The sequence below is a fragment of the Bidens hawaiensis genome, unplaced genomic scaffold, assembly GCF_021521415.1.
Source record: "Bidens hawaiensis isolate Kalapana, Puna unplaced genomic scaffold, B.hawaiensis_p1.1 tig00014339_1, whole genome shotgun sequence".
Taxonomy (NCBI): Eukaryota; Viridiplantae; Streptophyta; class Magnoliopsida; order Asterales; family Asteraceae; genus Bidens; species Bidens hawaiensis.
In genome coordinates, this window is record NW_027492237.1 from 203933 (window position 1) to 276021 (window position 72089).

The 72089-nt window shown below is 40.0% G+C and overlaps 1 protein-coding gene across 1 annotated transcript; it reads left to right on the forward strand.

Annotated features, from left to right (window-relative positions):
• Positions 1-41732: 41732 nt before the first annotated feature.
• LOC143546432 (putative GPI-anchored protein At1g61900) lies at positions 41733-46327 on the forward strand. Its single transcript, XM_077038101.1, has 8 exons — positions 41733-41914; positions 42564-42740; positions 43772-44344; positions 44783-45028; positions 45138-45152; positions 45252-45392; positions 45931-45975; positions 46071-46327. Exons 1-8 carry the CDS (start codon positions 41851-41853, stop codon positions 46139-46141), a joined length of 1332 nt encoding a protein of 443 aa, XP_076894216.1. The 5' UTR covers positions 41733-41850; the 3' UTR covers positions 46142-46327.
• Positions 46328-72089: the final 25762 nt, after the last annotated feature.

Genomic DNA, 72089 nt, shown 5'->3' on the forward strand with positions numbered 1-72089 from the left:
GCTTTAATTTTTATTTTATAATTATTTTCTCTTGTCTTTGTGAAGTGATGATCTTCTTTCAAGGTTTTAAATTCGGCATCCAACTTAACATACTGATCAGTAATTGTAGCAAGCTGTTCAGACAAATTCTCACATTTAGTACAGATAGGTTTAGTACATACCTCGGAGTTCTGGTCATCAGCCATGAAAGCTTTTTCATTTTCAGAAGCTTTCATACATTCTTCAGTTGCAACCTTCGCCATGTGTGCCTGCTCAAAGAGTTCTCCAGAGAACATGTTCCAGTTGTATTCACCAGCATCAGACATCATGGCATTATTCCCATTGTTATTTCCACTTTGCTGTGTAGTCCTCCCCTGACTACGTTCTACACGTGCATTAGTGCACTCCTTTGCAAAGTGTCCATTTTGTTGACAATTGTAACACCTCACCCTTGACTTATCAAATCCTGGCTTTCCACCTAAGAACTTTCTGCCAGTCTTCTTCATGAAACGCTTCACTCTTCTGACTATCATCGTCATCTGCCACTGCAGATCCATCTCCTCCAGATCATCAAGATCGATCTGGTCATAGTCTTCTTCCAAAGCAGCAGGGTCCACAATCTTCCCTTGTATGTAGTTCTCGTAAGAAGCAATAAAGATGCATAGAGTGCAAGCTGCTCTTCAGCAGATTTGACACTCATTGGCATCTTAGAGTAGTTATTGCTTGAAGCACTGGGAGAGAAACTACTCTTGGATGCTTGAGGTTTCGAAGCACTTGATCCTCCAGCAACAAAGCAAACATCACCGTTCATGTTTACTGACACATTTCCTTCATGAGAAGAGTTAGAACCTGACTCTCCTTTGGAGTAGTAAGCAGCAGATTCAGACTTCGAACTTGAGCCTGAGATAACTTTGGCACCATACATACCAGGGTCTTGAACCTGATCCGTTGGTGTCTCTTTACGAACCATATTAAGCTCAAAGGTTCTGAGCTTGTTTACTGCTGTCTCCAAGTCATAATCAGGAAAGTCTTTGTCTTCCCCCATTAGAACAGTGTACATTTCCCACTTCGGTGGGAGAGCATCGAGAAGCTTCTCAACTATTTCCTCCTCTCTGTAAGCAATAGAATAGTTGTTCAGCTCTGTCATTAGATGATAATATCGGGTGATAATATCATCGAGCGATTCGTTCTTCAAATACTTGAAGACAGAGAACTGGGTCTTTAATAGCTTAATCTTCGAGGCACGAATACCCACGTTCCCTTCGAATCTATTCTCAAGAGCATCCCAAAGCTCTCGTGCAGAAGTGTACTTCCTGAATGTATGGAGAATCTCTTGAGGAAGAGCCATAGTAATTGCAGCATGGGCCTTGCTCTCGGCCTCATACATCTTTTTCTCTTCTTCCTCCATCTTGCTGTACTTCTTTACCACATCCCGACCTTCGTATTCCATTGTCGGTGGAATATATCCATCCTGGATGCACACCCACATCTTTGCATCCTGGTATTTAATATACTGAATGAACCTATCCTTCCACGCCACAAAGTCGGTTCCTTTCATCAACCTTGGGGCCTTAGTAGCCGACCCCGCTTCAACTTCCATTTTGACTAACTCTGAGATGTTAATCGGCGACATCTTCTCGAAAACAAGAAAAACCCGAAAAAAACAAAAATTCTTCCAAACAGTACTATAGGCGAAGTTAAGGATAACTTCGCTTAAGTGTTAACTTCGCTGGAAAATCCTTAAATTCGAGTGACTTGGCGAAGTTGAGAATAACTTCGCTTAAGGTAAGCGAACTTAGGAGGTAAGCGAAGTTGAGGTTAACTTTGCTTAGGCGAACTTATGAGGTAGGCGAAGTTGTGGTTAACTTCGCTCAACCTTATATCTTCGCCGAAACCCTACTTCCAGCGTCGGCAACTTCGCCTGAAGAACAACAACTTCGCCCAAAGAACACTGAAAATATTCAGATCTGTTTTCGACGATTTAGCAGTTTCCGGTCGGTGTGACGGCTTGAATATGACTGTATAAGGTGAGTATAACACAATATCAACGAAAACGCGTCCCGCGAATAGGTCAAACGAGACGTTTTCTACACCCGTGTGAAATCCCGAACCACACAACCGAGCCAATGCTCTGATACCAATTGTAGGTTCCCGGACGATCTTACACGGGATATCGCTATCTACGTAGGTGCGGAATCCCTGCGTAGGTAGTTACGAGCGTAGAATACGTAAAACAATCACACGCGATACAAACGAACACGTTATATATTATAACTTGAAACACGTCTATTACAGACTCTCGGTACGTTCACTGAACTCAACAACTGACTCCTCTCTAGTTTTTTAAACAATCAGTCGGCTACTGTATATATAGACACGACAACTTCGCCCGATATGTTCAGGCGAAGTTGTCCATAACTTCGCTTGTTCAACAAGTTCGCCTAGGCGAACTTGTCGACAACTTCGCTTGTTCAACAAGTTCGCCTAAGCGAACTTGTTGACAACTTCGCTTACATACATAAACATAAACTTAAACATAATTACTTTACAGACTCGATTACAAACGCTAGAATAAGAACTACTGACATTTATGTACCAACAAAAATTAGTCGTTCATACTTAGTTAGAAGGACACATACTCGTATGTGGTCGGTCCAGCTGATCCATTGGATCTTCAGGATAGCCGTTTACCTGAAGACTTTGACTTGATCGGGGCGATAGAATTTAAAATATTTTTAAGGGAGATGAAATAATTTTTCAAGTCTACTACTTCGTAAGAAGTGTCTATACAATGTTTATATGAAAATGATCCAACCTTGGAAAGTGATACACAAACTACTTCTGTGTGCTTAACTAGTGAAGTTATTATGCCTAAAAGACTCTAGAACAGTCATTGTATGTTTTGGTAGCTTTTTATGGTGCTTAAAAGTAGAAGTGATACTAACTAAATCCTCTTGATTTAAAGGGACAACTCATCAAGAGTTGTATATGTCTCCATATATATCTTTCCGAATGATAGGCAGAAAAGTGATTACCCAGTCATACATGAGCCCGTGAGTGTTCTGATTCGCGAGAAGATAGTGTGTCAAGAAACTGCAGTGATCCAGATTCGGGACTTGCAGTAGTCTACTGTTTAAGGCCATGGAAATCTTTATATATATATATATATATATATATATATTAATAAGCCTTCTTAAGTCTATTATGTTATACTTATCAATCAAGAGGCAAGACCGAGAACGAGACGAAGATCGGGATGTATTTACAGCTTAATCAGACACTACGGGTCGAGGTCAACTCGGGGTGACTTGGGGAAAGCCAAATAAGCTTTGAGAATGGATAGGAGGCATCACAATCTCTTATGTGGTGTCCATTTGTATTTTTAGCTTAATTGAACCTAACCCGTATCACTGAAGCGATGAAACCATACTAAGTTGTTTACCTGCTTACAACCTGTTTCTTTATGTCATAATACAGCTGAACATGGATCTATGTGACAGTCACTTAATTAGTATGATTCCTGTTCGGATCTTTTCTAAAAAACATGCTGGTCCCCGACGAGACAGAAATTTGATCCCGTGTACTCTATTTCTAGATTTTATCTTACTTATGTCATTTAATGGTTTTATACCTGGTTACTTGGTCTTTGATCGTAACTTTTAACTCTTTAAAGGAAGTTATAAAAGTTAATTGCATAATATTCAATTTATAAGGGCTTGTTATGTAAGTTTCATAACAAGCGAAGTTGTGTTAACAGGCGAACTTGTTAAACAGGCAAAGTTAAGGGGTAAGCGAAGTTAACCCTAACTTCGCCTGTATAACTTTGACCCTATATAAAGAAGATTTTTGGTCAATCTCTTTACAATTTTCATAGTTCAGCGAACTTATCACATAATCCCTCGGCGAAGTTATATCTCGAATCACAACTCGTTGTTTATCTCAGTTTTTAATCCGATTTAAAGGTGTGTGGTGTCGTCCTAACTTATAATCTATATCAATGGTGTTAATCAAAGGTTGTTTTGAACCGATTTGTGACCCCGTTCATACAAACTCTCAACACCCGCTTTTCAAACTTATTTTAACGTGGTCGTAATCAACTTGATCGTCTAGATCTCCTTAAAAACATGTTTTGTTGAGTCCTCAATCACCAAATTATCCAAATCTCACCTCGATTAGCCTCTAAACTGTTGCCGCTTCAGTTCAGGCGAAGTTACAGTTTAGGCGAAGTTATCCTTAACTTCGCCTAAGGTTTAACTTCGCCTGTGCTTTATTAATTAAGTAATCTTAAGCGAAGTTGTTCAATGGCGAAGTTATGTTTAGGCGAAGTTATCCATAACTTTGCCTCATACCTAACTTCGCCTGTTTAATTATTTCATTTAAAATTATATTAACTGTTATCAGGCGAAGTTGTGGTAAAGGCGAAATTATTAACAACTTCGCCCTTTCCCTAACTTCGCCTATACAGAAACAATCATAACTACGCTCATGGTAACAAGCGAAGTTGTGATTTGCTTTGACGTTTATCTGACTTAGACCGTTTGTGGTGCAGATATGGCAGCTGTAGTGGGAGCAGGAGGTGCTGGTGGTGACGAAGGAGGAGATAACAATCGTCAGTTTTTCCAGGGGCATAACATGTACATCACTTTGGACCCGGATGCGAGCGGTGTTGATGATTATCGCGAGATCATCTCTTTTCTTATCCGCTCGCGTATCTTCCACGCTATTACTACAACTCTGCCCATCTCTTTACCAAATATAGAAGATTTCTAGCAGACTGTTGAGTATGATTGCAGAGTTGAGCCCCCAGTTATGCGTGCAACGGTTAACAATCAGGTAGTGTAGTTCTCGTCAGAACAGATACGGGTTGCTCTGCAGTTTGGAGATGAAACGAGAGATGATCCTACAGACTTCGTGGCTCCATTCAGAGATGGTGCGTTTTTAAGAATGGGCTATTCTGGTCCATTGGGGGATACTCAGAGACGCAAGGGGTTTCTGTTAGATCAATGGCGCTTTCTCATGCACGTGATGATCGTGTGCATGTCGGGCAGAAAGGCTGGTACGGATGGAATGGGTGCGACGATGCAGTCGGCGATGACAGCACTGACTTACAACAAGCGTTATAGCTTTAGTCAGATGGTGTTCTATGAGATAGACCGTCAAAGACGAGCGGTGGCGCGTGAGAGATTCTTGATGTATCCAAGATTCCTTCAAATGATCTTGAATCACATGGCTCCCACGTTACCTCAGCGCCATCCGATTCGATATGTGGAGAGTGTCAGCAAGAGGATTTTCGCCCAATGTAGATCGTCAAGTGCCAGAAGTAAACCAGAGCTCCGTCCTCGACATTCTCCGTTATTTGGGTACTTGATCAACCCGGAGTATGTTGCAGCTCGTGGGGACGAGTTTCGGGATCCGGCACCGCAACAGGCTGGAGCACCTCAACCACCACCTGAGGTACAGCAATCTCCGCCTGCTGCTCCTGTTGTAGCACCGGAGGAACACGTCGACCTTGAGCTGCTTTCGGCGGTCAAGGATTTTTCGATATGGAACGTATTGATCCAGAGGAAGAGGTACAGGTCTCGACTGCACAGGTCTCTAGTGTGGATGTGTTAATGGCAGCTACGACTGTGGCTGATACGGAGAGAACTGATTCTGATTCCTCAGATGATGATGTGACTGAAGCAAGACAGATTCTGATTACTCAAGAAAGAATTCATGGGAAGAGAAAGAGAGACACAGATGATAGTGAATCAGATTTTGAGGAGGATTTACAACGGTTGGTTCGTCGAGCAATAAGGGCAAGAACGGGTGAAGGATCGGGAGCTGGTGAGAGCTCGAGGGTGGTTCGTTTTTCTCCACCCGTACTGTCTGGTATGACTATGGTCCCTACATCATTGACAGTTACAGGGCCGATCACCTCGGGTGTTCCCGTGTTGACTACCTCATCCTCCTTTGGCATACCACCCACTACATTTCAACTCCCGGCTCCAGAGATTGTGTCCTTGCCCCCTCCAACTCTTACTCCATCTGAGGTCGTTGCAAGGTTTGTTAAGTCGACGGTTGTTGCCACTGCAGGGTTGTCTGTTACGATACCACCTGCGGTTACGTTTCCATCTGTTTCTGATGTGCCGGTTACCTTGGGAATCCCTCCTCCGTATGCTCAAGACATTTCACATATGAGGTTTGATTTCGATGCAACCCTATCCGACTCAGAAAGAATAGCAGCTCTTGAAAGGGTCGTGGCAGAACAGTCAAGAGTAAATCTGATCCAGACTCACGCTATTCAGCGCCTCGTTGCAGAGAATCAAATTCAGTCGTCCCTCCTGATTGAGCATGGTAAAATTTTTGATGCCTTGAAACAGTTCTTGGCATCTCAGGGGGAGACGAGCTGTAAGGGTGATGAGCTGAGGACGAAGAAGAGAAACGATCGAGACGATGATCCCAATGCATCGAAAGATGCAGGTGGAGAGTTTCCAAGAACTGAACAAGCACTTGGGACTTCCACAACTCAGGGGGAGTCAACTGGCAGATCGAGGGGTGATGACGTGGTGGTAGTGGATGCTGAGGAGGTGTTGAATGATGATGTTACAGGTGATGACGACGTGTTACCTTTTGAGGAGATTGAGAAGATTGGGGCTGGTATTGTGATTGACAGTGAGGTTAAAGAAGGAGAGATTGTGGAGGATAACATTGAGCATGAAATTCCCGAAGTTGAAAAGTCAGATTTGGGTCAAGATACGGAATGTGATGAGACTGAATGGGAAGAGTAGCCAAGATGGAAAGAAGGCTACGCTCAGTGGTTCGTAAAGACTAAGAAACCGGCGGTCCCTACTATGTTCAAGAAAAGTTACAACATCAAAGGGTATGATGAATCCAAAAAGGGGGATTATTTGCTGGTTATATGATGAGCAGTTGAGGCTCTTTGTGATTAAACGTTATGATGGGGTTCAGTATTTCAAGAGACTGTTGAGGTCGTTGAATACTTTGCCTGAGTGTGAAGTGAAGGACTTAGCCAAGTTGGGGTTGATAAACAGGAGTGATGATAACATGGCTAGGATTATTGGAAAGATAGTCTGGAAAGAAAGCATAAAGGAGAAAAAGTTCGTGCTGTTGAAACCGCAGAAAGGAAAGCTCGTTGAGGATAAAGACAGAGGAATGAGAGCTGATGGCAAGCCTTGGATGATAATGAAGTATAAGCCGATCCGGTGCTTAAAAGAAGTGCCGATGAAACAAATGCCCAAGGATGTGCTAAAGGATCTGAAATGGTGGTACGTTGATAGTGAAACGGCTGAGGCAGTGATGGAGGATGAAGATGAACAAGAGTTGCTGAGAGTGTATGATCCTATGCACTTAGTGAATTTGTCTCAAGCAGACTTGCAGGTGCTGAATGAGAAAAAGATATTTTACATTCCTGCTTGGAAAGAAGAAGCCAAGAAATACCAAAGAGTAGTTTCAGTTTGTGTACGAGAAGGCGTTCATGCTTGAAGACGGGAGATACGAGAGTTTTAGGATTACTAGACACGTGATTGAAGATGAGATATGAAGCTACTGCCAAGGGGGAGTCTGTTGGTACATGATGTCAGTAGTTCAGTATCTAGTGTCTGTAATTGTGTTAGTTGGTTTTGTTATGTGTTAGTTAATGTGTTTCACAAGTTCGCCCATCATAAGCGAACTTGTGGTTTAAGCTGTAACACCCCGACCAAAGGCGGATTATACATCGGGGCGCCACATATTGTTTCATTACTCGTGACACTATTTGGGTGTCAATATTTAATAAATATATTCATTCGCGCACGCGCAACGTAAACGCAAGATAACATAAAGCAACATAATTCAATATATTATAAGGCAAAATATTCGAACAACAATAACTTGTCTTGATACATTTTAATCTAGGTCCAAAAGTAAAAACGTCCTACTTGTCCACAAGCTCCAAATGTAGCTACAGCAAACCTGAACATGTGTTAAAATAAAACGTCAAACACTTGCGTGTTGGTGAGAAATCAAGTTTAATAGATAATAGATAACAATAAATCTGCGCGCAACATGTGTATGTCTGGTTTTCAACAAGGGTGTAATCCGATCGGGACCAACTCTAAGATTCATACTCATAGACTGCCAGTGCTCACGATTGAGCTCACAAACAAGCAAGACTGTGCAAGTGTAAACAAAAGAGAAAATCATAAACGATAGTTCTCCCGTGTTCATCTAATGGTACCATGAGAACTGCGGAATAGACCGACAAGACGGTTAATGATCCACACATACAAATAAACAGCCAAGTCTACGTCCTCAACACATGGGATACTGCGCGACTAAAGTTCATAAACAAGTTTAAGACTCTAAGTTTGTATGAACACATGAACATCCCAAAACATTAAAAATAAAAAGGGATTAGGTACGAGATTACTCACTTGATAAACGGTGCGGTGTAAGATAAAGCAAGAACCAACTCTTAACAAGCAAAGTTATCCTATCATTAAGATTATCGTTTTAACGATTGGTTTTAAGTCTTGATTATAAGTTAGCATAATTAATAAGTAAATTATTATATATAATATATATTACCGGAAAAGCAGGGCAGAACAGGGAGGAAGACGGAGGCAGAGAGGGAGGCGGTTGAGGAAGAACAATGGCAAGGAGCAAGAGAGAACAGGAGAGTTTAAGTGCTTTGTGTGTGTAGTGTTAGGAAAATAGCATTATTATTTATAGGGAAACCCTAGGGAACACAATCCCTAGAAAAGGGGAAAAGATCTTCAACAGGATCAAGCAAAAGATAACAAAAGCAAAAAGGTTCCAAAAGCAAAAGATATCAAAAGATATGGCAGCTGCAGGGGACAAGGAAAAGCTGACAGGTAACAGTAAACAGGCATGGGAGGTGTCAGAAAAGGTACTGGTCAAGTATGGGAAAAGCAGATCTCAAAAGATAATGTCAGTCACTTTTCCTGCCAACCAATGGGGTTGGTGCGCATGCTACGCCGAAAGTAACTTTTCAGACATAAGACAGGTTAGGTCAACAGCACAAAAGATAAGACATCACAAAAGTAAACGGCTAGATAAAACAGAAGAAAAGATACAAGACAGCGCGAGAAAGCTGCGCGCGAGAAGGCTAAGGCGCGCCGCGGGAAGAATCACATTTCTTAGCGCGCCGCGGGAGGAACTACAATTCCTAGCGCGCCGCGGGAAGAACTATAATTCTTCGCGCGTCGTGGGATGAACTACGATTCTTAGCGCGCTGAGAGAAGAACTACAAATCCTTAGCGCGTCGCGGGAAGAACTACTGTTCTTAGCGCGCTGCGAGAAGAATTACAAATCCTTAGCGCGCTGCGAGAAGAACTACCGTTCTTAGCGCGCTGCGAGAAGAACTACAAATCCTTAGCGCGTCGCGGGAGGATCTACAATTCTTAGCGCGCCGCGCGAAGAACTATAGTTCTTAGCGCGCCGCGGGAAGAACTACAGTCCCTAGCGCGTAACGCAGGAACAGTCAATCTTCACGCAGGCTTCCTTGTAAGAAGTCTGGCGCGTGGAGCTGCGCAGGCATCCTTAGGCGGGAAGAGCCAAAGGGGCAAGCAAAGAGTAGGGGGGGTTCAAGGCTTAAGGGCGGAACGGCGACAAGAGAGAGGAAGAGGCGGGACGGCAACAAGAGGGAAAAGAAGGCGGAAAGAAGGAGAAGGAGAGGGACGGGACGGCGGAAAGGAAGAGAGAGGGGCGGGGAGGAACATATTATTATTATTAAAAAGTAAAATATAAGTATAAATAAATATTAAATCATAACAGAAAGAGATCGGATTAGAGAAACGGGTACCTGGGTCGGGTCGGATCGGGGCAGATGTCACAGTCTCCCCTACTTTAAGAAATTTCGTCCCGAAATTTATCTCGAAGTAGGTTGCGCAGAGAACAAGTGCGGGTACTTGATCTTCATCTGATCTTCCCTTTCCCATGTGAACTCGGCTCCGCGCTTGGACTCCCAGCAAACTTTCACGATAGGGATGCGACTGCGCTTGGTTTGCTTTACCTCGCGATCCAAAATCTCAACAGGCTTCTCAACGAAATGCATGGATTCGTCAACTTGAACTTCATCAAGTGGAATGTGAAGGTTCTCGTCGGCTAAACACTTCTTGAGATTGGATACATGGAACGTTGGATGCACATTGCTGAGCGCGGGCGGCAGGTCAAGTCTGTAGGCAACTTTTCCTACACGCGCGAGAATCTTGAATGGCCCAACATAACGAGGAGCAAGCTTACCTTTCTTCCCAAAGCGGACAACACCCTTCCAGGGCGACACTTTGAGGAGAACAAGATCACCAACTTGAAATTCGAGAGGCTTTCGCCTGCGATCTGCGTAACTCTTCTGTCGGCTTCTGGCAGTCAGCAGATGATCACGGATCTTGGCGATTTTATCGGTTGTCTCTTGAACAAGTTCGGGTCCTGTGATTTGAGCTTCACCCACTTCGCTCCAACAAATCGGGGAGCGGCACTTACGACCGTAAAGTGCTTCAAATGGGGCCATACCAATACTGGAATGATAGCTGTTATTATAAGAGAACTCGATCAAAGGCAGGTGCGAATCCCAATTACCTCCAAAATCAAGAACACAAGATCGGAGCATATCCTCAAGAGTTTGAATAGTTCGCTCAGACTGTCCGTCAGTCTGAGGATGATATGCAGTACTCATGTCCAAGCGAGTTCCTAGCGCAGATTGGAGAGAATTCCAAAAGCGGGATATAAAACGGCCATCGCGATCGGATATGATGCTCAAGGGAGTACCATGACGGCAGACAATCTCCTTGACATAGAGATGCGCAAGATGCTCAACACGGTAGTTTTCACGAATGGGCAGAAAGTGAGCAGACTTAGTCAAACGATCCACTATTACCCAAATGCTATCATGTTTGCTTGCTGTCAAAGGTAACTTGGTAATAAAGTCCATCGCTATACTTTCCCATTTCCACGTAGGAATTTCAGGTTGTTCGAGCAAACCAGATGGGCGTTGGTGTTCAGCTTTTACCTTAGAACAAGTCAGGCATTTAGCTACGAACACAACAATATCCTTTTTCATACCGGGCCACCAATAAGTAATGCGCAAATCTTTGTACATTTTATCAGCGCCGGGATGAATAGAATACCGAGATTTATGCGCTTCACTCAGGATGTCAGCGCGAAGATTCTCATCAAAGGGAATCCAGATGCGATTTAGATAGCAGAGAATTCCACTCAGATTAGGGACAAAATGAGCTTCCGCGCCACATGCTAACTCGGCGCGAAGGTTACCATTTCTGATGGATGCGCGCTGCGCGTCACGAATGCGCGATTCAAGGTTGCTTTGGATCGGCGCGAAGTGAAGCTGCGTGCGCGGCAAAATATAGTTAAGCTGGCAGGGTTTTCGGCTGAGCGCATCGGCTACCACATTAGCCTTACCAGGATGATACCGGATCTCACAATCGTAATCGCTGATGAGTTCGTTCCATCGGCGTTGCCTCATGTTGAGTTCCTTTTGATCAAAGATATGCTGAAGGCTTTTATGGTCAGTGTAGAGGATACACTTAGTACCATAAAGGTAGTGTCTCCAGATCTTCAAGGCAAATACCACTGCGCCTAGTTCGAGGTCGTGAGTTGTATAATTCTTTTCATGAATCTTGAGTTGCCTTGATGCGTAAGCGATAACCTTGCCTCGTTGCATAAGAACACAACCGAGACCTTGGTTGGATGCATCGCAATACACGACAAAATCTTCATTACCCTCAGGTAGCGCAAGGACAGGAGCTTCACACAACAAACGCTTGAGCGTCAGAAAGGCTTCTTCTTGTTTCGAGCCCCAAATATACGGTTTACCTTTGTGCGTCAGAGCTGTTAAAGGCAAAGCGATCTTTGAGAAGTTCGAAATAAATCGCCGGTAGTAACCAGCTAAGCCCAAAAAGGAACGGATTTCGGTAGGAGTGGATGGCGTAATCCAGTTCTTGATTGCTTCAATTTTGGATGGGTCGACATGGATACCCATCTTGTTAACAACATGGCCAAGGAACTGTACTTCATCCGACCAAAATTCACACTTGGAGAGCTTGGCAAAGAGCTGCTCGGCTCTAAGCTTTTGCAACACCAACCGAAGATGTTGCTCATGCTCGGCCTTGGTCTTGGAATAAATCAGAACGTCATCGATAAACACAATCACGAATTTATCCAAGAAAGGCCTACACACCCGATTCATTAGATCCATGAAAACGGCGGGTGCGTTGGTTAAACCGAAGGACATGACCAAGAATTCAAAGTGGCCATAACGAGTTCGAAAAGCAGTCTTGGGAATATCTTCATCGCGGATGCGCAACTGGTGATAGCCAGAGCGGAGATCGATCTTGGAAAAACAAGAGGCACCTTGGAGTTGATCGAAGAGGTCGTCAATGCGCGGTAAGGGATACCGGTTCTTAATGGTGAGTTTGTTCAACTCGCGGTAATCAATACACATGCGAAACGAACCATCTTTCTTTTTAACGAACAACACCGGAGCACCCCAGGGCGAAGAGCTAGGGCGAATGAATCCTTTATCGGTCAACTCTTGAAGTTGACTTGCCAATTCTTGCATTTCAGCGGGTGCAAGACGATAAGGAGATTTGGCTACGGGGGAAGCACCAGGGACAAGATCAATACGAAACTCGACTTCACGAGCGGGAGGGATACCAGGAAGATCATCGGGAAAAACTTCAGGGAAGTCACGCACAACGGGGATATCGCGAAGCTTCTTCTTTCCTTCATCGGGTTTAACCACATGGGCTAAAAATGCAACACACTTCTTCCGCATGAGTCTTTGGGCTTCGGCGCAAGACATAAGCTTAAGACCACTGGAGGGTTTCTCGCCGTAGATGTGAAGATCACCGTTTTCTCGAGGAATGCGAATCAACTTCTTGGCGCAAATAACCTCGGCGCGATTATGCGAAAGCCAATCCATACCAATGATAACATCAAAGCTTCCAAGCGGCATGGGGATGAGGTCGATTAGAAAATCGTTTTCGTTAAGGTTAAGCGTGCAATCTTTAATCACGGAGTTAATTAAAACAGTTTCGCCATTAGCCAATTCAACTGAAAAATTTTCTTTTAAGTTATCGCGCGGTCGCGCAAGTTTCTGCTCAAAAGCGCGAGAAATAAAACTTCTATCGGCGCCAGTATCAAAAAGCATAGATGCATATTGTCCGTTAAGTAAAAATGTACCATTTACTACGTCATTATTCGCTTGCGCTTGGTGCGCGGTTATGTTAAAAGCTCGTCCGCGCGTCACTTGGTTCGAAATTTGGTTAACTGGGTTCGCTTGCGTAATCTGAACTTGTAGTCTCGGGCACGCGTTCCGGAAATGACTGGGATCACCGCAGTTGTAGCACGACCTGGGTCGTGGGTTGGGGTATGTTGGTTGTGGGTTCTGCAGGTAGGCTGGTGGTGTTTGCGCTGTTGGGTTGGAGGGAAGGACTCTACAGTTTTCCGCTTTGTGACCAGCGCGGCCACATCGGTGACAAAGTTGACACGGGACTTGAGGTGGGTGGTGAAGTCTACAGGTTGGGCAAAAGGGGTGGTTCCCTGTGTAAGGTTTCTTAGTTGGCGGGGCAGGGAGTGCGGGATTGGTTAAGGCATAGTTGTGGACTACAGGAGGTGTTGGGTAGGTTGTCAGTGGGTTATGAGCGTATACTGGAGGTTGGTAGGGTTGCTGGACAATGGGCGGGTTGGTAAGCGCATAAACTTGTCTGCGCCTACGCTTCGGGTTGTTACGGTTTGAGGGTTCTGGTTTGGTTTCTGTTGGTTCAGGGGCAGTCTTGGTGAGTTTGGTCTTTTCAGTTCCCCGCAGGAACAGGGTTCCTGCTCTGACATGGTTGTCGCTGAGCACAGCGGCCAACTCAATGGCGTCAGAGAGGGTTACTGGGTTTCTGGCCCATACAGAATCTTGAATTTCCATGGGGAGACCCCCAAGGATTTTCTCGATGGCTCGGCGGGAAGGGGTAACAAGGTGAGGGACAAGCAGGCTTAGTTCATGGAAGCGCGTCGCGTACTCGCGCGCTTCGCCACTGTATTGCTTCAAGTTCCAAAATTCTTCCTCCAGGCGCTTAACTTCGTTGGGAGGGCAGAATTCTCGCGTCAGAATTTCTTTGAATTCCTCCCAGGGCATGCTAGAAGCAGTTTCTGCGCCACGCGCATGAGCTACTCCATTCCACCATGTAAGCGCTCTAGATTCCAGGACACTGGAAGCATATAGGGTTCGTCTGTCAGGAGGGCATTGGGTATGGAGGAAAGTGTTTTCAATCTTCTCGAGCCATTGGAGCATCACGGTGGCTCCTTCAAGCCCTGTGAATTTCGGAGGGTTACCCGCATTAAAGGACTTAATGTTGTAACCGGAGGTAATGGTATTGTTTTGGCTCAAAGCTCGGGCTATTGCGGCGGCCATTTCCTGGGAACGTTGCAGCGAACGTCTACGCGAGGCTTCTCTCCTCTGATGACGGCGAGATAGCGGAGGCATTCTATAAAAGTTTTAGTTTTGTTAATATCTTAGCGCAAAGTATAATCTTATAAAGCTTGGTTTCGCGGGGTTAGATACCATCAACAGTTAAAGTAAAACATGAATTTGAATGCAAACTTAATACAGATAACAAATTCGAATCGAGAATCGACAATTCATGTATCACCATGACTTTCCGAATTCTCAATTTAAAATGACTAGTAAACGAGTATTGGAGATTGACGATTCATGTATCACCATGACTTTTCAATCCTCAATATAAAATATACAAGAAAATGAGTATTGGAGGTTGACAATTCATGTATCACCATGACTTTTCAAGTCTCCAACCTCAGAACATAATCGTAAATGGAATTTGAAAATCAACTATTCATGTATCACCATGACTTTTCGGATTTTCAATCCCAACAAACGAATATGTAAGTAAAATCAATAAAAATTGAAATTCAGCAAAAATCGAAATATCGCGAAATAAAACATAAAACCATACGCTGCGTCTGCGCAAGCATATTTATAAATAACGAGTAATTAACAATAAGCGCGCAAACATGAGATTTCTCTCATGCGCGAGAAGGGACTCTTAGGTATTCTAGGCCGTTACGTCTAACCACCTATCCTAAAGTCACGGAGCTCTGATACCAATCTGTAACACCCCGACCAAAGGCGGATTATACATCGGGGCGCCACATATTATTTCATTACTCGTGACACTATTTGGGTGTCAATATTTAATAAATATATTCATTCGCGCACGCGCAACGTAAACGCAAGATAACATAAAGCAACATAATTCAATATATTATAAGGCAAAATATTCGAACAACAATAACTTGTCTTGATACATTTTAATCTAGGTCCAAAAGTAAAAACGTCCTACGTGTCCACAAGCTCCAAATGTAGCTACAGCAAACCTGAACATGTGTTAAAATAAAACGTCAAACACTTGCGTGTTGGTGAGAAATCAAGTTTAATAGATAATAGATAACAATAAATCTGCGCGCAACATGTGTATGTCTGGTTTTCAACAAGGGTGTAATCCGATCGGGACCAACTCTAAGATTCATACTCATAGACTGCCAGTGCTCACGATTGAGCTCACAAACAAGCAAGACTGTGCAAGTGTAAACAAAAGAGAAAATCATAAACGATAGTTCTCCCGTGTTCATCTAATGGTACCATGAGAACTGCGGAATAGACCGACAAGACGGTTAATGATCCACACATACAAATAAACAGCCAAGTCTACGTCCTCAACACATGGGATACTGCGCGACTAAAGTTCATAAACAAGTTTAAGACTCTAAGTTTGTATGAACACATGAACATCCCAAAACATTAAAAATAAAACGGGATTAGGTACGAGATTACTCACTTGATAAACGGTGCGGTGTAAGATAAAGCAAGAACCAACTCTTAACAAGCAAAGTTATCCTATCATTAAGATTATCGTTTTAACGATTGGTTTTAAGTCTTGATTATAAGTTAGCATAATTAATAAGTAAATTATTATATATAATATATATTACCGGAAAAGCATGGCAGAACAGGGAGGAAGACGGAGGCAGAGAGGGAGGCGGTTGAGGAAGAACAACGGCAAGGAGCAAGAGAGAACAGGAGAGTTTAAGTGCTTTGTGTGTGTAGTGTTAGGAAAATAGCATTATTATTTATAGGGAAACCCTAGGGAACACAATCCCTAGAAAAGGGGAAAAGATCTTCAACAGGATCAAGCAAAAGATAACAAAAGCAAAAAGGTTCCAAAAGCAAAAGATATCAAAAGATATGGCAGCTGCAGGGGACAAGGAAAAGCTGACAGGTAACAGTAAACAGGCATGGGAGGTGTCAGAAAAGGTACTGGTCAAGTATGGGAAAAGCAGATCTCAAAAGATAATGTCAGTCACTTTTCCTGCCAACCAATGGGGTTGGTGCGCATGCTACGCCGAAAGTAACTTTTCAGACATAAGACAGGTTAGGTCAACAGCACAAAAGATAAGACATCACAAAAGTAAACGGCTAGATAAAACAGAAGAAAAGATACAAGACAGCGCGAGAAAGCTGCGCGCGAGAAGGCTAAGGCGCGCCGCGGGAAGAATCACATTTCTTAGCGCGCCGCGGGAGGAACTACAATTCCTAGCGCGCCGCGGGAAGAACTATAATTCTTCGCGCGTCGTGGGATGAACTACGATTCTTAGCGCGCTGCGAGAAGAACTACAAATCCTTAGCGCGTCGCGGGAAGAACTACCGTTCTTAGCGCCCTGCGAGAAGAATTACAAATCCTTAGCGCGCTGCGAGAAGAACTACCGTTCTTAGCGCGCTGCGAGAAGAACTACAAATCCTTAGCGCGTCGCGGGAGGATCTACAATTCTTAGCGCGCCGCGCGAAGAACTATAGTTCTTAGCGCGCCGCGGGAAGAACTACAGTCCCTAGCGCGTAACGCAGGAACAGTCAATCTTCACGCAGGCTTCCTTGTAAGGAGTCTGGCGCGTGGAGCTGCGCAGGCATCCTTAGGCGGGAAGAGCCAAAGGGGCAAGCAAAGAGTAGGGGGGGTTCAAGGCTTAAGGGCGGAACGGCGACAAGAGAGAGGAAGAGGCGGGACGGCAACAAGAGGGAAAAGAAGGCGGAAAGAAGGAGAAGGAGAGGGACGGGACGGCGGAAAGGAAGAGAGAGGGGCGGGGAGGAACATATTATTATTATTAAAAAGTAAAATATAAGTATAAATAAATATTAAATCATAACAGAAAGAGATCGGATTAGAGAAACGGGTACCTGGGTCGGGTCGGATCGGGGCAGATGTCACATAAGCGAAGTTAGTGACAACTTCGCCTAGCATGTTAGGCGAAGTTGTCGAAGTGTATTTAAGTTAGGCTACGGGTTCTTTTGTTTTAACGATTCCAGTACGTGTAATTGGTGATTGAGAAATCACGTGTTATGAGTTGCAATACAACGTGTCTTTTGCGTATTGTAACGTGTGTTTGCTTGTGTTTAACGTATTGTTGGTACATGTGTGTCAGTAGTTCATAGTCTAGCATTTGTAATCGAGTCTGTAATGTAATTATGTTTTGTTTATGATTGTTTTGTAATACGCGAAGTTGTCAACAAGTTCGCTATGGCGAACTTGTTGAATCAGCGAAGTTATGGACAACTTCGCCAATGGCGAAGTTGTCGTGTATAAAACTGTTTCGCTGAAACAGTTTGGTAAGTGGTCGTTTAGGGTTTGTTTCAGTGTGTTTCATATTGGTGTTACGTGTTATTCTCTGTAATAGTGACCGTGAGTCACGTGTTCGGTTATCAATATAACGTGGTTGATTTATTGCTCGTGTGATTCTATCTCTACACTCGTAACTACCTGTGCAGGGATTCCGCACCTGCGTTGTTAGCGATATCCCGTGTACGATCCGTTCCGGAACCTACAATTGGTATCAGAGCCAATCGGCTCGATTGTGAGGTTCGGGATTTCACGCGGGTGTAGAAAACGTCTCGTTTGACCTATTCGCGGGACGTGTTTTTGTTGGGATTGAGTTTTGCTAGTGCTTGACAGTCTTTTTCAAGCCTTTGCATTGATCGGGAGCTGCTGGATTGACGAAAACAGATCTGAACAAACTTCCCTGTTCATCGGGCGAAGTTACCGTTCATCGGGCGAAGTTACCATTCTTCAGGCGAAGTTGCCGTCGCTGGAATTAGGGTTTTTGGCGAAGATATAAGGATTAGCGAAGTTAACCACAACTTCGCTCACTTCATAAGTTCGCCTTAGCGAAGTTATCCGCAACTTCGCTTCATACCCAAGTTCGCTCAACTCATAAGTTCGCCAGAGCTAAGCGAAGTTATTTTTAACTTCGCCAAATTCAAGCGAATTTAAGATCTCAGCGAAGTTCTCTTTTCAGCGAAGTTAACCTTCAAGCGAAGTTATTCTTAACTTCGCCTACTGAGCTGTTTTAATATTTTTTTTGTTTTTTCCAGATTTTTTCAGGTTTTTGCAAGGATGTCGTCGATCAACATCTCCGATTTGGTCAAGATGGAAGTAGAAGCGGGGTCTGCCACTAAGGCCCCGAGGCTGATGAAAGGAACTGACTTCGTGGCATGGAAGGACAGATTCATCCAATATATTAAATATCAGGATGCAAAGATGTGGGTGTGCATCCAGGATGGATATATCCCACCAACCATGGTGTACGAAGGTCGCGATGTGGTTAAGAAGTACAGCAAAATGGAGGACGAAGAGAAGAAAATGTACGAGGCCGAAAGCAAGGCCCATGCTGCGATAACAATGGCACTTCCTCAAGAGGTTCTCCATACGTTCCGAAAGTACACTTCTGCAAGAGAGCTTTGGGATGCTCTTGAAAATAGATTCGAGGGGAATGTGGGTATCCGTGCATCGAAGGTAAAACTTTTGAAGACCCAGTTCTCCGTCTTCAAATTTTTGAAGAACGAATCACTGGATGATATTATCACCAGATACTATCATCTAATGACAGAGCTCAGCAATTATTCAATTGCTTACCGAGAAGAAGAGATCGTTGAAAAGCTTCTCGATGCTCTCCCACCGAAGTGGGAAATGTACACCGTCCTTATGAGGGAAGACAGAGACTTTCCAACCTATGATCTAGAAACAGCAGTAAACAAGCTCAGAACTTATGAGCTTAATATGGTTCGAAAGGAAACACCAACAGATCAGATACAAGACCCTGGTATGTATGGTGCTAAGGTTAACTCCGGCTCAAGTTCAAGGCCTGAATCTGCTGCTTTTTACTCGAAAGGGGAGTCAGGTCCTGACTCACCTAATGAAGGAAATGTTTCTGTTAACATGAACGGTGATGTATGTTTCGTTGCTGGAGGATCTAGTACTTCAAAGCCTCAAGCGTCCTCAAGTGGTTTTTCTGCACATGCCTCAAGCAATAATTATTCCAAGATGCCTATGAGTGTAAAATCTGCTGAAGAGCAGTTTGCAGTCTATGCATCATTTATTGCTTCCTATGAAAACTACATCCAGGGGAAGATTGTGGACCCTGCTGTTCTGGATGAGGACTACGACCAGATCGATGCTGATGATCTGGAGGAGATGGATTTGCAATGGCAAATGGCAATGATTGTGAGGCGTGTTAAACGGTTTATGCACAAAACTGGAAGAAAGTTTGTTGGTGGTAGGCCCGGGTTCGACAAGTCCAAGGTAAGGTGCTATAATTGTCAACAGTACGGGCACTTTGCCAAGGAATGCAGAAATGAGAGGGTTGAACGAGGACAAGGTCGACCTACACAACACTCAGGAGTTAACAGAGAGATAAATGCCATGTTGACCAGAGAGGCAGGAGAGTACAACTGGAATCAACGCTCAAGTGGTTCTGGTGAGCAAGCAAACATGGCTGAGTCTGAAGCTGAAGAATGTGAGAAGGTTGAAGAAATTGAGAAAGCAAATGAAGAAGAAACCGCTTTCATGGCAAATGACAAAGATAATCGCTCCGAGGTAAGTCCTAAAACTATTTGTACTAGTTGTGAGAATTTGTCTGAGCAACTTAAAACGATAACTGATCAGTATGTCCATTTAGATGCTGACTTTAAAACTATTAAAGAAGATCACCATTTTACGAAAGCAAGAGAAACGAGTTATAAAATTAAAATAAAAGCATGTGAAAAAGATGTTCAAAGCTTAAAAATTAAACTTGCTGAGAAAATTGAAATAATTGATCTTAGTTATGAAGTTTTGGAGGAAAAAACTAAAGTGATTGCTGATCGGGATAAACAGATTGCTGACCACCAGGTAAAGGTGGTGGAACTGAACCGCAAACTTGAGCAGTTCAGGAATTCCTCGGCCATCCTTGATCACCTCGTGAGTGATCCAGGTACCTCTGCAAAGAGGGGAGGAATCGGATATCACGAAGTTCCACCACCCTTTAACCACAATTATACATATAATCCGAGTGTTCAGAAATCTGTTGATTTCGAGGTTAATCAGACAACTCCAATTAAGATTTCAAGGGTAGAATCAAGTGTTAGCTGTGGCGAAACGAGTTCGCCTGTTTCTAGTGTAAATATTTCTGTTACGAGTCCAGTCTCATCGGATTCGGATAAGTTGTCCGAATCTGGGAAGACGAAAGAGAATGTAGTGTTACCTACCGGTGGAGATAAAAATAAATCTTCTAAAAAGTGTACTCCACTCAACCCGTATGTCCCACCTTATGTGAGACGAACGGCTGGTAACACTGCCTCTACATCCAAACCAACATTTGACAAGAAATTGGAGAGTCGGTGTTGCTTTAGATGTAACAAATTAGGGCATTTAGTTGCAGATTGCCCTCTGGAGCCGAGATTCAGAGGTGTGAAGCCAAATAAAAATGAGAATAAGCGTCATTTTGTTCCTGCTAAAAATGAAAACTTTAAAAAATGCCAAAATGTAACGAATTCAAGCTTTCATAAAGACCAACCTCATTTTTACAACCAAACCTCAAGATATAACACTTTCAATTCTCAAAGGTTTGGAAGGCATTACACCCAATCTGCAAGGAGATTCCCTAACAGGACTTACAGAAATTATCCTGACGCTAACTTGAGAAAGCCAGGGTACGGGACGTATCGATCCAAGACCAATTGGTCTTGGGTCCCAAGATTCTAACTCTTTGTTTTATTGTGCAGGAACAGTTGAACAGGGCTGCAAACAATCTTTGGATTGTAGATAGTGGCTGTTCCAGGCACATGACAGGCAACAAACACTTGTTGCAAGACTTAAAACCTGTTCAGGGAGCTAGAGTTAGTTTTGCTGGTGAAAGCGGTGGAAGGATTACTGGTAGAGGGACTGTGTCGAATGGGAGAATGACACTTGAAAATGTAAACTTTGTGGAGGAATTAAAGCACAATCTGCTGAGTGTGTCGCAGATTTGTGATAAAGAATACACTGTCCATTTCACTAAGAATGAAGCGATTGTATTGAAGCCTGGTTTTCATATACCAGAAGAATGGATAGTAATGAAAGCTCCACGTGAAACGAATACATACGTGATGGATATGAGGTCTACTGAAATGGCCACCGGAGAATCCTGTTTAATGACAAAGGCAAGCGAATCAGAATCAGAATTATGGCACAGGAGAATGGGACATATTCATCTTCGTAAGATGAACTTCATTGTCAAAAATGGGCTTGTGATGGGAGTTCCCTTAAAGAGTTTTAACTTTGAAGATAAATGCATAGCGTGCAAGAAGGGAAAACAACACAAGAAAAGCCATCTCACCAAGACGATCAACTCAATTGCTGGTACTCTAGAACTACTTCATATGGATCTCTTCGGTCCGGTGAATGTACAAAGTCTAGGCGGTACTTCTTACTGCTTGGTGATAACTGATGATTACTCGCGATACTCGTGGGTATATTATCTGAAAACGAAAGACGAGACGACTCAGATGGTGAAGAATCTAATTACAAAAGTCGAGAACGTCATGAGTAAATCAGTTAAATTCATCAGAAGCGACAATGGGACAGAGTTCAAGAACTTTGAGATGGAAATCTTTTGTCTTCAGAAGGGTATTGAGCATCAATACAGCGCTCCGTATACTCCACAACAGAACGGAGTAGCTGAAAGGAAGAACCGAACGTTGATTGAAGGAGCCAGAACTATGCTGGCAGACTCAAAGCTTCCTGTGATGTTCTGGGCTGAAGCAGTTGCTACAGCCTGCTATGTTCTGAATCGGGTGTTAACAGTTAAGAGACTTGGAAAAACTTGTTACGAGCTTATGCACGGAAGGAAGCCCAACCTGTGCGGTCTTGAACCTTTTGGGTCTCCTTGTTCGATTTTGAAGACTAATTCGAAATTTGGTGAAGTAGCTGATGAGGGAATCCTAGTCGGTTATGTTGTTGGGACTCCCAACAGACGGGTCTTCAATACGACAACTTGCAAGGTGGAGGTGGTTTGTAACACCGACATTACTAGTTACCAACCGCCAAAACCAAGCAATGGACCTGCTGAGCTGTTTGACTATGCTAAACTTTTTAAGTCATTTAACGTACCTACTTTGGAAATTTCTGAAGAAGACGAAAGAGCAGTGACGAAGATGATATTTGATGAGGAAGAGGAGATAGTGCAACATCAGATGACAGAAAAATCTCAGCCTTCCACATCAAACCCTATCGATACCCCTGCGGCCTCAACTGAAGATGAGTTTATTAATCCTTTTCACTCTCAGCCTGAAACTACCATAGATGAGATCTCTTCAAACTTGGAAGACAATTTGCATGTCGGTGCTGTTCCGACCACGAGAATTCACAAAGATCACCCATTGGAGAATGTTATAGGTGATGTGTCCTCTAGTGTACAAACCAGAAGTAGCTTGAATGAGCACACCTGTGTTTATACAAGCATTAAAGATACAGGTATCATGAACGAATGTTTGTACTCTTGCTTCATAAGCCAAGTTGAACCGAAGAATTATCAAATGGCTTTAAAGGACAGCTCGTGGGTCGAAGCCATGCAAGAAGAGTTGGCTCAGTTCGAAAAAATGGAAGTTTGGACTTTGGTTGAAAAACCAAAGAATGTGCATGCTATAGGCACGAAATGGGTGTTCAAGTGCAAGAGAGATGAAAAGGGGATTATCGTGAGAAATAAGGCGAGGCTGGTTGTTAAAGGTTTTAATCAGCAAGAGGGTATTGACTACAATGAGGTTTTCGCTCCTGTTGCCCGGTTAGAAGCGATTAGATTGTTTTTGGCGTTTGCTGCATCTAAAAAGATGAAGGTGTTTCAGTTGGATGTGAAGAGCGCGTTTCTTAACGGGAAAGTTGATGAGGTTGTGTTTGTTGAGCAACCTCCGGGTTTTCCTGACCCAGACTTTCCGGATCACGTATACAGGTTGAGCAAGGCGTTATATGGGTTACATCAGGCACCTCGTGCCTGGTATTCAACGTTATCAGACTACTTGCTGGAAAATGGTTTTGAAAGAGGATTGATTGACAGTACGTTGTTTGTGAAGAGAGAAGGATGTGACTTCCTACTGGTTCAAGTCTACGTGGATGACATCATTTTTGCTGCATCAAGAGTATCCATGTGTCAGGATTTTGAAGCTGTCATGAAGAAACGATTCGAGATGAGTGCTATGGGTGAACTAACCTTCTTTCTAGGATTGCAGGTTGATCAGAAGAAGGATGGGATGTTCATTCATCAAACAAAGTATGTTCATGATGTGCTGAAGAGATTCAAGATGGAGGACAGTTCTCCATATGACACCCCAATCTGCGTCAATCACAAATTGGGCGCTGAATCAGTTGGTGACGCAGATGTGGACCCTACTCTGTATCGGGCGATAATAGGTTCATTAATGTATTTAACTGCTTCTAGGCCCGATATAATGTTTTCTGTTTGTCTTTGTGCTCGTTTTCAGGCAAACCCAAAGGAATCTCACATGAAAGGTGTGAAGAGGATTTTGCGGTATCTTAAGGGCAAGCCGAAACTAGGGTTGTGGTACCCAAAGGGAGGAGACGTTGAACTGGTGGCATATACAGATTCTGATTATGGTGGATGTAATCAGAGTCGGAAGTCAACAACAGGAGGCTGTCAGTTTCTTGGAGGAAGATTAGTTTCCTGGCAGTGCAAGAAACAGACATCAGTTGCAATTTCAACATGCGAAGCTGAATACATGGCAGCATCCAACTGCTGCTCTCAGGTTTTGTGGATTCAGCAACAATTGCGCGACTATGGTCTGAATTTCTTACTTACTCCTATTTTAATTGATAACACTGCCGCCATCTCAGTAATTAACAATCCCGTGAAGCACAGTAAAACTAAGCATATTGACATTCGTCATCACTTCATACGGGATTGTGCTGAGAAGAAACTGATAAAGATCGAAAAAGTTGATACACTTGAAAATTTTGCTGACTTGTTTACAAAAGCGTTTGATAAATCCAGATTTCAAAACCTAATTGAGCTAAACGGGATGATCAATCCCGAGTAACCATGTCTTTGTTTTTAAAAAAAAAAAAAAAAAAAAAAAAAAAAAAAAAAAAAAAAGGGTCATTTTTGCTTAAAATCAGTCGGTTACCTCAGTTTGATGGACATATCCTCGGATATGTTTTGGTCCTCGTTTTTCGACTTAGAAAATAAGGATAGCCATTAACCGGAAGACTGAAAGTAACCGGGGCAGCTATGACGTGTGTTCTTTCAGTTGCTGAAAATTAGTCGGTCATACTTAGTAAGAAGGACACATACTTGTATGTGGTCGGTCCAGTTGATCCATTGGATCTTCAGGATAGCCGTTTACCTGACGACTTTGACGTGATTGGGGCGATTGAAATTAAAGTTTTTTTTTGGGAAATGAAATTACTTTTCAAGTCTGTTACTTCGTAAGAAGTTCAATGCTGTGTTTAACAGAAAATTGATCCAACCTTGGAAAATGATATATATACTGATTGTGTGTGCTTAACTAGTGAAGTTATTAGGCTTAAAAGGCTTTAGAACAGTCATTGTATGTCATGGTAATTTTTATGGTGCGTAAAAGTGTATGTGATACTAACTTAAATTTACTCGAATTTACGTGGAAACTCCTTAAGAGTTTTGTATGTCTTCATACATATCTTTTCGAATGATAGGCAGAAAAGCGACTACCCAGTCATACACAAGCCCGTAAGTGTTCTGATTCCCGTGAAGAAAGCATTTCAAGATACTGCAGTGATCCAGATTCGGGACTTGCAGTGGTTTAGTACTCCGAAGTCGATAAAAATATTTGTTTTAAAAAAAAAAAAATATATATATATATATATATATACGTGTATATTTTTAAGTACTTATGAGACATAGTAACAATCAAGACTTCTCATGTCTGGAGTAAGAAGAGAACGGGATGCAGTCAACGAGTATATACAAATTAATCAGACACTATGGGTCGAAGTCAACTCGGGGTGACTTGGGTATAGCCAAATACGCTTTGAGAATAGATAGAAGACATCATTATCTCTGATATGTTGCCATCTTAAATTTTTGAGCTTAATTGAACCTTAATCCGTATCACAGAAACGATGAAAACCATTTACGTTATTTACATGCTTACAACCTGTGTCTCTATGTCATAATACAGCTAAACACGGATCTAAGTGACAGTCACATAGTTAGTATGATTCCTGTTGGGATCTTTTCTAAAACGTAGTGGTCCCTGACTAGACTGAAATTTGATCCCTTATTTCGTTAAAATTTTTCTAAGTTTTTTTTTGTTTTTTGTAGTTATATTATTGTATTGTTGGTTACTGGGTCTTGATCATATTTGTTTAACTCTTTTTGGTAACTTATAAGGTTAAATTCAAGATTATTCAAACTTAAAGGGCTGATTTTGAAAATTACGGGCGAAGTTGTTGAATTCGGCGAAGTTGTGCTTAACTTCGCCTTGGCGAAGTTAAGCGTAACTTCGCCTGAACCAACTCTGCCCTATATAAGGGATTTTGAACAGTAACAGTTTCAGATTTTAACTTTTCCGGCGCACTTATATTTTTTTCCGGCGATCTTGTTATTCACTTTCGATTCCGATCTTGTGTTCCTTGTTTCTACTATACTAGTGGTATGTGTTGTCAATATCATCCTATCTTTCTCTTTATAGTTTTACCCGGTTCGAGACTCTCGGGTCGTTGAACCTTCGAAACCAAGTTTTTCGACCTCAAGTTACGTGTTCATGGACGACCTTCTCGTCCTAACACCATTGAAATATGTTGGACTTCATTGTTATATCCATAAATCGGTCCGAAACGTCGGATAAAACTTGTTTGAATCTGAACAGTCGCCGTTTCAGATTCAGGCGAAGTTAAGGTTTACGCGAAGTTATTCTCAACTTCGCCAGTGGCTTAAGTTCGCCTTCAGCGATGTTATCCACAACTTCGCTTGAAGCTTAATTTCGCCTATGGCGAAGTTATCCATAACTTCGCCTTGAACACAACTTCGCCTATTTCAATTTTTTTTAAGATTTCAGACGAACTTACAGATGAAGCGAAGTTGTTCACAACTTCGCCTCACCTTTAAATTCGCCTGTTCTGTGTACATCACAACTTCGCACATGGTACACAGCGAACTTGTGAGATGGTTATATGGTCTCTAACTTGATTTGTTTTATGCAGATATGGCTGCTGTTGGAGGTGCTGGTGGTGATGATGGTGATGAGCAACGACAATTCTTTCCAGCCCATAACCAATACATCACTTTGGATCCAGACGCACGAGGCGTTGAAGACTATAGGGAGATTATCACATTTCTCCAACGATCACGAGTTTTTCACGCAATCACTAATACACTACCCATATCTCTGCCTAACATTGAAGATTTCTGGCAGACGGTGTATTATGATTGCAGACCTGAGCCTCCGGTGATGCGAGCAACCGTAAATGGTCACAACATACAGTTTTCCTCGGAAGACATACGGTTGGCTCTGCGGTTCGGTGATGAAACGAGAGACGACCCAACGGAGTTCGTAGCTCCTTTCCGTGACGGAGCTTACTTGAGGATGGGTTATTCGGGTCCGCTGGGGGACTCGCAGAGGAGGAAAGGCTTTCTGCTGGATCAATGGCGCTTTCTGATGCATGTGTTAATAGTATGCATGTCCGGCAGAAAGGCAGGAACAGACGGGATGGGTGCGTCGATGCAATCGGCCATGATTGCGCTGACTTACAACCGCAGATATTCTTTTAGTCAGCTAATCTTTTACGAGATTGATCGTCAGAGACGGGCGACGGCGCGCGAGCGTTTTACTATGTATCCTCGGTTTCTACAAATGATTATTAATCATGTCGCTCCGTCTATACCGCAAAGACGCCCTATCAGATACGTTGAGTGCGTAACAAAACGTATCTTTGCTCAGTGCAGGACGTCGAGCACTCGTAGCAACCCTGAGCGGCGTCCCAGGCATACTCCACTTTTCGGGTATCTCATCAACCCGGAGTATGTTCCTGCAGGAGGGGACGAGTTCAGAGATCCCCAACCACATCAGGCGGCAGCACCTCATGCTGTATCAGCTGCGCCTGTGGTTTCTACTGTTGCCTCTGCTGCTGTGCCAGCTACTGTATCTCATGCTGTGTCCACTGCTAAAGATGTTGATCTTAATGCTGCCTTTGGCGTACATGGTGTGTTTGATATGGATGTCTCGGGTCCTCAATTTATGGATGTTACCAGAGCAGCTACTTCGGTAGCTGACTCTGATCTAGACGAGACGTTTGCTGAGGCAAGAAGACTTATGGTGTCTCGGGAACGGACTACGGGAAAGAGGCCGAGAACTGTGGAGGAGGATGAGGATGAAGTGGATGAAGAGGAGGCAGTGCAGATTGTGCTTAGACGTTCAAGAAGAGAACAGAGAGGTATTGGTTCGGGAGCTGGAGAATCTTCAAGACTAGTACGTTTTGCTCCACCTGCCTTGTCTGGTATGTCTCTTATTACTACTACAGCACAGGTTACATCGGTCGAGACGTCGGCCCCAGCAATTGTGTCCCTACCACCCCAACCGCTTAATCCACCGGTGGTAGTTGCACGATTTGTGGAGTCGACAATCACTTCTACTGCAGTGTTACCAAGTGTACCACCTGCGGTCACTTCTGCTGATGTCCCGCCAACTCCAACGCCTACTTCAGATTCCGAGAGGATTACATCACTAGAGCGGATTGTTGCTGATCAGACAAAGACCATTCAAAGCCTAGTGGAATCCAATCGACTACAAGCTGCCCTCCTGGTTGAACATGGAAGAATAATAGATGCCTTCAAGGATTACTTGGCATCTCAGGGGGAGAATACTTGTAGGGGCGATGAGTTGAGAACGAAAAGACGAGAAGATCATGACGATGATCCCAATGCACCTTCCGGTGCAGGTGATGAGCTGCCAAGAACCTCTCAGGCTCTTGGGGCTTCCACAACTGAGGGGGAGTCTACAAATGCAGCTGGTGATGATGTTGTAGTTGTGGATGACGACGCTGATGTTGAAGACGTTATCGATGCTTTGAAGGAGTTGGATGAGGAGGAGGACGATGAGTTGATGGATGATGACGACGTGTTGCCTATGGATGAGATTGAGAGGATTGGAGAACAGATTAATGTGGAAGATGTATTAGAAGAAGGTGAGATTGTGGATGATTCAGTGGAACATGAGATTCCAGCTGTTGAGAGATCAGAATTGGGGGATGAGAGTGTGATAGAAGATACAGTATGGGAGGAGCAGCCGAACTGGAAAGAAGGCTGTGCTCAGTGGTTTGTTAAAACCAAGAAGCCTGGAGTGCCATCGATGTTCAGAAAGACTTATAATATAAAGGGCTATGCAGAGTCAAAGAAGGGAATCATATGCTGGTTGTACGACAAAGAGCTGAAACTATTTGTGATCAAACGGTACGACGGCATTCAGTACTTTAAGAGATTGTTGAGATCTCTGAATTCCTTACCAGAATGTGAGGTGAAAGATTTAGCGAGATTGGGGCTGATCAATAGAAGCAATGATGATATGGCAAGAATCATTGAGAAGATCGTATGGAAAGAAGCCATTAAAGACAAAAAGTTTGAACTGCTAAAGCCTCAAAAAGGAAAGTTGATAGAAGACAAAGATCGTGGAATGAGAGCTGACGGCAAACCATGGATGGTTATGAAGTATAAACCAGTCCGTCATTTGAAAGAAGTACCGATGAAAGTTATGCCCAAGAACGTCCTAAAAGATTTAAAATGGTGGTACGTAGATTGCGAGACAGCTGAGGCAGTAATGGAAGATGAGGATGAACAAGAAGTACTTCGGGTTTACGACCCGATGCATCTTGTTAATCTGTCGCAGGCTGATTTGAAAGTGCTCAACGAGAAGAAGATCTTCTACATTCCTGCTTGGAAGGATCAAGCTAGGAAATATCAAGGGGTAGTGTCGGTATGTGTGAGAGAAGGGGCGCACGCGTAGAGGTGAAGATTACAAGACTCAAGATTTGAAGATCAAGATATGAAGCTACTGCCAAGGGGGAGTCTGTTGGTACATGTGTGTCAGTAGTTCATAGTCTAGCATTTGTAATCGAGTCTGTAATGTAATTATGTTTTGTTTATGATTGTTTTGTAATACGCGAAGTTGTCAACAAGTTCGCTATGGCGAACTTGTTGAATCAGCGAAGTTATGGACAACTTCGCCAACGGCGAAGTTGTCGTGTATAAAACTGTTTCGCTGAAACAGTTTGGTAAGTGGTCGTTTAGGGTTTGTTTCAGTGTGTTTCATATTGGTGTTACGTGTTATTCTCTGTAATAGTGACCGTGAGTCACGTGTTCGGTTATCAATATAACGTGGTTGATTTATTGCTCGTGTGATTCTATCTCTACACTCGTAACTACCTGCGCAGGGATTCCGCACCTGCGTTGTTAGCGATATCCCGTGTACGATCCGTTCCGGAACCTACACGTATATCACTTCTACGCTCGTATCGTCTTACGTAGGGATTCCGCACCTACGTAGAACGAGATATTTCCGTGTAGATCCGGCTAGGAACCTACAAGCTACCTAAGGCACCAGGAGGAAAAGTATTCATGCTTGCAATGACTGATTACTTTTCAAAGTGGATAAAAGCAGAAGCTTTTGTTCAATTCCGTGAAAAAGAGGTGATAACTTTCATTAAAAGAAATATTATTACTAGATTCAGTATACCTTCAGAAACTATTTGTTATAATGGTTCCCAGTTTATCAGGAAAAGAACCACTAACTTTTGTGACAGTTGGGGCATCAAGATGATTACCTCAACTCTGGTGCATCCTCAAGCTAATGGCCAAGCGGAATCAAGTAGCAAGATAATCATCAACAATTTGAAGAAGAAACTAGGATCCAAGATAAGCAAGTGGGCCGAAGAGCTACCTTATGTTCTTTGGGCTGACAGAACAACACCCAAGAATGCAACAGGCCAAACACCCTTCTCATTGGTATTTGGGTCAGAAGCAGCAATCCCTACGGAGATGGTGGTTCCTACAGCCAGAACAAGCATCCGTGATCCTGAGGCCAATAGAGAAATCCTTCTCGAAGACTTGAATGTTGTGGAAGAACTCAGAGGTCTAGCCAATATCAGAATGGCGGCTTATCAACAAAGGGTGCTGGGGCATATAACAAAAGTATAAGGATTAGAAGATTTCATGAAGGAGATCTGGTCTTGAGGAAAGCCTTCCAAAACACAATCAATCCAGCAAATAGGAAGCTAGCACCCAAGTGGGAAGGTCCTTATCTAATAGAATCGGAAGTAAGAAATGGGGCATATCATTTGCTCACTATAGAAGGCAATAGGTTACTAAGAGCTTGAAATGCTATCCAGTATTCGGCTATATGGAGGATCCTACGATTTATGGTAGACGTACCATACCACCGGTTTATAACATTTTCATGTTATCTCACGTTTGGGCTAAATCCCGGGTCGGGCGAGTCCCCAATTAACATCCGTATCTTGGGCGAGTCCCAAGTTTGGGCTTGTCCCCGGTTTTTTGGGCGTGTCCCCAGTTTGGGCTTGTCCCCAATTCACGGGCTTGTCCCCAGTTCACGAGTTTGTCCCTAGTTGCACGGGCTTGCCACAAGTTTATTTGTGGGCTTGTCCCCAGTTTAATGGGTCAAACCCCGATTAATCTTATAAGTTGTTTGCAACAGATGTTCTAAGTTCAATTATGAGGATCAAGACTTATGGATTCAAAATCCTTAACTTACTTCTACAAGGATCACGGAAGGATCATTACTTATGGAAACTTAGGTCTGATTAGACCATATGGTATGATTCTTGCTTGTCAATTTACATTTGTTTATCTAAAATCTTGGTAACACCCTTCTACTTAAAGTTTTGAAATCGCTAAATAATTTTCACAAGGATATTCTATCCTAAAATTTATTATTCAAGAGGATTTTTTAGAACTTTCGATAAAGCTAAAGCTATATATCAAACAATCTTTCAAAATAATAAATAACAGGAAAATAGACAAAAGATTTTGTTCATTAAAAACTTACTTGAAATTACCCAAAACCAACCCGGACTTCACCATTCAAAAGATGGACCATCCATCCAGGTTGAAGTAAGTTGTTACTAACGATTCAAACTAGTGCAGGAAATTAAAGACAGGGGCATCAAAGGCTTCATCCCCACAAACAAAGGATCCATCCACCTTTGCTACCCCTATTAATTGTCTTAAGGATCCTAGTTCCTTTATCTTAAGTTACTATTATCTTAAAGTACACAACCAAAGTGTTCATAAAAACATCAACAAAAGAAAAGCATAGCAGGCTCAGGCCTTGTCTTTATCATCCTTCATTTCCCGTCTCCATAGCATCCTCTTCAGTGGCTGCTTCTTTCCCTTCACCATCATCACCTGCACCCTTCGCACCACTGGTCCCAGCCTCGCCTTCCTCTGCAGCCTCGTCCTCCTCACCAACATCCTCCTCTTCTTCTGCTCCGCCCATCCTTGCCAGAGACTTTTTCCACTCATCCACCTCCTAATTAGCCCTGTCAAAGGAAGGATCGTTCGCCTTAGTCACAAACTGGATCCTTGCATGCAGTATAAGCTTAGCTGCGGACATCTTTGCCTCATTAGTTGCCGCCTTGATCCCTTATTTCATCTTCATTTCCATGGAATGGACTTAGGAATCGGCTTGTTTCTTCTTCTTTGTCAGTTTGGAAACAAGCTTATCCTTGGTAGCAGCAAGAGTCCTCATTCCCGCCAAAGTCTCCTCGAGGTCCTTGATGACAGACCCGTAATAAGAGTGGAAACCTTGGGCACCCTACAAGTCAGAAGGTTGGTATCAGCAACAAATATTTTAAAAACTGACAAACAGGATTGAGGATCCTTACCTCAGTAACTGCTTGAGCGACAGCCTCTTGAAGATGCTTCTCCACATCCTGGACCTCAGCTTGGGGTTCTGGTATCTTTTTTTTCTTTCCTGACTGAGCCTTAGCCCTGGTGGTCACTGTGTGAGGGCTAGGAACTTGGATGATAGACTTGGATAGCTCTTTCTTGACTGTCTTGGGAGAGATCAAATGATCGATATCGTCAAGCGAAAACTTAGCAGCCGGCTTGTTGGCAAATTTCGGCATGTCTATGACACATAACAAAACAGATAAGTTTTCATTTACAAAATTCATATATTTATCCTTATGACTATACTTACTTGACATGTTACTCTGAGGTTAGGTGTCTGACTGTTCAACTTCTGAATCAGTATCAGGGATCCTGATCTTGAAACTCCGGACTGTTGGGCTCAATGCAAGGAATGCGTCTACTCTCTCTTTGGTTCCTAGAAGCTTGGCAAGATGCGCAAAGTTCTCAACTTCACAATAGAAAGAAGCAAATCAGTATTTCGATCTAAATCAACAAACAATTGAAAAATTCAGAAATCCTACCCCGCCTAATCCACTTAGTCGGAAGGGTATTTCCGTTTGGGATAGAGTCGCGCATGACAAAGAAAAACTGATTCTTCCAGTGAGAATCGTTTTGTGTGACTTTGTCGAGCGGAATCGGTTGGTGAGGTTTGGATTTAAGCAGGTAACGAGTGGAGCCATGAGTGTACAGAGAATATAAGGATAATTCAAAAAGACCAAACTCGAGATCGTGGCGGCTATTATTTCTTCAAGAGTCCATAAAGCTCGCCATATCATCGACATAGCCTGGATGTAGCTAATGGCCGTAAGGGTAAAGAATCTATGGGTGAACTCCGGGAATGGATATGCATAACCGAGCAGGAAGGGACAGGATGGAAAACACACCCATAACTTTGAGGATATTTCACTCAGGGTCGAGGAATCATAAGGTCTAAACAAGGTATTTGGGAAGAAAGAAGGGTGCTATTTGGTCAATCTCAATGTCTGTGAATTTGCAAATTTCCGATGAAAGGTTTTGAAGTAGGCCGTGGCTTTTCATATCATCGGCCATTTGGTTAGACGAAGTGAAAAACATCTATCGATAGATATCAGAATAGGAAAGAAAGAGAGGGAGATAAAGGATTACCTGGATTAGGATGGATGGAAGATGAGAAGATTCCGGAATGGGGCAAATAAGAAGGGAGTTTATTATTTACTTTTAGTCCCTATGTTGGTTAATTAATTTTATCTAACCCCTGTTTATGTCCTTTCGTATCATCAATTTGACAGTTATTTTGAATTTTGAATGCGACTTGACGGCTGTAAAATTATCGACAACCGCCAAATTGGGGGTAATTATTGAGCCTCTAATAATGAACTGCTGAGAATACATTATCCTTGATGAAGAGGCTGGATCTGTTATCCTTCTGAAGAACTGCGGAGCTGCGGCAGGATCAAGGATCCTCGATAGTTGGTATTATTAACAATTTTTCTCGTATGTAGGTTGTTGATTAACAAGTGCAACAGCTCCACGACCTAGTCTATCAACTATTTCGCTACCAGGCTTCTTAATGCACGTGGTCAAAAGGCACGAGGGAAGTGAGTGGAAAGGTGGCGGATTAGTAGGAAATGTTAGTTAGTTGTTAATTTTATTTTCTTTATATACTGAGATATGATCAATACTAGGTCTGACAGTAACACACACACTCATTAGCTCACATTCATATACACAAGCTGATAGCTCTCTGTAATCACACGCACACATAGCCATTTTTGTATTCATTGATCATATATTTCACCCATTGTAACCCTTTCTTGATATTAATAAATTGGTGATAGACAAGTTGTCATCATTCGGGGTTTTTTCCTTTAATCTGATTAAGATTAAAGGGTTTTCCCTCGCAACAAATCGCAGTGTTCATCTCCATTTTGTTCTTATATTTATCATTATCGCTATAGCACTATACCTCACAATTACGGATTTGGATACATTATTCTCAGCTGATTTTTGTCCAAAACACACACGTACAAGCAAGTCCGTTATTACGTTCCGGACCATAATAACCCACTTGTCCATTCGTGTTCATCAAGAGAATCGTCAGTATATATATTATTTAATATTAGCTTATTCCCAGAGCAAATCGAGCCTAAGGTTATATTAAGGTATCCTAAGGGATATCCTAATTCTTTATAACCAATGGCTCTGATACCAACTTCTTTATAACCAGTTCTTGCTGATGCTTATTTGTTAATATATACTAGCGTCTATGTACAGCGATTCACTTCACTCCTAACACCGAGCAAATAAGCAAATCATTCCAACTTCGGCTTACCTGAAAAGCATGTTAAAACGGGTCAACTACATCTAGTTGGTGAGTTTCAAGTTTCACGAGTACGAACGAAAAGCAGTAAACGAGTTCATAAAGTTCACGGTTTGTATGTATGTATGTGTATGATGTTTTTATACTAAGCCACAGGTGAAACCGAAACGAGCTATAACACATGGCCACTCCTGCCCATGCACTCCCGTTGGCATTTAACAGCCACTTTGCCCCAAAATATGTACTATGTCTAACACCACATAGCAAAATGTAACAAGTTTAAATGAATATGTGCAACTGGGTTAACATGTTCCGGCATATCCCTCTGGCCCTGTTAGTTGGGTTTGTCAAACCGATAGTACTATCCACATGTCACCGGCACGAAGTTAATCACTTGTGTTTGTGGGGACTTTCAAGTGTTAGTACATAGATTATTCAGATCATCACACGTTTTCAAGTATATAAGTATATGTAAACATGCTTTCCACCCCAAAAGTTCGTAAAACAGTTTAGAAAGTGGGGTCGTGAAACTCACCTTAATGCAGATCAAGCTGATAATACGTATCAGTAACTAAGTAACTAGAGTGTCTTGATTATAGCTTGAATCCTATAACCGGTATAGTATCATTAATATTAGTACAATGTTTAAACTAAATCGGGTTGTATAACTAGTCTGGGTATAGTTGTTAGGCCCAGAACATGACCATAGTCTTAGATTGTGATGGAGTACACTATGAAATCTTCACAACCAGATTTGGCTCAGTTTTAATGTTTTTCGAGCCTAGCAAAGTTGATCGTTTACGCGTTTCGGAAATAGGTAAGATCACATAAACTTGAGTAAACGTACTGATTGATAAAATGATTTGATTTATGAAAGAATTTTAAGGTTTCGGTATCTGGATTTATCGCAAGGTTCGTTTCCGTTTTCTTACGGATTTCATTATACAAAACGCGTACATTCCATCCGAATTGTCCAGAATTCTCGTAAAAAGTTCGTTTTATCAAATTCATCCAAAACTATGATATTTGACCACTTTTGACATTTTGACATACCAGTTAGTTCGTGAAACACAAAACTCCCGGTTTTGTTAAAACGAATATAATTTAAATCTTCAAATATCCATAACTATTTATGAAATTCTATATAAATTATGAGAATTTTTGTAAAAATAAATTAAAATCTTTAAAATTTTATAAAAATATTTTCAAAATTTTTATACTTAATTATCTACTTATAAAAATTCATTTAATGTGTTATAAGTAAGTAATAAATAACCCGTTTATATCAAACGACATCTGAAAATTCTGATAATTTTTCCAAGTGGTCAAAATATCATGACATAGCTCCTACAAAATCTCCAGAATCTAACTCTTTGGCCAAAATGCCTTTTTGCACGTTTTTCGGCTGTTAAAACTCGATTAAAACACAATTGCAAAAACAATACATAGACATCTCCAAATGTATTCAAATATTACCAGTGATCTTACATAACTTTTCAGAGTTCCAAACCAAATTTCATAATTTTTCGTGAAGTTTAAGTATTTTTCCCATATACACGCTAATAAACGGTAATAAATTCGTCAAATATTCTCCGTTTATCGAACAATTACCAAATTTGAACAGGGACTCATTTACATGATCCCCAATGTCCCTGAAAAGTTTCACAACCTAACAACAATCACGTCATAATCTAAGCACAAACATCCCCTAAACGAGTATTACGGTAATACCTTGTCGGTTTTCGGTAGTTTTCAATGTTTTAAATGACTCTCCAGGTCTTGGGTCACAACTCAGTGTGTCTACATATCATATAACACCAAACCAAGCATAAATTATTCATATAACAGCCTTGTTAATTAGGGTTTCGGTTTTGGTTTCAAACTGAATTTTCGAACCGTAAAAACGACATATTCATGTTCTAATCCGTATTTTTGGTCAAAAAACTATATCTTTCTGCTTTGTATATATGTTTAGCATCAAAACATGATTTTATTTTATTTTTATGGTTTTTTAATGGTTAAACATGTTTAAAACTAATCAAGATTTAATTTTTCATGTTTAAACTTTGTTAATCAAGCATGAAATGAATGAAAATTTGAACGTTACCTTTAGGGTTTTGGCTGGATGATGACGAACTCAACTGTTTTTTTTATCTAAGTTGAAGTTTGTGTGAAAATATCCTAGTAACAAGCTTGTTTAACAAACCTTATACAAGGGATCCTACCCCATTTTGCGGCCGGCCCATAGAGGGGGCCCATTGGGCCTCCTTTTGGCCCATTAATGCCTATTTTTCTGTGCCACGCGTAAATCTCGGTCCAAAATTTAATTCGGCTTCGGTTTTTTGCAAGAAAACTAGTTCGAGTGTGAAAAACAACGCGAAAACGAGTGTTTTTCAGCCCATTTTTGTAAAATAAGAAAAACGTACCGACTCGTTGAAAAATTCCAAAATATTTTCACGGATTGCTTAGAACATGTTATATAAGTGTTTTATAAATCTATTTCGGCTTAATGAATGCTACAATGCTAGTTTTGGTGTTAACGAATGCATTTAAACTCATAGCGTATCGATAAACGAAACCATTTTCGTTTAAATGGCTTTAAACGTACTAAGTCCTAAATATCAATATGTTAGCCTTTATAACATATATATAACTCATATATGACCCCTCGGTATATATATACGGGTCATAACTAGTATCAGTCGATTACTTGTTTAATAGCTACGAATTAACCGATTTATCGTGTACTCGCTACATAGTGAATAAGGTATACCTCGTTTTGTCACGAAAGTCACAAAATAGAAAGCAATAGGTTATTTATTGGCACATGCTTTATTGTTGATGTGACTACACCTATATTTGTTAGTCGCACAATACCCTAGAACATTTCTTTCATTTATTTTAATATCTTCTTTATAAATGGAAATCTTTTGAGTGTATCTTGTATTCTTGTTATTGTTCTATATTAACATTTTCCTAATTTAGATCTAAACTTTCTTTGTCGATTACACACGCTTAGTGAGCTGTACCTATTACCATTTTAATATTGTGTTTAGTGAGTGTGATAGATTACGGGACCCAATAAAAATCTTCTTAGAACCAACACCATCAAATGCATCATCACCAAAACTCTCCCTCAACTCCTCTTGATTTGACCTAATCCTGCAAATGGATCATTAATATCTGCATGTTTAAGGCCAATTATCTAATATGGATAATTTTTTAGGATGGGGATTGGGAATAGGTAAACATCTTTATTCTTAGGCGTATTGGATTTAATAATCCTAACTAAATGGTAAAGGCCGGTAATAATCTCATCTAAGTTTATTCCATTGGTGGTCCCAAAATATTTAAAAAAAAATTGGCTCTCAATGGTCCTCGTTAAATGAAACTTACTGGCGTTAAGTTTTTTTCGAATTTCAAACTGATTTATAGGGCTTTTGATCGGATAGATGACACGATTCGATTGATGTAAAACTTAGCTCGAAATAGTGCTCCAAATGGCTTATTTTTTGTTGATTGGAAGTTCAACCCCCGATTTCAAGCACTAACCAAGTCGTTTGGAGTATCGTTTCGAGCTAAGTTTTATATTATTGACTCGTATCCTCATTCCGATCAAAAGCCCATAAACTAGTTTGAAGTTCGGAAAATACTTAACGCCGTTAAGTTTTTTTTTTAAATGGGGGACAACAGACAGCCAATTTTTTTAAAATATGGGACCATCAGTGAGAATAAACTCAGTTGGATTATTATCAGCCAACAACATTTAGTTGAGATTATTAAAATCCAATAAGCCTTATTCTTAGTGTTCAAACATTGAATACTTAAACACTCGTCTAAAGTCCTTTAAGATGGTTTCCATTTGTCAAGTTTTATCTGAATATATCAGTTTCACACCTATATTCACTAACTTTTGTAGGTAAGTCTATAACAATAATCGTCTTGGCCAAACTTAGTTCTTTTATAGTTTGAACATTTTTATTTTGTAACATAGCTCATTTTTCTTCATCTCCACATTTAGTATGTCAACTCTATTCTTTTCACCAATTATAAGCCCGTTAAGATAACGACAACGAAAAATTGTTTCAACACATTTAGGAGAGCACAGTTTGTTACGTACCTCAGTCGACATGCTAGAACCACACATAGCAGGCTGAGCAACCTTCTTCTCATCCTTGTATGCAATCATTTCATCAATATTCTTATCACCAAACGATCTAGTTTTTTAGTAGCTTCCTTCTTGCCATTTACAACTCCAACCTTTCTTTTTCCAACATCAACAACCATACAAGCGTGATTGGTCGCATCCTTGACCTCTTTTATTTCAGCACCCCAGTTTTAAATTTCTCCAAGATAGGTATTTGTAACCACTATCGCTTTTGTAGTAGATTTCTTATCTTTCTCACCTCCTCCAGTAATTAACAAAATCTTTGATATCAGACCAAATTATTTGACCAGATAAGGACACTCGTACTTGAAGTGGCCCAATTCTTGATAATTGTAGCAACTAATCATTGACTTGTCAAATTTTATCACACCACCATTAGTCTTCTTTCTTCCCGTTCGATTCAGAAATTTCTTGGCATGCAAGGTCAATATAGCAAATTGCCAATCTAGAACATGATCCTCCAAATCATCTTCACGCAATTGAATTACTTACTCAGGTCTAACCTTAGTAAATTCACCATATAAGAGTGCATGAAAACTATTTACCATCATACCAGATAATGCCATAACTCGTGTTGTTTTCACCATCAACCACATTCTTTAAGCTCTGACCATCGAAAACTATCAACCCGAATGAACTACTACCAAAAGAATTGACACCGCCAGAACTCACTCCCCTTAGACCATTTCTACTAGAATTACCTCCCGACACAAGCTAAGCAACAGTGTTTTGACTTCGGCCTTCCAAAATCATAACCTTTTTGGTTCATTTTTCTTTTGCTAACATCCATCATGAGAGTGTTAATTAAATCAACAATAATCATTTAATGGTAGTTGGATCTTGCTTTGATCATCATGCATTGAAGGTTCCACTCTTGATGTAAAGAATCAAGAAGGTTTTTTTTTTTTTTTTTTTTTTGACTTGTGAAGCTTGAGCATGAACAACACTATTTTCTTAAAATTGCTTGATACTGAAACAAACCAAGTGGTATGCTTGCCAAGACTTTCACCTTTTCTACTACCAAAAGTGTCAAAATATTTCTAAACCAAATCTTTCTTTCCCTTACAAAACCTTGTATCACCTTCAAACATTTCACACATGGCGTCCCAAAGTGATTGATTAATTGTGTATTCTTTGATCATGCTGCATATTTCGGTATTCAGTGCCATATGTAACACCCTAAATGCTTTGTAATCACATTGAATAAGTTAACAATCATGTTTGGTGATGTTTTGGGATCGTCATTTGGTATAGTTTCAACTTCTTGAACAACCACAGGGCAATGCAACCCTTAGTCATTGAGTTCCATAAGATATAATAATGAATGGTGATAAACAACTTGATTGGACACTTCCAATTTGCAAAGTCATCACCCGGTAGAAGTCACGAAGGTCAAGTGGCGGTTTCAGACTTGATTTGTATTCATTTTGAATTCAAATAGTGTATACTTTCGCAAAAAAATGACTTTTTCGCAGGATAACACAAGAGTTTCATGACAAATTTGTAAAAGATACTTAGAACAATTATTAACTTTAATTAACTGAAGTTTCACAAACATGCAGACGATTCACTTCCCCAACTTTTGCAAAATGTAGCCAAACCAGTTTCGCAAAACCAGTCTCTAACTTTCATAGAAGAATCAAATGTAACAAAGAGAAAGTTTGCAAGAAAAGCAAAACTTTCGTAAGATGAATAGTAAAACTTTCGCAGGAAGAACACAAAAACTTGTTCTCCAAGTTTCAGCCTGAGATTAGTCAAAAAGCCCCAAATTAACGCCAAAATCTAATCTGTAATCCTTAAACATCCAACAAACAATATTTAATCTATAATCCACCAAAAACAACAAAGATATCTGAATCTAATGTAAAACCTCAAAAACCCAAAAACTCCTATAGAATCAAGAATAAAGACAAACACAATGAAATAAGGTCACAAATCATTCATTAATCTCATGCCAAAGTACTATTACAATATGAAACCCTAAACCGACATAGTAATTGTGTAAAAGTGTCAAAAGGTCTAACCAAAATGAAAATAAAAAAGTTTATTTTTAGGAAACCTAGAAAATTTCGCATCTAACTTTCTACGAAACTTCCTGGATTCGCAAATTACATCATAAAAAGTACATATGATAGAGTTCAAGAGTTTCACTAGACATAAATGGAAGATTCCCACAATCCAAAAGCTTGTGTTTGATATCAAGTGCCTACTTTGACCACAAAGTGGTCCGGTGGACTTTTAGTGAGAATACACTCAGATGGGGGTTAGATTTCGAAATCCTAGGTGGTGTGGGTCTGGTGGTCTCATGGTTTTTGCAACTGTACCGATAACATTTTCGAGCGATTTGGTGGTGGTGTAGCGGTAGGGGGAGACTGTAGGAAGGGATGGGAGAGGTGGCTGGCCAACCTACTATTTCTTGATACCATTTGGAAACCCTAGGTGGTGGAAACGGTGGTCAGGTGACCTTTTATTGTTCCTTTTAATGGATGCTATGATGTTTTATCGTTGGTTGTTCAGACATGGGTACAATTGTGTCGGTGCCTTTTTCATCTGTCTATGGTCATGTTCTTTTCAGTTTGTCGCTTGAAATTTCAATCTTAGCTTTGATGACGCTCCGCATTTTGGTGTGCCAACTATATTACAGCCATAACGGAGATCAGAACCTCGAGTAATTTGATTCAAATTTCATTTTTTTTATACATGTAAGCACTATGTTACGAGTTTTTGATTACTAAATTTAGGTTTGATGTTGTTATACTTTAGTAGTTTATTTTTTCTTTTTGTTTACGTTATCAATAGCGTTAAGATTTTCTAAGGTTAACGGGTTTGTTTTCCACTCGTCATGACACGCGCCTTGTATTATTATTATTATTATTATTATTATTATTATTATTATTATTATTATTATTATTATTATTATTATTATTGTTTATAGGTGGGGTCATGACATAAATGCACAGCAACAACTTAATTACTGCCATCTTCCATACACCTTTGCATCTCATTACACCTCCCCACTTCTATATTCCCTAAAAATGCTTCCAAAATTCAACTCTCATTAATTTTGCATTTTCATTTACAACAAAAACAAATTCACATTTTGATTTGAAATAAGAACCCATCAAACATGAGGCAAATCGAACCTCAGAAGCTCAATCTCAAGATTTCTTTATTATTTCTGCTGATTCACTGTAAGTTGTAATAGATTCGCGTATTAATTAATTAGTTACTTTATTAATAATGTTTGCTACTTGATTGGATGCTTTAAGATTTATGGTTAATTGTTCCATTGAAGGAAAACTAATTCTAGGGTTTTGACTTTCTATAGTCAAACTAGTAAGTCTCAACTCCTAGGCTTGTAAACGATCCAACTAAGGGCATGTTCGTGTTCGTTTGTTTAACTTTAACTGAACGCAGACATATAATCGAACAAGTTTTTTTTTAAAAGAAAATGGCCATGTTCGTGTTCGTTTGTTTAATTATATAAACCTAAATGAGCAGTTCACAAACGTAAACAAACTTAAATAAACAAACATAAATGAATGAACAAAAGTTACAAAACATGTGTCCACGTTTGTTCGTTTAGTTAAATGGACACAAATGCTGTTCATGTTCGTTCGTTTATAATAACGGACTTCCTATCGAATAGTTCATGAACATTCGGTTCGTTTATACTTTATCGGCATAGCCTCAACTTCAAAATTCAATAACAATAACTGTTACAAGTTACAAATGTAACAAATCGAAATGCTAGAAAGATCCCAATTATGTATGTCAATTAAGCACAAAAACTACTACAAATGTTGAATTTTTTTAATTGGCACAAGATCATTGTAACAGGTTTCAATGACTCTCATTGCACCTCGCTGCAAAACTCACTTACATTTGACCAAAAAGTGGATAACTTGTTGCCTATGATATCTCCTACTGGAAATCCTCAACCTCTTTATCCTCTTATTGCGCCATCTCCGCTGTCTCCATTTATAATCACACATAGCACCGCCCCAAAGTTATCAGGTTTGTTTCACACACCCTCTTTATTTAATGGTGGCATAACGGGCATATCAGTAGGAGTGTGCATTGGTCAGTTTTGGGCTCAGACCAAATCAAAACCGAAATTTTGCTTTTTTGGTATTGCGTATGGGTTTGCTTATGGGCAGTTTTCGGTTTCACATTTGGACTTAAAATGTTTGGGTTTGAAAACTGGCACAAAATATTAGAAAATTGGGCCTCAAAACAATTTGCCTAAAATGCCTGTTTACCTCTTATTGATGAATTTGAGCTTGAAACTTTCGGCCCAAAATATTGAAATTCGGCAACAAACTTTTGTGAAACGCTTTTTATTGAACCCGGACAAAAGCTTTTGGACTAAAATATTGATATTGGCCTTCAAACAGTCGCTTAATAGGAATAATGATTTCGGGCTTAAACTTTTGGCCCAGAATATTGAGATTAGGCCTCAAACTTTTTGTTTAAAACCTTTGTTAGCACCTTACTAATGAATACGGGCTTGTAACTTTTCGCCCAAAATATTGAAATGGGGCCTCAAATTTTTGTTAACCCCTTATTGGTGAATCCGGGCTTGAAATTTTTGGCCCAAAATATTGAGATTGGGCCTCATACTTTTTGCCTAAAACTTTATTAGCCCCCTATTAATGAATTTGTGCTTGAAACTTTTGGCCCAAAATATTGAAACTGGGCCTCTACCTTTTGTTAACCCCTTATTAATGAATATGGGCTTAGAACTTTTGGCCCAAAATATTGAAATTCGACCTATAACTTTTGATAAACCCCTTATAATTGGATTTGGGCTTGAAACTTTTAGCACAAAACAATGAATTTTGGGTCATAAATCCAATATACGGCTCGGTTTTGGAATGAGATATAACCCAAATCCGAACCAAAAACTGAATCGATGGTTAATAGTATCTACATATTGTAATCAAGTTATGTATGCTTACAGAAACTATGCTATTTCCACAATAATCAAAATTTTCAAATAAAAATAATCAGTTAAAAAAAAATTGTAAGTCTTTTTCTATTTTCAGGCCTTTGTACGCTAGACTTTAACACAACAGATAGCATGATAACAATTACCGCAATCGATTGTTTCACGGTATTCGCACCGTACCTTGCGAACGTTGTATGCTGCCCACAATTCGAAGCAACTCTCACGATCCTCATCGGTCAATCGAGTCAAAAAACCAAAAGACTTTCTCTAAACTCGACTCACGCGAGCCACTGTCTTTCTGACTTTGACCAAATCCTCACGGGTCAAGGTGCAGACAACAGTTTGCAGCACATATGTTCCATTGGCCCGTCAAACCTGACCGAAGCTTCTTGCCAGGTTAAATTTGTTGACCAGTTTGAAAAAACGGTCAACACATCCAAGATTCTGGCTAATTGTGGAAAGATTGATGTCGTTAACGAGTGTTGTCAGGAAACGTGTCTAAATGCTATATCGGAAGCTGCAGAAGATCTTGCTTCAGTTTCTTCTGATGTTTCAACTCGGGTGATTGAAGATTGCAAAAGTATTGTTTTGAGATGGTTAGCAAGTAAACTTGAACCTTTACAAGCCAAAGAAGTCCTTAGAGGTTTAGCTAGTTGCAATCTTAATAAAGGTGAGTCAATCATACTTAATACAATGTTTAAAATTACTTCAAAATATGGAGAATTTCGTATATATACCAAGTTTAAGTGAGTTTTTAGTTTATGACAATTTTACCCCTACAAAGAAGGTGTAGATATTTCATAAAATGATATCAAGGGTAGTCGATGGATTTATTTAGTAAAGAATTATTTTTTATTATGTTATCCCTGTTAAACTTGTGATTAATGTTACCTCGTCACAAGTGGGATATTTGGCTTGTTCACAAATATGAAAAAAAAATCAATTCTTAGACGTATTTAATAGTTAAAAAAATGGGAATTTATCAAATATTTGTTAAGTACAGTAGTGGACAGTGCGGACAATATGTACTGGTATGAATGGCCATCTGTTACCATCATTATTATTTTGCAACTAAATGGCTAAACACAAATTGTTATGTTGATTTCAGCTTGCCCGTTGGTTTTACCAAATGTTCGACCCGTCGCACAAGGTTGTGGAGACGAGATTAGCAACAGGACAACATGTTGTCGTGCAATGGGAAGTTATGTATCTCACTTGCAAAAGCAGAGCTTTTTAACCAATTTGCAAGCGATGAATTGTGCGGCTTCACTTGGGAAGAAGTTACAAAAGGAAAATATTAGCAACGATGTTTATGATCTTTGTCATATAACCCTTCAAGATTTCTCCCTCCAAGGTTTGTGTTTTTATTCCATTTATTTGACATGAACCTTTTCGATAATATTACTCGATGCTCATAGTTTATATAATTTCTTGACATGTTGGAATCTTCAACCCAACCATAGCAAATGGAATGCAAGGTAATTATAGTAATCTCTTTAGCAGTATTTAAAAATAGTATGTTTTAGAAATGTTTGATCACTAGTCAAATATCTAACTTGTTATAATTGATGAAATAGAGTCGGGGTGCCTTCTTCCAAGCTTGCCTTCTGATGCAACGTTTGATCGATCACGGGTGAGCTTCCTTTGTGATCTCAATGATCACATTCCTGCAACTTGGCCTTCGGTTTCACATCCGGCCCCGTCATCTTGCAACAAAAGTACGTTTCTGCCCCCGAAATCACACTTGTTTTCAACTTCAGTGTTGTCATATCCTTGGTTTTAAAAAGCACATGAGTCAAAATTAGGGTCTGTAGGAGGGTGATGTGTGAAAACAATCATAGGGATTAAAAATTATGAATGGTCAAAATTAAGGTTTGTTGCCCATTTGAATTGTTCAACCCGAACACGACCTATATTTTTGTTGGTGTCAAAACCATCAACCCTAACCCGAACACACTTAAAAGCGTGTAACCCAAACATGAGCAGTTTGACCCATTTGTTTAAGCGTGTCAAACGGGTCAGCTGGTGATAATCAACTTGTAGTGTTAATCGAGTTACGAATTGTAAAAAAAATTGGTTAAATGGGTCATTGGGTTGACTTGTTTAACTAAACAGGTTAGAGTCGTTAGACGGGTCAACCCCAACTCAACACGACCAGTACAATTAAACAGGTCAAACCGAACACGATCCATTTTTCTAAACGGGTTCCATATATTTTCATGTGCTGTAATTGTAAATCTCTTTTTGGTCATGCAGCTGTTAAGATTCCTGCACTTCCTGCAGCAACTTCGGGACAAAAAGGTATATTAATTTCTTCAAACTTTTCCTTCTTTTATCATTAAATTTTTTTATTTTTTATTCCTTGCACCTAATGCGTTTGTATTTGTACTAACTAGGTCGATACAACAACGATTTTATGTTTCTTCTTGTTTACACGATCACATTCATTCTTGGAACAATTCCTTAACATTATAGTGGATCAAGATTTCGCTTACTTATAGTTGAAATGAAAGGAACGGCTTTCATGAAATTAGCCCGCCTGTAGAGGCCTGATTAATATTGAGGAATGTGACACTGCGAAGAGTTTTTGGCGGGAAGTTTCGTTTAACGTTGCAAGTGTAGGAAAATGTTGCATGGAAGTTGAGTAGATGGTGAGGGTTTTAAGATATTTTTCAATAGTATTATATTGTGTAATAAGAATTTTGTAAAGAGGGAGTTCAGGTATATATTCTCAAGGCATAGCTTCTACTTTCGTTATAAAACTATCGGAGTTAAGCCGCGTTTGATATGCAGGGATAAGATGGGGAATATAATGAAATATTCCCTGAACCGAGGTGGTAAATGGGTTGGGTCGGGTCGGGACATGGGTTGAAACGAGTCATTGATTGAAACGGGTTTAGGTCAAAATGGGTGAATTAAAAAAAAGATTGTTTTGGTTTGGGTCGAAACAAGTTTTGTTTTTTTATTTTGAACGAGGATAACGGTGGGACATTTAGTGTGTTTAGATTTTTTGTTTATTATTAATAGTTTAAGTTATGTTTTTTTTTTAAATTTTGTTCTGAGAGGTTTCTATTAAGATAAAAAAACCCCTCAAAAAAAATCAATAATAATAATAATATAAATCAAAAGCAAAAAATTACAAAAACTAAAATGTTTATTTTGTTCTCCTCGATCCCATAAAAAAATAAATATAATTAAAAAACCATCGAGAAATCGAACCAAAAGTGAAAAATTGTTAAAAATGAAACAAAAATCCAAAACCGAACCAAGTCAATCGAAATCGAAAAAATCAATTAAAACAAAACTAAAAAAATTGATACCGAACAAAAACGAAACTGAAAAAACAAACAAAAATGAAACAAAAAAAATGATTTCGGAATTGAACAAAAAGAAACCAAAATCCAACCTTTCCCGTGTGAAAACTCGTGTTGGCCTGAAACCTGAACCGAACCCACTCCAATCTGAAACCCGTTTCATGCCAAAACTTGTCTCGTGTGAAAACTCATTTCAATCCGAAACCTGCCACATTTCCTTACGACACCAATCCACATTGACCTATTTCTTTGAATTTGTCGACTCATTTTAACCCAAAAATAACAAGATGAAATTTCAAATGGCCTCGTGTTGACCCATTTAGTTAAAATATTTCACCAAAACCAACCCATTTAATTTTTAAAACAACCCAAATTGACCCATTTAAATGGTTTGGGTCAAGATTGTCATCCCTTGAATGAATCAATGTGATAAAATGAAAAAAATAGTATTTGGTTAATTAATGGAATAAAATCAACCATACCATCAAAACAATTCATGTCCACTCATTTGTTTTCATTTCATTCCTTATTCACTCTACTCTCTAGACAACACCACCTCACAACTGCCACAACCTAAATCCTACCACCACTGCCACCACTATTACTGTCTCCACAACCACCACCACTCGACTACCATCACAGCCGCCACCGCCACCACCACCACCTAAATTCCCCCACCACCACCACCACCACCATCGCCACCGCTTGATCACCCACAACCCGCCTCCACCTCCACCACCTAACTACTACCTGATTGTCGCCACCACCTAACTATTGCCTGACCAACGCCACCACCATCACCATCATTGTTGTGCTACCACCACCATCGTCGTCTCCACCATTGTCACAGCCACCACCGACACCTGACCACAATCACCATCGCCACTACCACCGCGGCTATTGTTTTTATTTTCTGTTAGCTTTTGTTACACCCCAACTTAGGGCTAGAAGTTTGACCAATAGTTGGTACCTGTTTTATAAATATATCAGAGTTTAAGGTTGTAAAGCAAAGGTTGTGATTAAAATATTAATATATTCCTAAAGTCAGGGATTAAACACCCGTTAGTTGTTACAAAAGTGTTTGAAGAAGAAAAACCATAATTTACATTATTTTAATAATAAAACTGTGACTGAGCCATCAGATCGTCTAATGGATATCCATCATCTCCAAACATTCAATCTTGATTACCTGTAAAACATTATATAAAAATATGTCAGCAACGTATGCTGGTGAATACTTTGACACAAAATATTTTAATAATTAATTATCCTCTCGAGATATCGTAGGTCTCCGCCCGACGTGGCTTAGGAAACAATCAAGTTCTAAAAGTTCTATTACAAACTCTAGCTCAACTCGAAACCACTTAGCGAACACCGCAACGTTCGAGATCGTAGCCACTACATATATACACAAGATTATTCCTACTCTAACATCATAGGTCCGGCCCAATGTGGCGGAGGCATAATCAGTGGTGCGGTGTGCCCACCGTATACCCACATATGAAAGGATTCAGACAAACGTATACGATAGACTAAGGGCCAGCGATTACATTTGTTTATAATATACATAATCCCATGTAAGCATTAATGACTCAATTAATAGAGTTTTCAATTTGTAAAGAGTTTAGACGTATGTGTCTCACTGATGTATTCTCCTTGTTATCTCGAACCTATAGTACGAGAATAACATTTTATAAATACTAGATCAATGATCTAGCTTTAGACATTTTGTCTATTTGCATAATCATTACCTTGATAATCATTTCACTTTTATAAAATACTTGGACCTTTACTCTAAGGGATTTCATTATTTAAACACTATGTTTCTTCTTCATGAAGAAACGTATACTAAGTTTCTTCTTTCTTAAGAAACATTATAAAATCTTATAATTTTAAAGAAATAATATTTTATCTATACATTTGTCTTATGAAAACTATATTTCACTTATTATATCATCAAGGTATAGACTATACCCCCGAATAGGGTCTAAGCAATATACAATAAAATAATCGGGCAGAACCCCTACCTTATATGGCTATGTTATAAGAAATGCCTAGGCTTGACACGTGCAACACTTCTACTTGTCGGTGGGTAACGAAGGGAGTAAACAAACAAAGCTTCAAACACTTTCATGCACTTCAAGAAACAAACTCGTCAGAGGTTAGGGATCGTGGCACGCTTATCAAGGTAAAATGTGTGTTTTGAAGTGTGGATGGATGACTGGGACATCACCCATGGCTGCTTATTTATAGGTAAAATTTTTGCTGCTTCGCATCGCGCGAAGGGCATCAAATATGCCAGTTCGCGTCGCGCGAAGGACTACTTAACCGCCATTGAAGTCTTTTGTCCTTCGCGGATCGCAAAGCACCTGTTCGCGTCGCGGGAAGTAGAATTATAGGTCTGTTGTGTCAGCTACTAGGCTTGTCACGTGGTGACACGTGTCCTATGATGTGTTGCCACGTGTCGTACCTGACATGGTTACTTCATGACCATTTTGCGTAGCGCGAAGCAGTTCTTGTTGATTCCTTTGCGTCGCTCGAAGTGACCAATTTCCAGAATTTTTCGTTTTAGTCCCTTGACTTTATTAACTTGTCACTTCTTGATCTTACTTCCATTTTCCAAACATACTAAGGTGGCTCTCAAGTGAAAAGTGCGCCATCAAAGCGCCACATTGTGCCCAAGCCCGTGCCCGTGCACATCGGGTGCTTCGCACCCTCCGGTAAGACCACTAGTGCACGTATGGCATATAAGAATATTACTGTGGAAACTCATCTTCTTATAAAGAGCTTCTAAGTTTTTCTTATTTTCCATGTGGAATTGATTTATCTTTCTTATTTATACTCATGTGAAAGACTTTCATTTTCTTCATTCTTTCCATGTGAAATGGATTCTTTTTTCCCATTTTCTTAATATGTGATGCTTCCAACTTTAATATATATATATATAGGGAGAGGATCATGAGAGAACTAGAGAACTAATAATGAAGTATTTTTAATTTAATTAAAAAAATATTTATAAAATTTTATTTCTTTCATCCTTCTTATATGTTGTTATTCTTCACCACAAAAAATATACAAAAAAAATTAAAAAAAATTAACGTTGTAATGAATATATGCAATACATCGACTTTTTTATAATTAATATCTGCAATACTGTGCATTTTGATATTTGAAATAGTGTTGAATAGCATATATATAGTTGTTTGTATTGTATATTTGCAATAGTGTTATATTATATACAAAAATAAAAAAAATCGATATAGTGCATATGTGCATTAGTGTTGTATTACATATATGCAAGAATATGTTTTGCATACAATTATTAGTGTCGTATTTACATATATTCAATAGTGTGTATTGGATAATGTATTTGTGTTGTATTGTATGCAATAAAACACTATTTTATATATACAATACACATTAATGCACATACGCATTACATCGACGTTTTTTTTAGGAAAAATATCATCCTATTAGAAGGAGGAAAGAAAAAAAATCACAAAATAATTTTTTAAAAATACTTAAAAATAATTCTTTACTAGTTCTCTAGTTCTCTCTAGTTCCCACCCCTATATATATATATATATATATACTAGTTTTTATCCCCCGTATTACGGGGGTTGTTTTATATTGTTTGTTCTAACATTTATTTATTTTTTTAATTTATATTTTTTTATTGTATGAAAGTTAATAATATACTTATGGTTTGATGATAAATTGTTTCACAAATAAATGAGATGCTATAACCCGGTTTAAAAGCTATATAGTTTTGATGAGACCCAAGACCCGTTTATTTTTTTTACTACGAAATTGGTTTTTTAATTATAAATGATATTTATGAAAGTTAATAATATACTTATTGTTTGATGAGACCCAAGACCCGTTTATTTTTTTTATTATCAAATTGGTTTTTTAATTTATATATATATATATATATATATATATATATATATATATTAGAATAAATAAGATATTATTTTTTATTATATCATATTTTATAGGATTTTTACATAAATAATTTGGTGAGAATAATTTTTAATTTAATGAGATGTTATAACCCGTTTAAGGAATATATGGGTTTGGTAAGACCCATACCCATGAATTCGGGTCAAATGCATGAGAAGTCTCCATTTAAAAATCAAGCAAATCTGATGACTCCAAAAAAAGGGGGAGCGACCACATTGCGACACGTAGGATTTTTATGTATTCTTTTATATATATTATAGATGTATATATATATATATATATATAGAGAGAGAGAGAGAGTTAGATTCAAAAGGGAACTCCAAAAAAGTGGGGAACCGGAGATCATCTTTCCCAACCCTTTGATCAATTCCCCACATCCTTATAGTGCACCTTTAATCACATACATCACATTATTTTTGTAAGAGAAAAAAAACCTTAAAATATCAAAAAAAATAATTAAAAAATTATAGAACAAAAAAAAAGTAAAAAGAAAATGTTTATCTAGCATCCACGGTAAAAAAAACCTTAAAAATCGAAAATTTAATTAAAAAATATATAAAGTAAAAAAAACCATATATATATATATATATATATAGCATCCCCGTTCAAAAAAACAAAAAAAAAAACCCTCAAACTTAGTTTAGCCTTCAGGTTTAGTTTAGCTTTTAGCGGGTTTAGGTTTTTTTAGCTTTTTTATTTTATTTTGGAGGGGGGGGGGGTAAACACTTTTCATTAACATTTTACATGTAAAACAAAAAAAAAATCTCATTAACATTTTAAATGTAATATAACACTAATTATCATTTTACACGTAAAACAACAAATCTCATTGCATTAAAATTTTACATGTAAAATAACTCTTTTCTTTAACATTTTATACGTAAAACAACAAATCTTATTAACATTTTACATGTAAAACAACAGTTCTTTAAAATTTTATATGTAAAAAATTAATATTTTACATAAATAATAACACTTTTCATTAATATTTACACGTAAAACAACAAATCTCATTAATATATTACAAGTAAAACAACAGTTCCTTAAGATTTTACATGTAAAATAATATTTAATATTTTACATGTAAAATAACATTTTTCATTAACATTTTACACATAAAACAACAAATCTCATTAAAACTTTACATGTAAAACAAAAGTTCTTAAAGATTTAACATGTAAAACAACACGTTTGGTTATAACTTTAATGTATATTCAACAATTATATATATATATATACTAAATCTCACAAAATTTAGTGTTCATGAACATTTTCAAATTATGTTTTTAGACATGTACAAGATAATGCGAGTTTAATTGTGGTGGTAATAATATATTTATGCGTTTTTCTTTTCCTGTTATCTTTCCATCGTCACATGTACAAGAAAAGAACACCCCCCCCCCCACATACATAAAAAAACCTAACCCTCAACCCGGAAAACATAAACCCCTAAAAACCTATCCCTAAAAGCTAAACTAAACCCGAATTCTAAATCGAGTTTTTTTTTAACGAGGAATGCTAGATATTGTTTTTTGTTTTTTATTTTTTTTTTAACTATTTTTTCAAATATTTTTGGATCAGGGATACTAGATAAACATTTTGGTTTTTTTACCTTTTCTTTTTTTTTCACCTTTTTTGTTTTATAATTTTTTTGATTTTTTAGGGTTTTTTTTTCTCTTACAAAATTGATGTGATATAGGTGATTAAGGGTATACCATAAAAATGTGAGAAAAAGATTAAGAGTTGGGAATGATGTTCCCCAGTTCCCCATTTTTTAGGAGTTCCCCAATAAACTCACCCACACACACACACACACACACACACACACATATATATATTAGCTTTTATCCCCTCGTATTACGGAGTTTGTTTTACATTCTTCGTTTATAATATTTATATATTTTTTTATTTTAATTTTATTTATTGTACCTAAGTTAATAATCTTAGTATTTGATAATGAACGAGTTTCACAAATAAATGAGATGCCATAATCTGGTTTAAGGATTTTAGGTTTGGTGAGACCCATGACCCACTTATTTTTTTTTACTATAAAATTATTTTTTAATAATAAATAATATATATATTTTTTAAAGAAATCAGATATTAATTTTTAATATATCCCTATTTTATAGGATTTTCATATAAAATATTTGGTGAGATTAATTTTTAATTTAATGAGATGCTATACTCCATTTAAGGAATATCTGGGTATGGTAAGACCCATACCCATGAATTCGGGTCAAATGCATGAGAAGCCTTCATTTACAAATAATGAAATCTCATGGCTTGAGAGAATGTAGGGAGCAACCATAGAGCTTATGAAAGTTTCGTTTATATATATATATATGTGTGTGTGTGTATTGTTTTGGTCAAAAATCATCTAAGGATAATGTAACCAAATTCGTAATTGCGGGACTTGGTGTTTGTGATTGTATAAGTAATATATCGATGAACACAAAGATTTATATGAGAAAAAGTCCTTGATCTTTAGAGGATCGCTGGCATAAAAACCTCGGGTGACGACAATTGTCTATCACCACTATATTAATTAAGAAATGGGGTTACAATAGTGGAGATATGGATCAGTAATACAAGAGTATCTAAGTGTGTGTTGCTTCAGAGGAAGCTCTGAATAATACTGAGTTGTGCGAAGTAAACAAGTGTGTGACCTAGCTGATCCAATATCTCGTTATAAAGAAAATAACAAATAACTAATGCTCCTATTATTACGCCACTCTTCCCACTAGCCGTTCCCATCTCTTTGACCACGTTCAGAAGAAGTCTAGTAGCGAGATATCAAGTAGACTTGTTCATAGAACAGTTATACCTATTGATCACAACACCACTCAAATACAATCGTTAGTAAACAAACAATACCGAGGATCCTTGATCCTTTGCAACCTGGAACATATCTTAAGGATAATTGATCCACAAGTCACGTAAGGATAGAGGATCCATAGCATAAATTCTATTCCCTTACAATTGTCCCCAAAATGGCGGGTGTTTATGTATTACAGCTGTCCTTTTGAATTTTAAATCCCCTGCAAAAGACAGTTCGATTAGACCTATGTTAGACGTAATAATTATTATTAAACCTTATTATATTTTAGCCGCCTATATATGTGATCATCTTAACCCTTTTATAACCACACGATCCAGCAACCAAACAGGTATCCTCTTTTTTTTCCTTTTTCATTTTATTTTTCGCAATTATGTCAACCGTTTCTATATCTTCCTCTTCTTTTTCCGGCCAACCGGATCCCAACGAACTTCGGTCACAGGGTATACTTGAGAACCCGTCCTTTGAGATTTGTAAGTTTACAGATCCAGAGATTGACGAAATCCGACCACACTTTCCGACCAATACCGTTTTCAGACCTTTCGACTCCACCGTTCGCAGTGATAGCATATCCGAGGCCTGGGTTTGCTTTCTAGCACAACCGTTCTTAATAGTATCATTACCCTTTTCCCTGCTTTACCCAAAGTTTTTTCAGTTGGAAAGGAATTAGTTATATCCAAGCGATGCCTATGTTGTGGAGAGTACTTCATGCTGTTGAAAGGATAATCGATGAAGAGAATGTCGAGTTCGGCCTGCCAGAGTTATCCTACCTATATACCTTGGTGACTCATGGTTCCCACCGCTTTGTGTTTAAATCAAAACCCCATCAACCGATCCCCATCTCAAAGGTTACCCAAAACGGTTCATACTGGAGAAATCAATTCTTCTTCGTAAAAAGGGATTCAATCCCGGGTGGATCCGATTTGCCCAAAAAATGGATAATGAAGGGTAGGATCCAAGATCCTTAGGTAACACTGGTAGGATACTTGATTCTTGTAATAACACTTTGTTTTGCTTGTACAGTTGACAACTTTGGCCTGCTATCGGAACTTCCTGGAGTCAAAGAGAAGGTTAAAAAATTTCTTTCCCTAGATTATGATATCAGGACTTTCCAAGCTAAGTTTATAGAAGCTTTTCAAGAGTCCAACTCAGGCTCAGTCAGCAACATGTTAAGTAAGTATTTTTACAAATAAGCTTAATATTGATTACAAATAATTGAAAACTTATCTGTGATTTACTGTCTGTAGGTGCCCAGAAGTCCGACAAATCCGCATCCAAGTTCTCCCTTGAAGACATTGACTGTATGTTCGTGAAGAAAGAGACTCTGAAGTCCACCCCAATGCATGAACCACGACCAATCACAACCCGAGCCAAGTCAGGAGCTGAGAGAAAGAAAAGCTCAGAGCCCGAGAACACCTTTGACGTCGAGAAGCAGCTTCTCGAGAAGCTCATTGCGGTAAGGATCCACGATCCTAATGGTATTTATTTATGAATCATGCATTCTTCTAATTTTGAACCACTTCCTTGTGCAGGCCGTAAACTCTTCCCAGGAGCATCATGAGAAAGTTGTGAACCATCTGGGGGAGAGCCTCACTTGAATGGGAACTGCGGCTGCCATGAAGGACAAGGCTCTAGCCAGGATCACCAAGAAGAAAAACGCTTGGAGGATCTGCTATCCACCACAGAAGCCCAACATCAACAGGAAATGAAGCAAGCTACCGAGGAGGAAAAAATGTGGGCGGCAAGGTAAGTGTTGCAAGCCAGTATCAAAATGGTTGCGGAAGCCAGTGATCCTACTTTCGATAGGTGAGCTTGGGATGTGGAAAAATGGAAGCAGGCTTTGGTGGAACTTGGTGGAGGAGATGACGAAGAGGATGCTGAGATGGCTGATGGGAGTGGAGCTGGAACGAGTGGTGTGAAGGATGCGGGTGAAACAGACAAAGGAAAGGAAGAAGCAGCAGGTGATGAGGAAGCTGCTTGAATAGGCGATGAAGGATAATATAGACAAGGCTTGAGCCCGTTTTTTTCATTTTGCTGATGTTTTTAAGGATACTTGATAATTGTCTGTACTGAACAATAGTAATTAGGATAAAGGATCCATGATCTTTAAAACAATTTCCGGGGGTAGCAAAGGTGGAGAGATCCTCTGTTTGTGGGGATGAAGCCTTTGATGCCCTTGCTTTTATTTTGCACATTATGAACAGTTAGTAACACCTGCTTAACCCGGGTAGATGGTCCATATTTTGAATGGTGAAATCCGGGTTAAGGGTTTTGGTAAGTCCGGGTGACTAGATAATAATAATTTATGTTTTTTAAACTATTTATGCGTTGTTTACTATTTTGAAATCATATTGGTTATAGTTTAAGTCCATATAGAGGTAGGGTACCAAAAAGGCCCAAATACCCTTAAGTAACATCCGCGGGTAAGAGAGGAACCCCTCATATACCGCCCGCTGTAACAACTCGGATTTTCCAAGCTAATATTTATTAATTTAACCCGGCCCGTTGTTATATTCGGGAAATTTTATTCGTAAAATATCGTGTTTATCCAGAAGATTAATTATTAATATATTATTTCTTAACTATTTATGTAATATATATTATTATTAACTTTCAAATTATAACAAGTTCCACCCTAAGTTAAACTTATACCCAAAAATTCTTCCATCTCATTATTACAAGGACTAAATTTCAATTTTGATATTAATATTGTGATACCCGTTTACCCAGACCCGTATCCATGTGACCCGTGACCCGTTTATGTTTCTTGAAGCGTAGTTCTCGTCTCAATCATGGAAATTAGTCAAAGTTTATTGTTATACATTCTATAATCGGTCCTCACCGACGTCCTAATTTTGTTAACCCAATCAAGATGATTCGTATTGCCTAATATTACTAGCCGACAATAACACGAATTCGTTATACTATTAAACGACCTTATTAATTCAATTAATCATACATACACGATTATCTCAACCTCGCGATCAAAAACCCCTTAACCTATTATGTTTTAACAGCCTCAATATGCTCGTCTTTAATCGCCTTTGGTCGAAAACGGGTTTACTAACTACATAGTCCAAACATCACCGTTCGAGGTAATTATTTTCACTGTCGTGATCGTTGTTCACCCCTCATCGTTAACCGTAAGGTTAATTGATCAAATTCATAACAGATTAGTCAATTTGATATTTATGGTTCTTATGTTCTTATGGGATTATGGATGTTCTGTTTATAAAAATTAGTTGGACGGGTTTGATAACAAGTATCACACCAGCCCGGTTGGCTGGTGTATGGGTGGTTAAGGTTGGAGACACTGTGGCGCGGGTTCGAGCCTCACGCCAGCCTAGTTTTGCTTCTTTATTTTTGTTATTATTGTTTTAAAGGTTAAACAAATTAAAAATCATTATAATTAATATTAAACATCAAGTAAATGCTATTTTATTTAACCGACACTTTTAATTCGCGTTTCCTCTTCGTGGAATGTTTTGCAAACTCGCCATGTATGTGTGTGTGTGTATATATGTTGACTTCGTTAACGATTTAAAATGCAAATTTGTTGAAATATTCTTATTAAAATTACTTATTTAAAAACGTTTATTTTATAATTATTTATTTAAAGTATTATGTATTTATATCATATTTACTTTAATATTATATCTCAATTTATAGTAATCGGATCATTTTATTTAGTTTGTATATTTAGTTATTTATCCAAATATTAATATAATAAGTATCTTTATATCAAATCTATTTATTTTAATTTATTTCACTTATATATATATATCAAGTGTGAGCAATGAAATTTCATAAATAACGACAACATTCTGTATAAATAACAACAATAATAATCGTTTTACAATAATAATAATAATAATACTAGAGATCTATAATTTAAATCCAATAAACATTCTAATCACACTACTTAAATTAAATCACATTGTAATCTTAATTCATTAAATCGTGTATAACTTTTATAATTAATTTATATTATTATATCTAACTAGGAATCATTGACGGTATATCCCGAAGGGTTTACTTTCCTCATCATTCCTTAATCCGTTCATCCGATCAAGGTGAGTAATCACTCCCCTATTTTACTTGTTTTTAACCGTTTTGGGGACACTTGCGTACCATTTATCATATTATTTATCTTATTATTTCTCAGACGCAAACTGTGATCTTTGTGTTGTGTATCAATTGAATGATTGCCTGTTACTTGCTATTTGCTTATTTGCTTACTTGAATCGCATTCGGAGAGGTCCAACATAATCTCATTATAGTATGATCATACGACCGTCGTAGTGGCCAGAGCCCGATCTCATTGGCAATGGTTTCACCGACACCCATTACTTGCTTAACACTTTCATTGTTTATACTCACAGATAACAGTTTTGCTTATTTTTACTCTATTATTTATATCATTATATATTATCATTTTGTTCGTGTCAAAACCGGTGAATCTACTCACTCGACATGTGTTGTTGACAAATATATTTATTTTATACGCATTTGCAGGTTATAGATTGGATTGCTTATCGAACTGAATTTCACGTAGAGATGACCTTAGGATGTTAAACATAAACAAGAATAGTTAGTTTTGTATTGTAATTTTCTCTATTTTTGTTGTACTTAAATGTTCGTTGAATATTAATAAATTAATTCATATTGTCGCTTTACAACTGCATGATAGTACCTTGTGAGCTGTGGCAATCAGTTCACGCCCCGACATTTCCGCCTTAGGTTGGGGTGTGACACCCGCGGAGCATATGGATCACCCGTACAACGTGATGGACGAAGAACATCCTTGCACCACATGCGGAAGCATCCAGACATCCTCAGAAGTCATCCGCAGGACAGAACATCTGTCCGCCAAAATGACCGGAAGGCAATGCCAATAGGACAGCTGTAGATAACGAACTATCTTCTAGAAGAATAACCACGATTGTTACTTGGAGAATACGTGACTCACCAACCAATGAGCGAAGGACACCTGGCCAGGTTGTTATAACCGTGCACATGGCCAGGGTATGTTCCGTCCTATTAGAAGGTGACGCGTGTCCAGGTTGTTATACCCATGCACATGTGACGTATAGCTCAACCTACCACATAGGGATACGCGTCCAGACGGTCATTGAGATCTTCTAGAAAGGGGACAGCTGGCCCAATCACCTTCCCACGTCCTTCGGCTATAAATACCTTGTCAACCTGCATGAGGTATTCATTCACTCATTCACAGTTACTCACATATACTTTCTCTGTACTTGCTCTATTTACTTAAGTACTTTCACTTCTAAGAACTGTACTGATTCTCACGCCGGAGGGTGGTTACGGGAAGACCCCCTCTTGTCCTTCCCGTAATGAGACTCACGGTGTCTGTTTTGCAGGTTCTGGTCACTGGAGTTTGGGAAGTTATACTCATATAGTGTTAGTTGTTATCATATCCTACCATGTTGAATCATTGGATCCAGGACCCAAATAGGGGAATGAATCCGTTTTTCTTCATTGGCGCCATCCGTTTTGGTGTTAGAACAACATAAAATTTTCGTTGGTTTTTTGGTTCGTTTAATATGAGTAAACTTCCTGAAGGGCCGACGGGAACTCCTGCACCTACTTCACGTGTCACTAATACTGAAGCACCTGAAGGTTTTGCTTCGAGTGTTCTTGCACGTGTTACCGCTCCAGGTTCACGAAATGCTGATGTGATGCCAAGAGGTCGTACTCTTGAACGTGTCACAGTACCAATTGGGTTGACTCCCACTGATACGGGGAGTGTTACGGCACCGTAAGTTTCTAATCTGGGTGATCTAGGACGAATTATGAGAGACACTCGTCGAACTCAATCGGTATTAGATCTAGAGGATGACTCCGCTGATTCTGATATGGCGAGGTCTCAGCGTCATAATTCTAGATCTAGGGGAGTGCTGTCTCCGGAAGAGTGGCTCCGCAACCAGCAAGAGAACCTGACAGCTGAATATGAGCGTAGAGTGCAGAATGAACGTTTCCACGCTCGCACTCTGACTTATGAAGAATCTCCCCGGAGATCTCTTTCTCCTCCACCGACAGTAAGAGGAAGTCAGATCCGTTATATTCAACAAACGGAACAAGATTTTGGCGAACTACGAAGGTTGCGTCCTCGTCCTCGCATCGACATGCGGATACCATCCTACCTGGATGAGTATGACAACTATGATTCAACTTATCACCCAGGAGACTTCAGTTTTTATACGGGTGACAACAGGATGAGTTCGCGGGCAAGAAGCAGTCATCCGCGGGACGTAGTCCGCTACACTGAGTATCATAGCGATGCAGAGAAAGATTTCACTAAACCATAACGCCCGACAGCCTTTGCCGAGAAGTCAACGTTTATAGCAAGCATTGCTACAGCACCTTTTCCCGTCAATGCTAAGATACCTACATCGGTGGGTAAATATAATGGCATGACTGATCCAAGCGATCATCTTCAAAACTTCGTGGCGGTAGACGCTGTGAGCGGATGGACGCTCCCTTATTGGTGTCACATGTTCGCATTAACACTAATAGGGGCAACAAGAGATTGGTTTGAAAAGATACTGGATGGTCAAATCTCTAGCTGGGATGATCTGGTGAAAAAATTTTCTCAACAGTTCAGCCAACAGAAGAAGCATACTCGTGACCAGACAGAAATTTTGGATGTTGTCCGCCGAGATAACGAATCCGTGGAAGACTTTATTACCCGATTCAACGATGAAAGTCTGAACATTGGGGGAATCAGCAAGGACATGCTTCGTGGCGCCTTCCGCAAGAATGTCAAGTGTGACGCGTTGATCCGCACAATAACCGGAAGAGATGGAATTCCAAAAGAGTGGGATGATATCATGACCGTGAAAAAGTTGTTTGCCAGAACTGAAAAAAACATTGGGGTATAATAATTCAGAGAAAAAGTTTAAAGTAGAGTTCCAAACTCCACGCCCCAATAAACAGGCAAAGGGACCAATCTAGTCAAGACTGCAGCCAAACAAGGAGGTATCAAAGCCATTCGATGCAAGATCTCTCATTGGCAACAAGAATAAAGGGGGACCCTCGAATCGAGGTCCCAACAGTTGGACTCCACTTTCAAAGACTCCCACTGAAATTCTCACCACGGAGAATGTGAGCTTCAGAAAACCACAGCCACTCACGAGGAGATCATTCCTCGATGCCAAAAAACATTGTTCGTTTCACAATGACATCGGTCACAACACGAACGAATGTAACGCTTTGAAAAGCGAGATTGAGGCGGCTGTAAAGTCTGGGAAACTTGGAAACTTGGTGAAAGATGGAAAACCTGGGACTGGTAAAACTCTGGTGCAGGATAACCAGGGCCCATCCAAAAAACAAGTCTAGGACTTAAACGTGCACATGATCCAAGGCGGACGAAGGGTTGGGGGAAAGAGGCGAGAGTCCGACGAAGAAGAGTGGAAGAATGAGCTAGTGATCTTTCCGCGAATCAAAGGAGGTCCCAATAACAAGAACCCCTTGATTATCACCGCTCTCTTCGGCCACTATCGTTCCCAATATGTTTTCTTTGACACAGTTAGTACATCTGACATCATGTACAAACAGTGCTTTGAACAACTCGATGAAGAAGATAAGGAGAGGTTGAAGCCTATTCATGCTCCTGTATCTGGATTTGGAGGGGAGGTAATGCACCTGCGAGGGGTGATTTCCTTCCCAGTCACTTTAAGTGACGGGATCCACTCAAGAACCGAGGAAGTGGAATTTTTGGTCCTTCCAGCAACTTCCAAACATGACATCATCTTGGGGCGAGAAGCAATCGGTGACTTCAATGCTCACCCATCCACAGCTCACGGTGCAGTTGTAACACCCCGTAACCGCAGCGGAAACGTACACGGGATGCAACAGACACATCTGATATCAACAGCATTGCTTATAAAGAAAACACTACTACATTAATTTAAACGTATTACATTGTTCCATTACCGTCTAGGTGTTAACACATGTATTTTACCAACATTACATTAACATATATAATACAAAATGATCCCTATGCTTCCACAAAACACGCATCAACAAGCATATAGCACTTACTCCAGTTTGGGGGTACCTAGGAAGCATGTAAAGAAACGGGTCAACTACGAATAGTTGGTGAGTTTCACTAGTTTAAATAAACCATGTCAAATCAGTATAAAAATCATATATTAACGATGAAATTATGCTGAGCTCACAAATGAAACCCCTATTAACCCAGAAACATATCCAATAACTTCTGGGAACACTGTTAACCCAGCAACACATTTAATAACCTCTGGGGACACGGTTAACCCAGAAACACATTTAATAACCTCTGGGGACACGGTTAACCCAGAAACACATTTAATAACCTCTGGGGACATGGTTAACCCAGAACACTGTTTCGGGCCTTACAAGATTAACAACTCAGACAATTACCATCTTAATACATTACCGTACGATTCCCGTACAATAAACATTAAATAAATGCATTTGTTTCCATGCGATCGGCATGTACTTAAACACTTTGATAGAAACATGCTTTCCGCCCCGGGAAAATATTTAAAACAGTTCAGTAAAAAGGGGCTCGTGAAAACTCACCTTCTTGTGAGCAAAGATGTACTACGGTGCACGGCTACTGGTACAGATCTGTAATACGATCCCAATTTCTATCAATATAACTTAAATTCGTGTTAACCGGTACGTCTGGGGACACTGTTAACCCAGTACCGTACACGATCCGGGGACAATGTTAACCCCGAAATACTTTTCAGGACTTAGATTGTGATATCACTTAGAGTTCTTTAGTCAAAACTACCGATAGTTTGTTTTCTCGTTTTGCGTGCCTAGCACGGTTATCCGTCTTTATGTTTTCAAAAAAATGAGTTTGACCACACACGACCCGAAAATAGTTGTTATTGATATTTTCATTAAAGTGGTGAAATTAGAGCTCGGTTAGACACCCCGTTTGGCCGCGGGGCCCGCTTCCGTCTTTAATACACCGGAAACGGTTAAATCGGGTAAAATTACCCAAATCATCCGAATTATTTTCGGATGATTTATTTTTACTTGATTAACTTAGTTTCATGAAAATAGTCCATTTTTAAGGTTTTTATGCACCAGTCAGCTCGCTTAGGCGAACTTCGCCGGTTTACTCGTTTTAAGCTTTAAAAGTTTGTTTTTAAGTTCCATTTAGCACAAATAAATATCCGTTTAGTCTCGGACCTTGAAATTTTGTACAAACCATATTTTGACAGTAAGGAATTTTATAAAATTTTTCAAGAATTAATTTTTATATCTAAAATTTATTTAACCATTTTTAAACGTCATTTAAACACCAAGTATGTCGAAAATACCAAACGACCTTCGAAAAATCCCAAATTTTTCTGGGATGACCCCTGTCATCCATATGGTTCTCAGTAATTTTTCCAGAACCAAAATTTCATTTTTCATGCCATTTTTACCACAACCGAGCTAGAAATCCCTAGAACTCGTTTTACAGAAAAGCCTACTTAGACTTCTCCAATGAATCTTAAATTTTGTGTGTGACTATTATATGTTATAAAAAGCTTATCTTAAATTTTCCAGAATTTTTCATGATGTTTAGCTATTTTTCACCATTTTTAGCCAAAACCGAGCATTAAATTCACCAAATATTCATCCTTTATCCAAAAATTACCAAAAATTCACAGATCTCATATTTTCATGTGTAGATCATCTCTGTGAAATTTCGTGACCCAACTCTAGGTCTATCACAATCTGTCCAAATTATCTAAATCATACGAAAACCGAACTATCTTGTGTTTCTAGCGTTAGATCGCAAAGATCTTGGTTTCTAGCCTTTGCTAGCCACTAGATATAACACCTACAAGCACAATAACACCACACCAAGCAAGTTATACCCACAATCAAGCCATTTCTTTCATGGTTTCGATTAAAACATCAAAACAAAGATTTTGACCGTAAAAATTCATTTTTGACTCTTTTAACTACTTTCTTGGACCAAGATCCTTTGTATAACTTGTATACATCTCTTGTTCACACGAGAATCGGTTTCATCTCGGGTTTTCACCCATTTTTCATTTGAAACCTCATTTTCTCAAGATTATGGAATTAAAACCAAGATTAAACCATAACAATATGTTTATACCTTATGAATCTTCTTAAAACTCCAAGGTTTTTGTTTGAATGAGTGAAGGGTTGAGAGAGTTTTGAGAATATGGTGATAGAAAAAATAAAAATGAAATGTTTATGGGAACAAGTGGACCGATCGGTCCAAGATAGGGTGTGGGGTGGGGCCCACATTTCAAATATTGGCCACACATTCGGATTGTGTAATCCGGATAATGTTATGGATAATCTGGTTCAGTTCGTTTTTCGGTTTAAACGTTTAATTCCGCTCAAAACGAGGCCAAAACGGTCGTTTTTCGGCTTAAAATTAAAATTTATATAAAATCGATTTAAAAACTTTAAAAACTTAAACCATGACATTTATTGACTTATCACATCATATTGTCGGTAATTGTGCATCTTTTTCGGCTTGATCGATCGTCTCTTGCTTGGTTTGATGTTAAAGGTTTCGTTTATCGTACCGACGTACTAATAAATCGAAATCCTTTTTCTGTGCTATAATTCACTTATCCCGAAGCTTTAATACTTCGTAAACATCACTAAACATTATATATTTCGTCTATAATGTAATTCCCGATTCGTTCGGGTTTCAATAACCGTTCATCGATTAATCGTAATTCCGATACGACTAGTTGTACATTTGAGTATAATTCGTACTGAGAATCTTATATACTCGTATAATCACATTATAATTCATATATTCAGTATTAAATAACACGTAAATAGTATATTCCGGCTAGGGTATACCTGAATTTGCCGGAATTGTTACATTCTCCCCCCGTTACAAAAATTTCGTCCTCGAAATTTTACGCATCGACTACTACCTTTTGCGGAAATAGGTGGGGGTATTTCTTCTGAAATTCGTCCTTTCGTTCCCACGTATATTCTGGGCCTCGTTGCGAGTTCCATCTAACTTTGACCAACGAGATCTTATTGTGTCTAAGTTGCTTGATTTTCCCATCCACTATTTCTATGGGTTCCTCTACAATGTTGAGTTTATCACTTATTTGGACACCCTCTAAAGGTAACGCCGATGTCTCATCCGACAGACACCTTTTCAAGTTCGACACGTGGAACACGTTGTGAACTGCACTCAGTTCATCAGGCAGTTCTAATCGGTATGCTACAGGACCGATTTTTGCAATAATGTCGAATGGTCCAATGTATCTAGGGGCTAACTTCCCCGCCTTTCCAAATCTAACCACACCCTTCCACGGTGATACTTTCAAATACACTTTATCACCTTTCTCGAATGATAACGGTTTTCTACGGGTATGGGCATAACTCTTCTGCCGATCCCGTGCGGCCTTCAGATTGTTCTTAATTTCAAGAATTTTGCTGGTCGTTTCCGGGACCAGATCTGATCTAATAACCTGTGTGTCACCCACTTCAGTCCAGCAGAGTGGTGATCGGCATTTCCGACCATACAATGCTTCGTAAGGCGCTGCCTTTATACTGCTATGGTAACTATTATTATAGGAAAATTCAACGAGTGGGAGATGTTGATCCCAATTTCCCTTAAAATCCAGTACGCATGCGCGAAGCAAATCCTCCAGTGTTTGGATGGTCCTCTCAGACTGACCATCGGTCTGAGGGTGGTAAGCTGTGCTTAGATCAATACGCGTTCCCAACGCTTCTTGGACAGCTTTCCAAAGGTTGGAGGTGAAATGGCTATCCCGATCAGAGATGATCGAGATGGGTATACCATGACGAGACACAATTTCATTTATATAAATCTGCGCAAGCCTCTCAGTGTTATAATTATTCCTAATCGGAATAAAATGTGCCGATTTGGTTAATCGATCCACGATTACCCAAATTGCATCATGTCCTCGGGACGTCTTGGGGAGATGTGTCACAAAATCCATCGTGATCTGCTCCCACTTCCATTCAGGAATTTCCGGTTGTTGTAACATTCCCGAAGGTTTCTGGTGCTCCGCCTTAACCCTCGCACACGTCGTACACTTGCCGACATATGTGGCTATATCCTTTTTCATACCCGGCCACCAATAGAACTCCTTCACATCCTTGTACATCTTATCCGATACTGGATGTATGGAATATTTTGATTTATGCGCTTCGTCCATGATTAAATCACGAAGGTCATGGAGGGTCGGGATCCAAATCCGATTTTTGAAATAGAGAATTTCGTCCATACGCTGTTCGAAATTCTTTTCGTTACCGTAAAGTCCTTCTTTTTCCATTTGCTCCTCTTTCAACGCCTCGCGTTGAGCGACTCGAATTAAATCCGAAAGGTTCGACTGGACTATCATTCCCAACGCTCGCACTCGCAATGGTTTAACCCGATCCTTCCTACTCAAGGCATCGGCTACGACGTTAGCTTTGCCGGGGTGATAACGGATGTCACAGTCATAGTCGCTTAATAACTCGACCCATCTTCGTTGCCTCATATTCAGTTCTTTCTGATCGAATATGTGTTGCAAACTTTTATGATCGGTGAAGATGGTGCACTTTGTACCGTAGAGGTAATGTCTCCAGATTTTAAGTGCGAAGATAACTGCTCCCAGTTCTAAGTCATGAGTAGTGTAATTTTTCTCGTGAATTTTTAACTGACGAGAAGCATAGGCTATAACCTTATTATTTTGCATCAACACGCATCCTAACCCTCTCCGGGATGCGTCACAATACACAACAAAACCATCATCTCCGTCGGGGAGACTTAAGATCGGCGCTTGGCACAATCTTTGTTTTAGCGTTTGAAACGCCGTTTCCTGCTCTTCACCCCATTCATACTTTCGATCTTTTTGGGTCAGAAGGGTTAAAGGTTGGGCAATGCTGGAAAAGTTTTCTATAAACCGACGATAATATCCAGCTAAGCCTAAGAATTGGCGGATTTCCTTTGGCGATTTAGGGGCTTGCCAATTCTTAACTGCTTCAACCTTACTTGGATCGACGTGTATTCCTTGATGGTTTATAACGTGACCAAGGAATTGCACTTCTTGTAACCAGAAGTTACACTTGGAGAATTTTGCATACAACTTCTCCTGATTTAGAAGCTCTAAAATTAATCTTAAGTGTTGCTCGTGCTCTTCTTTACTCTTCGAGTATATCAAAATATCGTCAATAAACACGATGACGAATTTGTCAAGGTAGGGTTTACAGACTCGATTCATGAGATCCATGAATACTGCTAGCGCATTTGTTAGCCCGAAAGGCATAACTAAGAATTCGTAATGGCCGTAGCGAGTCCGGAATGCGGTTTTTGGGATATCCTCCTCCTGAATTCTAACCTGATGGTATCCCGATCTAAGATCTATTTTTGAGAAGTAGCTCGCACCTTGTAGTTGGTCGAACAGATCATCGATTCGGGGGAGAGGATACCTATTTTTGATTGTCAACTTGTTCAACTCCCTGTAATCAATGCACATTCTAAGGCTCCCGTCCTTCTTTTTCACGAATAGTACCGGTGCACCCCACGGGGAATAACTAGGACGAATAAATCCTTTATCCAACAATTCTTGCAACTGGTTGGATAATTCTTGCATCTCAGATGGTGCAAGTCGGTAAGGTGCCTTAGCAACAGGGCCAGCTTGAGGTAACAGATCGATTCTGAATTCGACCTGTCGGGTTGGCGGTAATCCAGGAAGTTCCTCTGGGAAAACTTGTGGAAATTCGCGTACCACGGGGATATCGTCCACCCGTTTTTCCTCAGGATCCGTGGCCGTCAAGCTCGCTAGATACGCCACGCATCCTTGGCGTATATATTTTAACACCTTGAGGTGGGATATAAACGGTATCATATTGCCCGACTTCTCACCCTGCACTAATACCTCTTCGTCATCCGACACCCGGATCTTGACGATTTTCTTTTCACAGTTTATTTCTACCCTGTTACGTGCTAACCAATCCATTCCCACTATCACGTCAAAACTACCCAATTCTACCGGTAACAAGTCAATCAGAAAGGATTGATCGTTCAGAATAAAAGGGCAATTCCGAACTATCTGATTAACTATCATGGTTTTACCGTTAGCTACTTCTACAGTATGAGGTTCTATGGTTTCACTAATCGGAAGGTTTGCTATTGATAGAAACTTGACAGAGACAAAACTTCTATCGGCGCCTGTATCAAATAATACAGAAGCATAATGATCAGAGACGAGGAATGTACCTGTCACTACGCTGGGGTCCTGGCGTGCTTCGTTCGCCCCCATCACGAATGCTCGGCCTCGCGCCGGATTGGACGACGATGCCTGGCCCACAGTTTGCCTCCCATTCCCTCCCTGGTTCAGCTTCGGACAGTTTTTCTTGAAGTGATCTGTGCCGCCGCACTCAAAGCAAGCACGGCTAGTGGTCACCATTTGACTTCCTTGCGGGTTTTGCTGTTGGGTTGGTTGGTTCCTAATTGGCTGCGCACGGATAGGTTGCGGTTGTCGGTTTAGAGTGTTCAGGTTTGTCCTACATCTCGGTGCGTAGTGCCCTTCCCTGCCACACCGATGGCACACTACCACCCTGCACTCGCCACCATGTTGGTAACCGCATTTCCCACACCTGGAAAACATCCTTGTCTGCGGTTCCTGCCTTCCGCCCGAACTAGTCATAGCGTAGTTCTGGGCAGTGGGCCTAGCACGTTTACTTTGCTGTTTTTCCCGGCTCCTATGGTCATGCGTACTCCGCTTTCCCCCAGCGGATTCTCCCGTCACCTTCAGTGACCCGCTTCTTACGAAATCATACGTGACGATACCAGCTTGTGTCACCGCACCCTCATACGTCTGGTGTCCCCCAGAGTTGACTATACTCCTTACTAGTGGAGTTAGCCCCCAAATATAACGCTCAACCCTCTTTGACTCTGGGGTGACCAACCATGGCACTAACCGCGACAATTCATTAAATCGGTTTGTATAACCTAAGTGGTCTGCCCCCTGCATCTCCAGGTTCCACAATTCATTTTCTAATTTCTATAATTCGTTTCTCGGGCAGAAATGTTCCAATACAAGAGCCTTGAGCTCTGTCCAGGTCATGCGGTTTGTCGTCGCCTGACCGCGAGTCTGCACTATGGTGTTCCACCATGTCAAGGCATGGTCCGTGAGTGTGCAGGTGGCGTACTTAACGACACAATCCTCGGGGCAGTTGCTGATGTTCACAACGGATTCTATTTTCTCGATCCATTTAACTAACCCATTTGGTCCTTCAGACCCGCTAAACTCTAGAGGTTTGCACAACATAAAGTCTTTGATCGAACATCCCCTGGATGCAGGAATCGTTTCAGTACGGTTCGTCTCTACAGTAGGTATAGGGCCATTACTGTCTGTAGCGACCACCGTAGGCGGTGCGTCATTACTCGGAATCGTGTTATCATTTTGTGGAGGATTAGCATTTTGTTCCCCGTTATTATTGGTGGTCGTTTGATTGCTCGGAGGGGTTGGATTGGTCGAATTGTTAATACTGGCGGCGATGCGCGATAATATATCCGGTATCGCCGCCTCCAACTGGCGAGCAATCAGACGGCTCACGTCCACTTCCGACAATTGGGCTGAACGTTTTGGTGCCATTCTACACAACATCAAGAAAATATATATAATCAATACAAGTTCCAATCATAAAACACAACAAACATTCCATTCATAGTAAACATTAGTACATATTACATCCATGTTAGTTTACATACTTTCCTGTCATCATTACATAAGATAAGTTTTCCTACATAGGGCCTATGTCGGCATCATCTCGACATAACCCGCAATGGGTCAGTGCTTGAATGATACCCAAAAGTATCTATACTGATATACCCCAAAAGAGACCCCCCTAAGGGCCAGTGGTTGTATTATAACTAAACAAGATTCACTCCATGTTAGCATCACCACTAACTGCTTACACAGAGTATCAAAAAGCGGGTCCCTGTCTATTCCCATCCCAACACAACTAAACACGGTGGTAAACCAACCCCACCAATATCGCCACCAACACCACCAACACAGCCATCATAACCCGAACCCGCATCTCCATCCGGCCGAGCATCCATTGGGAGTATGAGCACTCCCTCTTCACCTGGGCAATCGCATACTGATGGTCCAGTATGCAATCCCCCAAGTACATCCTCCTCTGGACTCCCACCGTCAGGGTGGCGGAGTGCTCATTCACCTGTTCGGTGAGCACTCGTAGCCAAGCCGCCGCGTCCCGTTCCTGTCTCGGAAGACCCCACACAGGTGGAGTCGCAGGCTCGGGCTGAGAGCGGGAGGACTCGCCCCTGCGAGTAGCAGGTCTGGGTGGGGGCGAGGTAGGTCGGACATGTGGGATACTGATCCGCGCCGTGAGGCGGGGTCCGAATCCGTGGGATGCAGGGGCGGCCTGTGGTGCGGGTGGGGTAGGGGATCTGGCAATCCTAGCTGGGGAGGACTGGCCGGAACTCCTAAGGCTAGCCTCGCTAGGCTCTGTGCTAGATGCTACGAGTGGGCTCCCAGAGTCCCCGGAGCTGACCTCCTCCGGGTCCTCCTCAATCGACAAACTAGGAGTTCTTGACATTTTACCTGCACACAAGTTAACAAACATATAGTTCTTTCCATAGTGTAAATCATAATCAAATTATTATACACTTATTTATACAACTTGACCACATAACAATATTATCACATATTTGCACGTATGTTGCCAATTTTGCCTATTAAAGTCCCCCGTGACTTTCCCTGAATTCCCTCGTGCAGACAAGTCTGTTATTATTTTCCGGACCATAATAACCCACTTGTCCATCCAAGTTCATCCCGATCTCGTCACAATAAATTATTAGTTGATATTCAGATCCTATAATACTTGAGCTACTGGTTATATTTTAGGTATCTTTTAAAGACATCCTAATTCTTTATAACCAATGGCTCTGATACCAAGTTCTGTAACACCCCGTAACCGCAGCGGAAACGTACACGGGATGCAACAGACACATCTGATATCAACAGCATTGCTTATAAAGAAAACACTACTACATTAATTTAAACGTATTACATTGTTCCATTACCGTCTAGGTGTTAACACATGTATTTTACCAACATTACATTAACATATATAATACAAAATGATCCCTATGCTTCCACAAAACACGCATCAACAAGCATATAGCACTTACTCCAGTTTGGGGGTACCTAGGAAGCATGTAAAGAAACGGGTCAACTACGAATAGTTGGTGAGTTTCACTAGTTTAAATAAACCATGTCAAATCAGTATAAAAATCATATATTAACGATGAAATTATGCTGAGCTCACAAATGAAACCCCTATTAACCCAGAAACATATCCAATAACTTCTGGGAACACTGTTAACCCAGCAACACATTTAATAACCTCTGGGGACACGGTTAACCCAGAAACACATTTAATAACCTCTGGGGACACGGTTAACCCAGAACACTGTTTCGGGCCTTACAAGATTAACAACTCAGACAATTACCATCTTAATACATTACCGTACGATTCCCGTACAATAAACATTAAATAAATGCATTCGTTTCCATGCGATCGGCATGTACTTAAACACTTTGATAGAAACATGCTTTCCGCCCCGGGAAAATATTTAAAACAGTTCAGTAAAAAGGGGCTCGTGAAAACTCACCTTCTTGTGAGCAAAGATGTACTACGGTGCACGGCTACTGGTACAGATCTGTAATACGATCCCAATTTCTATCAATATAACTTAAATTCGTGTTAACCGGTACGTCTGGGGACACTGTTAACCCAGTACCGTACACGATCCGGGGACAATGTTAACCCCGAAATACTTTTCAGGACTTAGATTGTGATATCACTTAGAGTTCTTTAGTCAAAACTACCGATAGTTTGTTTTCTCGTTTTGCGTGCCTAGCACGGTTATCCGTCTTTATGTTTTCAAAAAAATGAGTTTGACCACACACGACCCGAAAATAGTTGTTATTGATATTTTCATTAAAGTGGTGAAATTAGAGCTCGGTTAGACACCCCGTTTGGCCGCGGGGCCCGCTTCCGTCTTTAATACACCGGAAACGGTTAAATCGGGTAAAATTACCCAAATCATCCGAATTATTTTCGGATGATTTATTTTTACTTGATTAACTTAGTTTCATGAAAATAGTCCATTTTTAAGGTTTTTATGCGCCAGTCAGCTCGCTTAGGCGAACTTCGCCGGTTTACTCGTTTTAAGCTTTAAAAGTTTGTTTTTAAGTTCCATTTAGCACAAATAAATATCCGTTTAG

Bases quoted from the DNA above. Each gene is read 5' to 3' on its own strand.
- LOC143546432 (XM_077038101.1), top strand. From the start codon at position 41,851: ATGAGGCAAATCGAACCTCAGAAGCTCAATCTCAAGATTTCTTTATTA. The intron at 42,741-43,771 runs GTTTGTTTCACA...TTCTATTTTCAG, and splicing joins CACCGCCCCAAAGTTATCAG to GCCTTTGTACGCTAGACTTT. The intron at 45,976-46,070 runs GTATATTAATTT...TGTACTAACTAG, and splicing joins AGCAACTTCGGGACAAAAAG to GTCGATACAACAACGATTTT.